The sequence below is a fragment of the Mustela erminea genome, chromosome 3 (assembly GCF_009829155.1).
Source record: "Mustela erminea isolate mMusErm1 chromosome 3, mMusErm1.Pri, whole genome shotgun sequence".
In the NCBI taxonomy this organism is placed as follows: Eukaryota; Metazoa; Chordata; class Mammalia; order Carnivora; family Mustelidae; genus Mustela; species Mustela erminea.
The window spans coordinates 13,889,263-13,950,210 of record NC_045616.1 but is presented as its reverse complement, the minus strand read 5'-3'; the positions used below and the strand labels follow the sequence as shown (position 1 = coordinate 13,950,210).

Here is a 60,948-nt window from a genome sequence, read left to right as displayed (position 1 = left end):
CAAAGATCAAGGTGGGGGGGGGTGGGCAGGGATGATCAGTGGGGGCCAGGAGGGAATTTGGGGGGTTGAAGGGTATACTCTATATTTTAATTACAATGGTGAGCATATCACTGTATATTTATCCAATTTCAGAAGTGGGCATCTAAAAAAAGGGTGACCTTTGATGTATGTAAATTATACTAAAAAACTTGATGTAAAGAAAAGAGGTCCGTTGAAGCTGTAGAATGATCAGTCTTAGAGGTGGGATGTGGGGGGGTGAGGGAGGAGGGGGAGTCAGGGATGAGGCCATGGTTCCCAGCTTGACTCACACCCTGGTGAATTCTGTGGGGAGAGGGGGAGGATGGGGCTCAGAGGATGCCTCCATGGCACTCCTGGGATCCTGCCAGCCCTTCAGAAGTGGGGTTCTGGAAGGGCAGCAAGAAACCTCTGCCAGTGGCTACCATTGCCGGGAGCACCTGGTGGTGGGTGAGTTTTAGGGAGCACTGCAAGTGTCTGATGGTGTCCTAGAGTCACTCCAGTTAATGGTCATGAAGACACATTTCAAGCCATCTGGGATAGCCACTTTCTTCCGGAGCCTAAATGCCAACCCCACAAGCCTTCAGAACTCTATCCCTGGCTCCTTATCTTCCTGCCTGACTGTATTAATAAAATTGGTGATGATGGAAATAAAAAGTACAGATTTATGTGTCGCCTGGGTGGCTCAGTCATTTAAACATCTGCCTTCGCCTCAGGTCATGAACCCGGAGTCCAGGGATTGAGCCCTGCGTCTGGCTCCCTGCTCAACAGGGAGCCTGCTTCTCTCTCTCTCCCCTGCTCTCCCCCCACCTCTCTCTCAAATAAAATCTTAAAAAAAAAAAAAAAATTGTGGACTTGAGAGTTTCACCCCTGCATGCTGCCTTCAGGTTCCAGGCAACCTTAAACAGCATCAGGTGCTCCAACCCCCTCCAACAGCCGTTCAGCAGACTCAACCTAGAGTCCCCAGTATCCTACAGTTTGTTGCCCCTGGAAAGGATTTTAATCCTCATGTTCACATTAAAAGGATGCCCATCACAGGTGCACGCACCATGCCATTGGCTACCAAGAAATGGGGCTCACTCCCATAGGACCCTGCTGATTTCCTGTTTTAAGGAGCCCTCAACGTCTGAGTACATAAAAAAGAATGAGATTACCAGAAATCCAAACCCACAAGCCAAAAAAGAATTGTACTATCTTTATTGTCTTAAAATTGCATAGTATTTCGATTGTGCACGCTTTTAAATAGAGGGCAAGGTCGCCCACTTGAAACTACTCTCTTGCATGGGATAGTTCAAGCATTTTACTATAGGTAGGAGCAGGGACCAAAATGCTGCCTGGGCTTAAAAAGAACCACAATCAGGTTGAACCGAAGTTGGAGAGCTGGGAGGGATTTATAGGCGAACAAACCATCGGAAGGACATTGAAATTTTGAAGGGCTTTATAGGAGGCGCAGGAAAATGATGGTGGTGGGGGAAGGCTTCCCTGGTGTCAGGGGACGGGATTCAGGGGCAGCCCAGAGAGGACAGGAAAGGAGAAAGGAGTCCAGAGGGGCAATGCCTTGTGCTCAAATCTGAGATGAATGCCCCCCTGCCAGGAGGCTGGTGGGTACATGGTCCGGGAGTTACCTTGGCTTCTGAAAGCCACATACTAGAAAAATAACTTAAAAGCTATACAATCATTATAAATATTTTGTCTTTTAAAACTAACTAGTGTTGGTTAAAAAAAAGGTTCACAGTTAACTCTGAAGAGAGCTGTGTCTCTATTGCACAGTAGTGGAAATGTCTGCTCTGATTCCCATGTATAAACCTCTGGCAAGTTCAGGACACAGAGAAACAGTATCTGCTGTAAGCAAAGCACTTGGGTACAAGGCACGTGGCAGCTGTCAAGCTCTACTGGGCTCTACTTGGAACACACAGAATGCCCGCTGTTCTTCCCACTTGGGCCTCCCTGGGATGGGCCTCGAACCACACACTACAGGTGGCAACGGCCTCCTCAGGCTCTTTCTTGTTCTCTACTCCACGGTCACAGACTTGGCCAGATTTCTGGGGAAGTCGACCTAAAACGAGAGAAAGTAGCCGCTCAGGACCCCATTGAGCTCAGCAACGTGCCGTGTCACAAAGCCCATCATCCAAGTATCCGAACACAAGGAGATGGGTGTTCTGATCATCTTTGGCCATGAACTCGTTCCTGGAGACCTGCATCTTGGAAGTCTCAGAAGCAGTTCCTTATTCCAGAAACGCCACTCAACTACATAATGTTGAGTTCATTCAATAGACACATAGTGGGCACCTGCTTCATGTCATGCTGCGTTCCCACCATTAAAAGGATCTGATTTGTGCTATTAAAACGAGTGAGCTCAGTGTGTCCTGTCAAATATTCACTTTTCTTGGAAGGCTCACACATTCAATTCACGAGACTTATTAGTCCGTGTTGGGGGTTGGGAAGAAAATCTGACTGGGTTGGTTGATAAAGCAAGCTTCAGTTTTTATCTACAATGTCTTCTTTTGCTCACAATATTTTTTTTTAAAGAAGTAAATATGACAAAATGTTAGCCAGTGGCAGTTCTGGATTTGTATACCATTAGGTATCTGTTACATTGTTGTTGCTGTTTTTGCAAGGTTATGCATCTTTAAAAGCTTCTCAAAATAAAATTGTAATAAAACTTCTGTTTCTTTACACAGTGAGTTGTATGCTCTCTTACACTTTTGTTGGTAGGATGGTAAATGGGCTCTTTTCTGGAACATAAATTGACAATACATGTTAGGAGTCTCAAAATGTTGAATCATTTGCTAGACTGAAGACAAGTCTTACATGTGGGAGAAAGATACATGTGCAAAGATGTTCACTGCAGTTGTGATTTATGTAGCCATTTCCCCCCAAATTAGCAACAGTTTAAGTAACAGAAGACTGGCTAAGTCATCATAGCTACAGTCCATGCCCCAAGACTGTTGGAATATTGTACATGTTGCTTGTGGAAGTTATTATATTTGAAATACTGTAAATGTTGCTTTAATAAGCGCAAGACGTAAGAATATACTTGTAAATATATTTAAAGGGAAGATGTAAAATGTCATTCTCAATATAATCTCAAAAAATGTTCAAAAATTCACATGCACAAGGCAAAGACTGGAATGAATTATTGAACTTGCTAATTAACCTTGACCCTCTGGGTAATATATAAATAGGCTACTATAACCTTCACAACCTTGCAACTTGTTTTCAGGGGGTCTAAGTTACTTTAAAAAAAGAAAGTTGTTTTAAATGAAAAAATTTCTCCTATGAATATTTACACCAAAAAAGCACTTAAGAATGGAATCAGAACTCCGGGGTTATGTTTTTTCCCCTGGGGGGGGGCACTCGGCGCAGTTTCAGACATACATCATAGCCTCGGAGCACAGCCAGATGAAAGGACAGCAGCTGCAGCGGGATCACACTCAGGATACCCTGGAGGCAGTCGACCGTGTGGGGCAGTTCGATCGTCTTGTACGCGAACTTGGAACTCTCAGTGTCGTCTCTGGAGCACAGGATAATCGGGCGACCCTACAGCCGAGAAGTAGGATCACAACACGCAGATGGTCTCAGAAGGAATCACCCCTCACCTACAGCCGTGTTTCTGAGATCAACCTCATGGCCACGATCACAGTGATCTCTTGCTTTTGTTGCAGTTATGGGGGAGGTGATGCGCACAGCTGGCTCAAAGGACAGAGTGTTGGAAGCCGTTGGGTGAGTTTCTCTCCCTTCCCCAGTAGGGTGATCGCCAGCCTGTGGAATTCATTCAGCACCCACCTGTTGAGTGGCTTCCATGTGCCTTGCCAAGGGCAAGGGGTAGAGAAAAAACCATAAACCAGCCAATCAATAACTAATGATGAATTCTAGATAAGCGCCGCAGAGGCAACAAAACACGGTAATATGATCAGAAGACACAGGGGAGGAACAGCCAGCGCCAAGGCATGGAAGCAGAGATCAGCTTGGCATGAGGGCGAAAGAGAAGGAAGGGGCCAGGGGGTGCAGGCTTTGGTTGCTCTTGTTTGATGGGAAGCCACCGGAGGGTTTTAAGCAAGGAAGTAAAGCGGTTTGTGTTTTATAACTTCTGTCTGGCTACTTGTTTTATAACTTCTGCTGAGCCAGGCATGGTGGCAGCTGGCTGAAGGGTATTGTTGGATATTTTACCTCCCTGTACCTTCACAAGCCCTCCCAGAATGAATCCCTGGGGAGCTCTGTATCCCCCGCCTCCAGGCAGCTCCATACTGGGGCTCCGGGACAGCTTGGGCCAATCTGGGTCACAAGGTGTCCCTGAGGAGCCGTCGTGCTCATGGCCACAGGCTGGACAGTCATTTCTGAATGTGTGTTCCACTCATGAGAGGTAGTGTAGTCAAGCCTGCTTAGCATCAGGCCCGCTTATAATCCGTGTATGGAAGAGGACAGGAGAGAAGGGACCCCAGCCCATCTGAGACCCTTCACCTGGCGGGCTGTGACCTGCTGCAGGGCGTTCTGGCATTTGGCAAAGCAAGGGTCCTTCATGATGACCATGATGACGGGCATCTGCTTATCGATCAGCGCCAGAGGTCCGTGCTTCAGCTCCCCAGCCAGGATGCCTTCCGAGTGCATATAGGTTATCTCCTTAATTTTCTGGGGAAACACAAGTTGGGGTCCGTGTGACACTGGGCAGATGGGGCGGGTTGGGGGGAGGGCTGGAGTAGATGGCCAGAGGAGAGGAAGGGGAGCTAGGGGAGGGAGGACTCCAGAAGGCAGGGAGCTGAGGGCTGCAGGGCAGATGAATGGGTGAAGTGGCCAACACCTCGGGGCCTAGGGCCACAGCATGCACAGAGCCCAGCACACAGCCTATGTCCCAGACCACCCCCAGCATAGCCACCATCTTGGATAGACAAGTCAGATTTGGCTCAAGAGCCGATTTGGCTCTCCCCTTCCACTCTCTGTCCGGGCCCCATGGCCTCCCCACAGTCACAATTTGTAATGGCAACATTGCATTCTGTCTAGATATACCTTCCTTCAATTATCTGATGGGTTGTTTCCCCCAATTCTAGACCATTAATAACTTCCAAAGCGTTCTTTCAACTTACCAGGAAAAATCACACACACACTGGACTGTTATTGGAATTTTCCCCGATGTTTATGGAGATCCATTTCTATTCAGTTACCATTAAACCTATGTCACTGAATGGGTGAGTGTCAAAAGAAACATTTCTCAACTCCCCTACAACTATTTATTTTGGTGGGGGGGCAATGTTGGGAGTATAGCTCCACTGGGGATGGGAATGCTGTAGACAGCTGGAGTGCCAGCCCCCAGGAGACCACAGAAGGGCCATTGATGTGCCCCAACCGCGGAGTAAAAGCTTCTTTCTTCCCGTGAAGACTGACCCGGAGATACAGCTGAATATGCATCTTTTACCAGGACACTGGGGCACAGCAGCTGAACCCCCCTTATCCTGCACCGGGCGACAGAGGCATGGGGGAGAGGCAAGTAGACTCCACCCAGGTCTTGCTCCTATTGTGGCCCCCCCCCACCCCACTGACCCCAGAAGCAGCATGCCCAGCCCTTTACTTGCTTTGGCAGGGATCAGAGCCTGCCCAGGAAGCATGTGGAATTTGGAGCTCACTGCCACTGGCGCCAACTCCAGCTCATGCACCTTGCCTCCCACTCACCCCTACTGCTTGTAAAACTCTCAGATGCAGATGATGGGGAAGGATCAGGGACTTGCTCCCTAGGAAGAGGAGGGGAACCAAGCTGGGCCAGGGATGATGCCCTTGGCTTGGGTCCCGAGTGCCCTCTCACGAGTGACGCTGTCTCCCATCTACTCTGGTTGGGCACTCCCATCCATGAGCAGCAAGCAGAGACTAGACTCAGCCCCTGGACAGCACCGCCCAACCCCTCGGTAGCCCCGCCATCCTGGCACCTGCCCAAGCTCCATCAGCTCTTGGGCTCCCAGTTACCAATTTAAAAAAAAAAAAAAAGCAGGCTGGTTTTCAAAGCTCATTCTGTTAGGATCTCTAGCTCCCTTTGGAAGTTTGAGGGCTAACAGGGATACTCTGCAGAGAGCCCTCATGCAGGGGCTGGTGGGCGGTGATGGGGCAGGGGAGGCTCACCAAAGCTCCTTCCAGGCACGTGGCATAGTTATAGCCCCGACCCATGACCAGGAGTGACCTCTGTGTGTACAGCTCCAGGGCCAGGTCGTGAATCTTCTCATCCAGTGACAGCACTTCCTTGATCAGCCCTAAATCGCAACAAATACAGCAGAGGCGATGCCAGTCATACAGATTTCATAGCAAGATTCACACAGAAAAATCATGGCGTGTAAGACAGAGTTTAGGAACTCCCACCACTTGATGCACTTGGCTTCCTCACATTAGTTCCAAAGGATTTTAAATGTAGATTATGGGAAATAACTTGGTGATTAGCCAGGATTTTGTTTATGTTCATACTTTCTTAAGCTTGTAAGGTGATCAGGAAGGCGTTATTTCTAGCTCCATTTTATAGGCTAGGCAACTGAGGCTCAGGGCTGACACCCCCAATTAATGTCCTATGCCCCCACCCAGCCCACCTGCTAGGGACAACACCAGTGTAGGTTGGACCAAAGTTTCCCAATCTTTTTGGTCTCAAGACCTCTTTGCAGTCTTAAAAATGATTGTGAATCCATAAGACACTCAGCTTCTGTTGGTTCTATCAGTACTTACCAGATTAGAAACTGAGAAAATTAAAGATATTTTTATTCATTCATTTAAAAATCACAATAACCCCATTATACACTTTTAAAAGTTAATGAGAGTAATGGTGCTGGTTTATATATTTTTTAAATTTTTTTTTTTAGATTTTATTTATTTATTTGACAGAGAGAGAGAGTAGGCAGAGAGGCAGGCAGAGGGAGAGAGAGAGAGAGAGAAGCAAGGCGGCTCCTTGCTGAGCAGAGAGCCCGATGCAGGGCTTGGTCCCAGGACCCTGAGATCACGACCTGAGCCAAAGGCAGAGGCTTAACCCACTGAGCCACCCAGACACCCCACTGGTTTATATTTTTATAAATCTTTTTAAATGCCTGACTCTGTAATAAAGACATTAGATCCTCACATCTTTTCCCTCATTCAACCTGTTGTGATATGCTCTTTTGGTTGAAGTATAGGAAGAAAATTCAACCTCACAGAGTTTTATAGTTGGAGAAGGAAGAAACATTTACATTGCCTTTTCAGATAATCCTGAATGTGTTTCTCTGATATTATATCAGACTCAAGAAATGGTAATGTCTTTTCTTTTAAATTAATTTATTTAAGTAATCTCTGCACCCAACTTGGGCTTGAACTTGAGTCACTGAGATGAGTCACATGCTCTACTCACTGAGCCATCCAGGTGCCCCAAGAAACAGTAATTTCTTAAAAGAGTAGTTGCCAATGTAGACTCTGAAATCACAACCATAAACATTTCCTACATTGTGACATTAAAATATCAGTCTAGGGCCCCTGGGTGGCTCAGTGGGTTAAGCCTCTGCCTTTGGCTCAGGTCATGGTCTCAGGGTCCTGCCATCGAGCCCCACATCCGGCTCTCTGCTCAGCGAGGAACCTGCTTCCCCACCTCTCTCTCTACCGCCTCTCTGCCTACTTGTGATCTCTGTCTGTCAAATAAATAAATAAATAAAAATCTAAATCCCAGGGTCCTGGGATCGAGCCCCACATGGTGCTCTCTGCTCAGTGGGTGCCTGCTTCCCTTTCTCTCTGCCTGCCTCTCTGCCTACTTGGGTTCTCTCTCTCTGTCAAATAAATAAAAAAAAACTTTAAAAATAAAATATCGGTCTATCTTGCACTTATCTAAAGGGAGGTTTTACACATGTGTACTTTTGTAACATCACACATTGGCCATTTGGAAAATGTAGGTTCACTACATTATGCAAATTTTCTAAAAATGGACACATTTCATCATAAAATGTTTTTTTAAGAAATGACATGTGTTCAAATCACCACGGCCTGATCAGAGATGCCTTTAAGTGGTGGGAAGGGGTTAAGTTCACACTCACCAGCTACAAGATTTCCCAGATACTGAATTTCACTAGAAAGCCTAAAGTTTATCACTGGCAAGAGATACTGTCAGTTTTTCTTCTTGAAGTGTCAGGCTAACTTTGCTCCTTTTTGAGAAAACGTCTGTCACATACTCAAGTTGCTACTCTAACAATCCCAGGGTGCTTGTCTTGGAAACAACCATCACACTCTCCAGGGTGCTTTATGCACATTTCCCATTTTGTCGAAGAGAACATATAAAATTTTGCAATTTACTAAGATTAATGCATTTTTCTGCATCGTGAAGGACATCTTTGTGAGCCAAGCTTGGTGCATGGCGGGGTGTGCTACGGTGCCAACGGTGGCCACCACTGTCTTTGCAAATGTCCACACAGCAAAAAAGGCAAACGTAAATTTATATAAATATAATAAACATACATATAAATTTATATAAATATAAATATAATAAACATACATAATATACATAAATATAATAAATATTTTTATTATAAATAGTGTTTATGGTGAGACTAGCACTAGGACTGCAGACCACATCTTGGGAACTGCTGACTTCAGTACTCAGGGTCGAGTACAGTACTCAGGGTCGAGTACAGTATATTCGTATCTGGCTTAAAGCGAAGAATTTTCTCATCCATATTTTCAGCCTGTTGAGTTGGCCAGATTCAAATCTTTGGGCTTTGTAAGGTTAGATGGTGATTTTCCTTCAACGCCCTTTCTGGGATTTGCCCCTGGCTCCCAGGAAGGACCCAGTCCTTCCCTGTCTCTGGGAGGAACTGCCTCCCAGCCTCATAACCAGACTGTCTAGGCTTCTCCTTGTCTGGGGGTGAGGTCTATTTCATTTCACGCTCCCAGGGCTGCACAAAGAACACACACTAGGTCTTTCTGCATCCCTGGAGCACAAGTGTCCGAAGGAAAGGCACTCCCAAGATAGCACACGGGGCAGGAAACTCCACTGGGCCCTGATCCCTGTGTGGTGAATGATTGCAGAAACCATGTTCTCCCCAAAGAGTTTGAGATTCTGGGTCATAGACACAGGATATCACAGACTACAACAGATGGGACCTAGCAAAAGAGGGGAGTTGGGTGAGACTGAAGGAATAACCTGGGAAAGGAAAAGACTCAAGGTCCTTTGTTCCTTCTCAGATATTTGCTGAGCACCTGTCCTGCCTGCACACCAGGCATCCAGCAGTGATGCTGATGGATAGGGTGGTATACTCGCAGGGCAGATACATCAGTTGGGAGACAAGCTAGTACATGGGAGAACAGGTAATTTCAGATCATGCCACGTGCTCTAAAGAAAAGCAATGGGATAACATTTTGTAGCTGGGACAGGGGATTAGGTAGCATGGCCAGGAAGGGTCCCGGGGGGAAACATCTCAACTCAGACTCAAATGATGAGAAGCCATCAGCTGTGTGGAGAGCCAGAGGAAGAGGGTTTCTGTAGAGGACAGGGCCAGTACAAAGGCCCTGTGGTGGAAAGACCTTGGCACTGCTGAACATCAGAAGGTCATGAGGTGGGGTGCCCAGGTGGCTCAGAGGGTTAAGCCTCTGCCTTGGGCTCAGGTCATGATCTTAGGGTCCTGGGATCAAGCCCTGCAACGGGCTCTCTCCTCCGCGGCTAGCCTGTTTCTCCCCGTCTCTCTCCGCCTACTTGTGATCTTTTTCTCTGTGTCAAATAAATAAATAAAATCTTAAGAAAAATAAAAAAGAAGGCCATGAGGCAGCCCAGGGAGGGAGGGAGGAAGTAGAGTGGAGGTCAGAGGTGTCAGGGGCCCAGTGTGCAGGATTCTAAAGCCTGGTGGGCAGTGTGGACTTTAATCTCCGCCCAGGGGGAGCTTCTGGAGGCATCTAGTGGTAACCAGGAAGTTTTCAGGAGGAAGAACTGATTAACAGCACTGTTAATGAGAGACAGTCATAAGAAAACTTTAGTTCTAGAACATACCAGGTAAAGACCGTAAACCACAAATGATCTCTCGCCTTCTGTTTTGCAGTGAAATTCGGTCTTCGGACATCATCAAACCGAACATCACCAGGGAGATGAACTGACTTGTATAAGCCTGTGGATAAAATGGTGACTTAGGCAGAGCAGGGGTAAACGTGTGCTTGTGGACCACATGGGAAGAAGCACATCACAGCCCACCCCACCCCCACACACCATTGCCCCCTACCACCCATCCGACCGAGGCCTTCCCCCAGGGCACAGGTGGGAGGTGCTGACCTTGGTACTGGCCACGCCGATCTCCGGCCCCGCGTTGATATGGACACCGCAGTCTGTCTCTCGGGAGATGGAGCTACCCACTGTGTTGGTGACGCCCACAGTCAGGGCCCGGCGGTCCTTACAGTAGCGCAATGCCAGGAGGGTGTCTGCAGTCTCACCTGCCACATGGGTCCCCCCTTTCAGCCATGTGTTCCCAGGACCGTGGCTCTGCCAGCTCAAGCCCCCGGCCCCCAACTCATGTACTCTCACTCTTATGCGTGATCAGGGCCCAGGCACAGCTGGCACGTTCTCAGAAAGGAAAATCCATACTCGGCAATTTTTCCAGTTGATTCTCGGATTCAAGATTTGGCTACTCCTTACGTGGCAAGCACATTCTCGTCGGTCATGGTTTCACTGAACTCCCATGGCAGCCCCACGTGAGTCATCGTCCCCCTTGAGGACAAGGTCCTCAGAGATGGAGGGAACCAGTACTGCCTTGTTCCCTCAGGTGACAGACGAGCCAACCCGTGTGCACCTGGCTCCCAGTGTCCTTGCTAGGACTTTAAGCTGCCTTATTCAGAACGTGCTGAGATTTAACATTTAAAATGCACACATGCCCCGGGATGGCATTTCTCAAATACAACTTGTTTTTTTTTTTTTTTTTTTAAGATTTTATGTATTTATTTGACAGAGAGACAGCCACAGAGGGAACACAAGCAGGAGGAGTGGGAAAGAGAGAAGCATGCTTCCTGCCGAGTGGGGAGCCCGATGCAGGGCTCAAGCCCAGGACCCTGAGATCACGATCTGAGCTGAAGGCAGACGCTTAATGGCTGAGCCACCAGGCACCCCTCAAATAGATCTTGTTTTAAAGCAGAACACTTCTTGCAGCCTGCTAGTTTGAATTCAAAATTACCTTTACAGTAAAACTACTTAAAAAGGTTCACAAATAAGCCAGCCCAGGAACCCTGTATTTTTAAGTCCTGAAAGCTTGAACTAAAAGAAATATGATCCAGTCATCATAAAATTAAACCCATTGACATCCACGTGGCTACGGCTTTTCGGCTGTACCCATGTGTGTCCCCATCTCCTTTTTGTCTTCAGCTAGGGCACTGCCCGTCCTCAGCACCAGGGCTCAGGGTTATGACGCAGGGAGCCTGATGGCTCTCTCTTCATCAACCCCACTCCCCAGCGGTTTGTTTTTTGGTTTTTTTTTTTTTTTAATTTAATGAGAAGGGCAGAACAAAACGAAACAAAATCCTTTCTGGGTAGACACGCGTTGCTTTTCCATTAAATCCGCCTCTTCTCTTTGGCTGACAGCTCCCACCCAATTCATGAAATATTCTGAGCCTCTAACATTGGCATCTGAAGTCATGGGGCAGCTCCTGGCAGCCAGATGGTGGGTGTGCCCATATTTGTTATTCTGAGTTTGTCATTGAAATGGAAAGGGCCTTAAAAATTCAAATTGGGGGCAGAGTTCAAAAGCAGGCTATTAGGGCAATGCTGCTAATGTTCATGGTGATAATGACATCGTGGTTATGTGTTTTTTTGTTTTTGTTTTGTTTTGTTTTTGGTTATGTGGTTTTTTTTTTTCTTTTACCACTTAGAGATCCATCGTGAGATATTTATGAAACGACGCGATGTCTGGGACTGACTTCAAAATAACCCCGTGGAGGGGACAGGTTCATATGGATCTGGATGGCACAGCTCTGCTGAGCTAATCATTGCCAAGGACGGGCGACTCCTTACGTGAAACTCCACTTTTACAGAGATTTGGAATTTTCCATAATTAAAATGTTTTTTAAAATCCTTCTAAAGGTTGTGGAGAGTCCAGGCATATGGCTATGAATCACCTCCCTGACTCTCTGCCCAGCCTGGCTAAGATGTAGTGAGCCCTACACCTGAGCACTTGAGCTCGCTCGCTCGCTCTCTCTCCCTCTCTCTCCTCTGCCTCCCCCTGCTGGGCAGCAAGGGAACTGCAAAGCACGCACATAGTCCTTGAAGTGACTCTCAAACCAGCAGAATTTGGAAGAACTTTCTCCTCTCTAAATCCACCCTGCACACACCTAAGCACTTAGCTGAGTGGTCCCTTAAATCCAAACCTATCTTCCTTACCTGACTGGCTGATGAAAAAGCAAACGTCATCCCTGAACACCGGTGTGTTCCTGTCCAGAAAATCGCTCGCAAGTTCAACCATCACAGGGAGCTCTGTCAGCTCCTCCAAAACTTGCCGTGTCTGAAGTCAACAGGAATGGGGACCAAAATCAGTCACAGATGCTACAGAGACACAGGCAGCTGGGCTCCTGGGGACAGTTTATGAAGTGGCTGGGTTCAGAAGGCAAGGGAGTTCCAGGGATGGTCCGGAGACAGGCTCTTGTGCCAACTCTCATGCTGGTTCACAGGCACCAGATTTGGGAGGTCGGACACCGTAGCATCTAAGACGCATCTTGTCCTCAGCCACCACTCCCTCCCCAGCACCATCAAGGACCCAGCACCAGGCACTTACAGCCACAGCCGCGTGGTAACTGGTTCCACAGCCAATCACGATCAGCCGGCGGCATCGCCGAATTTCCTTCAAGTGGTCCTTCAAGCCACCCAGGAGCACTGAGGGGCACACACAGACCATTAATGCTGACCGACCAGGGAGGCGCCCTGGCCCAGGGCACAGACGAAGGATTACCTGTGTTGGTCTCAAAATTCACCCGGCCTCTCATAGTGTTGAAAACAGACTCTGGCTGTTCGAAGATCTCCTTCTGCATAAACGCACTGAAGTTACCTGGTCAGATAGACATCAGCAAAACAGGTCAGTTTTAAGCAACTTGCATGACCACTGCTTAACTTGCAATTGGGGTACAAAGCCGTTAAACAGTTACTTGGAGATGTGGAGGTCACTGTAGATTCTCAGGGGCCTCCCAGGGACTGTGGCCCCTAATGCTCACAGTGACAAGAGAGAGGGAAGCAGGTCAGATGAGATGACTACCATGAGTTGACATATTGGACCGTGCAGCTGGAAGGAGCAAGGGCTATAAGCAGCAAATGTGTGGCTTCCCTTAGCAAGGCCAGAGGAAAGGAAAACGCCTTGCCTCCAAAAACAAACCTATTTAGGGATGTACAAATGAAGTAAGCCCAGAGAAATAGGCAAGTGTCTTTTGAACAAATACTTTCCTAGCTTCTGTATTAAAGGGAAATGTTTTCTGGGGCTCCGGGGTGGCTCAGTTTATTAAGCATCTGCCTTTGGCTCAAGCTGTGATCCTGGGGTCCTGGCTCCCTGCTTAGCCTGCTTCTCCCTCTCCAGCTTCCCTTGCTCATGTTCTCCCTCCCTCTCAAATAAATAAATAAAACCTTAAAAAAAAGGAAAGAAAAGAAAAGATAAACCTTTCTGCCACCCATGCTTTTCTAGGGCTCTGATCTGAACAGAAGTGGATGACGTCAAAGGGATGATCTGGCCACAGCAGGTTAAGGCCCCTGGCAAGTGCTGCACCTGAAGCTTTGGAGGTGTCCACAGACAGGGTGGGAACATTCTCTGGGATACACACACATGTGATGCCACACATGGCCATGTGCTCTGTCTGCCACCTTCAGCTGAGGATGGGCACCAAGAAGCAAAGAAGGCAAGTGAGGAAGGTCAGGGAAGGGCTCTCTGAGGGGCTGATGTTTCAGGGTAGAGAATTAGAAGGAGCCAGTCAGGGATAATGACCTCCAGGTGAGCAAGCTGTTGGCCGGCTGATGTCACCTTGAGGTGGCCTGAGAGGTGGGTGGGGTGTAGTGGGAAAAGGGTAAAGTGAGGTGGGGCCAGTCTGGGCGTGGGGCATTGTGGCTGTGGCAGGAAGTGTGGATTTTCTACTAAGAACAGTGAGATGCCACTGGAGGGCTTTAAGCAGCAGGATAAGAAGGTCTGACTCACATTCCTAAATGTTTACTCGGGCTGCCCAGTGGAGAAGGGGGTGTGGGGAGACAGGCTCTCCTTGGAAGGAGGAAGTAATGCTTGTTACTGCAGCCCTCTGGCCCACAGAAGAAATAACATTTGGGTGTCGGAATGTGTCCCAGAGAGTTGGTAAAGAGAGGTGGTGGACGGACTGGTCAGATCAAGCAGGGAGACTTGCTGCCTGGCTCTAGTCAGGAGCTCTCCAATGGCCGCAGCATGCAGGAGGGCTGTGGTACCCATTCAGGGTAAGAGCAGAGTCTCAGGAGCTCCCCCATGGAGCAACCCCTCCTCCCCAAGGCCACTGCACACAGACCCTCAGAGGACACCTGCCTTTCATGATTTGCTGCAGTTCCATCTGCAAGGTCTGGATGGCTCGAGATGGGTCGTCACTGGCCGAACGCTTGACCCGATGAATGGAGAGTTTCCCATCAGCCACAGCGGCGATGTCGTCATCCTCGAGGAAGATGACGCGGTTGGTGTGTTCAATGATGGCGCTGGAGCGAGAGAAACGTCACAGATGGCGTCTGCGCTCGACCGTGAGGAGATGGCAGTCCCTGCCTCCCAAGTGTGGGTCCACATCAGGAGCATCGGAGGGCATTTTAGGAGGGAGAGGGACATCACCCTGTAAACCTTAAATCATACCTCCTTCCCTCCACCCAGAATAATTGTGAAGCCCGTCCCACACATCCTATCATTTCATCTGTAAACACTGAAGCTTGTTTCTCTAAAAGCGAAGGATCATTTTTTAACTCAGATACCACAATCACATCTAAAATCAGTAAGTTATTCCTTCATCTCATAAAAAATCCAGTCTGTTCAAATTTCCCCAGTAATCTCATAGATGTCCTTTTAGGACTGTTTTCTTCAAATCAAGATCCAGACAGTGTCACCTTTGAAGAACTGCTTGGCAACCAACACATTATTCTGAATCAGAATGGGAAAGAATGAAACATTTATCTTGCACTTTCAAAATGATCTGGCTCTCAGAATAAGCCACTGTTTATGGAAGCAAGTGTCTCTTTCTAGAAGGAATATAGCTGGTAAGGAAGGAATGATGGCATTAGAAGAGTCAATTTGAGAACTCCTAATTATTTTATTTTTATTTTTTAAGAAGATTTTATTTATTTGAGAGAGAGAAGGAGTGCATGAACAGGGGGGAGTGACAGAGGAAGAGGGAGAAGCAGGGTCTCTGTTGGGAAGGGAGCCTGAGATGGGGCTCAATCCAAGGACCCCAAGAAAATGTTCTGAGCTGAAGGCAGACGATTAAGTGACAGAGCCACCCAGGTGCACTGGACTCCTAATTATTAATCTTTCTGGGCAAGGGCTGTCAATGGCAGCTGAAACCAAGAGGTGAAAAGCAGAGAGCAGCTTTATAATGGATGGGTGACGCCGTCTGACATCTGAACCCTTCAATTGATCTTAACAGCACAAAAAGACAGATGATGATATACATATGCCTCCAGATGAAAGGACACACCACCACCTAGGAAGCAGTTTTGCCAAAAAAGTCAAACCCGAAGGAGATCAAGTTTCTAGACACCTGTGAACACCAGAGCACAGAAGTACAATGGGCAGGGGAACATGTGAAATGACACCACCAGGACTTCACTCAGCAAAATCCTGATAGCAGGAAAGTCATCAGGACAAGTGACTTGGTTTATTAACACAGGCGCATGAGCGTGTGTGTGCATACATACACACACACACACACACACACCCTCTAAGGATAAAAGGGTGGTTTGAGAGTAAAGTACAAAATATGTCCACCGATGAAATGTGGGGTCACTGTACTTCCTTTTATAAAAGTTTTGTCTGCATGGAAAATAATAATGATTTTTATCTTGCAAAATGGCAATACAAAGATTCTTTGTAAAAATAAACTGAGTTTGGGGTGCCTGAGTGGCTCAGTTGGTTAAGCGTCTGCCTTTGAGTCAGGTCATGATCCCAGGGGTCCTGGGATCGAGCCCCATCCCACATCAGGCTCCTTGCTCATTGGGAAGCCTGCTTTTCTCTCTCCCTCTGGCACTCCCCCTGCTTGGGCTCACTCTCTCTTTGTCAAATAAATAAATAAAATCTTAACAGAAAATAAACTGACTTAGAAAAGTTGGTAGGTGAAAAAGAAAAGTAATCAATGACACAAGCCGTGTTAAAAAAAAAAAAAATGCACAAAGGTGGTGCTTATAGGATTCTGGGAAGGAAAAAACCCTCATCCTACCCAGTGCCACACCCACACATGTCCCGTGCATGAACTTTGCAACTCCTGATGCAAAGTTGAAGAGAGAAATGATCACGTTCTAAGACCCTGAGAGATGTGTCTCCAGACAGATGATTGGGAAGAAAGACAAGGCAGGATGGAAAGCCACTGTCCCGGAGAAAAACACTTTACACAATATATACCCATTGTGTAAAAAGTCAAAAACACAGAGTGAGAGGGAGAAGATGGCCTGAGCCCATCTCCAAGAGATAAACACTGGTTACATCGCCCTGCCCTCCATGCAGAGTTTAAAACAGGCATCGATGTGTGCATGGACAGCAGTACGTTGAAAAAGAATCGTTTTTATTTACGAAATGCATGGTAGCATAATCCCTTATTAACACTATTGATCCAGGATGACTGGGAGGCCAAAGAGATCTTTACATTTCTCTTTAATGATTCTCATACTAAAAAAGAATATATATGATAGAAAATTCATGAAAGAAAATGCAAAAATTAGAAAATAAATGGATGTATTTGCTAAAGGGTAAAAATGTTGGTTCACATAATTATCTGGTTTGTTAATGCATATTTCTATAGAGCTCAGATCATAGAGCATGGATGTCTTGGTATCCCATATTTTCACCAACATTTCCCATGTAACTAATTTTAATGGAATCATAATTCTAAATAGTCTCGTTCCTAAGTGGATCTATGGTGATATACATAACCTCTGTACAAACGTGGAGATTTAGGAGATTTTCACCCACACTTCTTAGTATTATAAATATAAGTGTCATGGGAAATATGTTGTTTAAATGTATATTACTTAATAGATACAGAGTTCTTGCATTTTGAAAAGACTAATATTTCTATTTTTCTTTTACATTTTGGGTATTCTTCCATAATATGTTCTTTATAATATTTTATGTTAATATGTTGGCCTCAAATTCATCTGTATTTTTGTTATTATTATATGCTACATGACGAAATTCTAAATCATCACCCTATTGATATTATTGATCTTAATTAGAATAATGACATTTTTATTATGTCACAATAACATTATTAACACCTTTGGTTTATTTTTCTCATTTTTTTCTCTAGAGAACCATCTAGGATATATGGTATATTACGTAGCCAAAATCTTCTGTAATTGGGATTAAATTGTTTTTGAGGGTTTTGGAGGGGTGGGGGGGTTGGGTGAGCCTGGTGGTGGGTATTAAGGAGGGCATGTATCACATGGAACACTGGGTGTGGGGCATAAACATTGAATCTTGGAACACTGAAGAAAATAAAATTAAATTAAAAAAAAAGAATAAACCATCAATCAATCCATCAATAATAAAATTTAAGGGGAAAAAAAAAAGACTGTTGGCCCAGCAGCTAGATAGACTCAACATGGAATCCTCATTTCTGCCTCTTAATGAGATCATCCTGACAAAGTACCCCCCCACACACACACACTGGGTACTGTGTTGTCCCTAAGGCTCCACCGGGTGCCTTCCTATCTGGGAGGGCGACCCCTCTCATTCTCACTTTGCAACAACAAACTGCTGGCTTTCTGGTCTATGCACCACACCCTGCAGAATCACCTCGTCAAGTTCCCCAAACCTAAACAAAGGAATCCTGAGGATTTTAATCATTAGCATCAAATTTACGGGTTAATTTAAGGAGAGTCAGTGTCTTTAAAAAATGGTTTCTAGGGACACGTGTGTGGGTGGCTCAGTTGGTTAAGCAGCTGCCTTTGGCTGAGGTCATGATCCCAGCGTCCTGGGATTGAGTCCTATATCAGGCTCCTTGCTCAGCGGGGAGCCTGCTTTTGTCTCTGCCTGCCATTCTGTCTGCCTGTGCTCACTCTTTCTGACAAATAAATTAAAAAAATCTTTCAAAAAAATAGTTTCTAATTATTCAAATACTTTTAAGCCAGTTAACTTTTTAAAATAATATTTAGCCTTTTTACCCAGGTAGGAGGGACTCTCTCTATTGAAATCTGTTCTTGTTTCTCCTGGTGAACTTTTATAGTCTTCTCCAAAGGGATTCTGGATAAATTTTGTTAAAATTCGTTTTAAGGGATTAAAAAAAGCTTTTCCAGTTCTGGTAAATAGATGCCTTTTTTTGTTGTTGTTCAGGAAAGTTTTGCTGAGAGTTCACGTGAAGAGGGACAGAAGGAAATTGGGTGGATATGGTCCCACTGCCCTTTGCAGAGGATAGTTTACTACTGGGAGGTCAGATTTCCACACCTCCATTCTCTGACCAGCCTCTAAGGATTAGTTCTAACAGGCTTTGAGTTGCATTTTAAAAGCATATGGTTCTATTGCCTACGCATAATTATTTCATCTCCTTTGCAGGCGTTCGTGCCTTTTTTCTTTTCTTTTCCTTTTTTTAGAAACATTTAGCATATTTCTTTGAATATAAGGTTAACAGTAATCTTAGGGCCCACAATTATCTGATATACTTCCAAGACACCGAAACTGCAGCAAGCTGTAATTGCAAGATGCCACGGACAGATGCTAAAAATCTGTAAGACGATTGTGTGTCTTAGAATCACCGAAAAAGGGTTAGCTTGTCACTGAAATGGTGCTCTAAGGAACACAGTTTGGGAAATGCTGCCTTTCCCCATCCGTATGGAGTACAATGCTGGCTGTGGATAGAACCAGACTTGACAGCCAAGGGCTCTAGGTTCCTATGACTCCGTGTGTTCTGGGAGATCTCGTCTGATGTCCTCCATGCTTCCTCCTGGTGTGGGAAGACCCTCCAGGAGGCTGGTAGGTAGGAGGCACGAGAAGGGGAAGCAGTGGTGGTGTTTATGGCACTTTTCTCCTTCAACGACCGGGAAAGTGTCTCGGTCTTTTCTGAGTATGTGTGTATGTGTGTGTATAAATTTTTTTGCCCTGAAATGAGTATGAAGCAGACTTGTTCAAATTTCAGAATCATTTGCTTTGTCTGTTTTAATGACAACACAGACTTTGAAATCAGTGGGACCAAACCCATAAGTCTTGGGTCTGTCTTTTATGAGCAGTCACACGCGGGCAGAGACAGGTGGGACACCTGTCTCCCCTAAAGGGAGCAGCCTTTGAATGATCCAGACAGCCTGGGCCAGAGAGAGCTCAGTCCAGCGTGCTCAGAGGAAGAGTCCCAGAGATCTGAAATCTGCCATCCTCCCTGCCCGCCTTGCCCTGAGAAAACAGCTGAAATGAGGGGCTGCATTAGGAATGGTGGTATTTAACCCTTCCCGTTTGATTATGCCAGCCCCGGGGAAGAAAGGCCTCACGGCTCAGCTACCTTGCATCAGAAGCGAAGAAGAATTCCACGGCCTTATCGCCAACGGCATGAAGGCAGGTCGAGCTGTCCAGCCTCTTCATCCTCGTTTTGCAGATGTTCTTCACATTCTCAAAATTGCCTGGCGGATGACGGAAAGGATCGCAAGCCCCATTAGACGGCTTTGTTTGAATAACATGAAGCAAGGCTCCAGCTTCCCCTCTGAATATGTGTGGGAGACGTTTGCAATTTTTAGCTCTGGCTGCGTCAGCCAAATCGTGCTGATGATCCCCAAATAGCGCAGAACCGCTGCAAGAGCATTTCAACGGCTGCAAACCAAACTGAACTAAGTCAGCACGCACCCCAGAGTGCGAACGCCTCTACACGCTGCAGCCGCGTGCCGTTCCCCGGACTTGTGCGTGTCTTTGAAAATATCCAGGATAAAGAGCTTTTGCAAAAAACAGCAGCGCTGAGTCTCTGTGGCAGGAAACCCTCTCCAGCCTGGAGCCCCGGGGGCAGGCTGGCCCCAGTGGAGGGAAAATGGGCTGTCTCTGAGGGGGGCTGCCTGCACTGGAGCCCCGTGGCCCTGTTCAAGCCCTTCTCGAAACACTTACGTGTCCTATACAAGATGGGGATCTGTTCCGTGGAGAGTTTGTATTTGCTCCGCACTCCAATGAGCAGGGGGCTGCCTCTCCTGCAGAGACAAGAGGCAGTCAAGGGACTTGTTGCCTTCCCCCAACCCTGGGGAAGGGCTAGATGGCATCTGAGCACTGAGGAGGGTTCCCTGCATCCAGCCGCCCCCCACCCCCCGGGGCAAGTGTCCTCTTGAGATGCCACAGGATAGAGTCCTCCACCCCTGGAAGATACTCCCTGGCTTAGAGCCGGGACCAAAAGGCCAGCAGGAGAATTCCAGCTGGTTTCCACGGTGCCACCCACCTGCCCAGGGAACCCACACCTGGTTAGGTCACAGAGGCTGAGACATTAGTAGGTCCGGGCAGCTGCAGGAACATTCAGTGTCTCCAGCTGGCCTCTATTTGCTGCCATCTCTAAAAAGTGGCATCCCCCATGGCCTAGGATCTGCCCCAAGATTCTCTCCCCACTCCCTGCCTATCCCCTCTCCCAATGCTTTTGCCTGACTCAGTTGTTCTCCGGCTTTGGGGGCATTATAATGACTGGCTTTGGATCTGCCCAACTTTGGGGGCCACTGAACATGCCTTCAAGGGGGGGGGTCTTGCTGCCCTGAGTGATACTTCATGTGTCACAGTTTCAAACCTCTGACCTGCAGAAAGGTGGACTCCATTACAAAGGGGACAGTGCCTTGGGGAATTCCTACAGCTGACCTGAGTGAGTACCTAGAACCCAGGTTTCCTTTCCCAGTCCCCCTCTGGCTTCTCCAAGTGAGGGCACAAGATCTGTGGCTTTAAAGAAGGTGCTGTGAGCCCCTTGAGTATTTTGGACCATCTTTTATTATATCTAAAGATATAATGTACCTTTAAAAAATATAAAATATAAAGAGATAGGGGCGCTTGGGTGGCATAGTGGATTAAGCATCTGACTCTGGGTTCCGGCTCAGGTCATGATCTAGGGGTCCTGAGACTGAGCCGCACATGGGCTCTGCGCTCAGCATTGAGTCTGCTTGGGATTCTCTCCCCCCCCTCTCTGTCCCTCCCCCCACTCCTGCACGCGCACGCACACACTCTCTCTCTAATAAATAAATAAACAAATCTAAAGCAAAGAGGAGACACGATTCTGGGTCTAATGGGGATCCAGCTTAAACAGCCTTTATAATACTGACAATGAGAAGATACTGTGGTTACCTAATTTTCTTGGCAAAAGTCTCTCCCAGATTTTATGTCGTAGATTGAGCTCTGTGGTTTCTCCCAGCCTTGCAACCAAGAATGCTCCAAAGACATCCCAAAGATTGTTCTGGGGGTTACAGAGCCACTAGCTGAAGCCAATTTAGAAACATACATTCTTCACGCTGCCACCTTCTCCGTTCATTTAAAATGGCAATACCAGGATAACACCAGATTTCTAAATTTGATAGGGATCCAGGGGTCTCTTACAATTCTACGACTGAAGTAGGTAACTGCTGTCCATTAGGTCCTAGCCTAGAAAGAAACTGAATCATGGTACTTTCACATCACTTCTGGCCTAGGAGTCAGTGTGAGACAGTCTTGTCTTGTCACTGGGCATCTCCCAGGGCCACTGGGGCATTCCTGATGTCTTCTCGGAACCTTCAGAGTGAAGCCTGCCGCCCCCAGTGCACCTGGGGCACTGCAGAGCTGGGCCTCTGTCAATATCCTCACTGCCCGCCAGCCCTTGAAGTTCAAGGGGCACCGTGCTCGTGACCTTGCTCCAGGCTGTCTCCCATGCCTGGCACACAGCAGATGTCTGCAATTACACAATGGAACAGCAGAAAGTACCACCACTGCCCCCCACCTCCCGACTTCCTGGCCTGCCTACAGATCCCTGCAGCACTGAGCTCACTCCGGGACCCTTGCTTTTTCGCTCACCTGGCTCCTTCTGCCGGACTCCCCTAGGCTGACACCTGCCCTCATGGCATTGTCCCCCACAATCCCCAACATAGAGCACCAAGACATTCTGCTCTACTGTGTTCTCTTGCACAGATGTCCAGTCCTTAAGGGCAGGACCAGATTGGGTGTCACTAGGTCCCCAGAACCCAGTGTAGAGTAAATGCTCAAAGAATATTAGTTGGATGGATGGAGGGAGGGATATGCAGGTGGACAGATAGATGTGTGGATGGATGGTCAGACTGATGGTCTGGTGGATAATTAACTCATCTGAATATAAAAAACAGGACAACACTCACACCCTCACTTGAATGAATGCACACAGTGCTGGGTCCAGGCCCTCTCGGCTGATTTCTAGAACACCCATGCTGTGAAGGTGATGAACCTCTAGCTCAGGGCTTTCAAGGCCTCGGCAACAATTAATGTTCCTTTGTTCCTAGTTTCATGCTCATAATTTTGCTTACATTTTCTTGGTGTGTGTGTGTGTTTAAGATTTTATTTATTTATTTGCCAGACTGAGAGAGACAGAGCACAAGCAGGGGGAGCAGCAGGGTGGGACTCGATTCCAGGACCCTGGGATCATGACCTGAGCCGAAGGCAGACACTTAACCTCACAGGCACCCCATTGCATACATTTTCTTTTTTCTTTCTTTCTTTTTTTTTTTTTAAGGTTTTATTTATTTATTTGACAGAGATCACAAGTAGGCAGAGAGGCAGGCGGAGAGGTGGGGGAAGCAGGCTTCCCGCTGAGCAGAGAGACCGATGTGGGGCTCGATCCTAGGACACTGAGATCATGACCCAATCTGAAGGCAGAGGCTTAACTCACTGAGCCACCCAGGTGCCCCACACTGCATACATCTTCTAAAGAGAACCTCGAGTACTGGCCTGGAACATGGATCTGCCCCTCGCTACATACAATTTTACTTTTACTTTAAATTTGTTGTCAACTTCTGAAAATCTAGAGCTTCCAAATAAAAATCCAACTTTCTGGTTTCTCTTGTAATAATCAGAAGCTGTGACCACAGATCTGGTGGGGATACCCAAGCCACAGCTGTCCCTTAGAGACTGCCTTCCGGTTTGTCAGACGCCCCACTTCTCCCCTGGGCAGCAAGCTAAGCAACTGCACGTTATTTATTTATTCTTGAAATGTCACTCTTTTGAGCCTCACCTGGTGGCAACGGCTTCTCCCGGGTAGTGGATGCTCTTGAAAACCAACGCAAAGGCCCCTTCCTGTGAACACAGCAAACTAGAGTGAGGAACGACACGCTCTGGACCCACCAGTCTGGCCCACTGCCCCAGACAAGGGCCACTCCTCCTGCTGCGTGGGTCCTGGGGTCACTCCCTCAGGGGGCTGAGGGCAGGACAGTTCGTGCAGCATGATGGCAGGAGGAGAAAGGGAAAACAGCAGGTACCATGCTGAGGAACCAAAGCCCTCTGTACCTTAACTTTTTTTAAAAAAAATTTAAGCTTTTATTTTTTTTTTAAGATTTTATTTATTTATTTGAGAGAGAGAGACAGAGACAGAGACAGAGCATAAGCAGGGAGCGTGGCAGGCAGTGGGAGAGGAGCAGGGAGCCGGGTGCAGGACTCGATCCCAGGACTCAGGGATCATGACCTGAGCCGAATGAAGGCAGATGCTTGACCCACGGAGCCATCCAAGCGCCCTTGTGCTTTTTTAGCTTCTTACGTCAAGCATACCAGAATAGGTCTGGTTCTCTTAACTCACCAACTGCTGAATGACTCTTTCCACCAGTGTTGAAAATGTAATGTCCTCAGTTTCTCTGTTGTCAAACACATACTTAATGAGCTTGGCGATGGTCTCGGTATCTGTTTCTGACTCAAACTCGTACCCTTTGCTTTCCTGGAATATTTCGTGGGACAGAGTGTCAGATAACCGGCATTGAGTAACACCGCTCCCTCTCCTCCCTTATGACCCACCCTGGCAGCGACTTCAGATAAGAACAAGGAAAACGGGGATCGGAAATGTCTGCCAGAAGCACAGAGCTCAGCACAGCTGAGTCATTCCAGTTATTCCCTGAGATCATCCTGCCTCAGAAGCCTGTCTCTGCCCTTAATCTGGACATTGCAAAAAAACAGTAGGCCAAATGATCAAAGATGTTGAGTCAAATCCACCCACATCCCAGCCCACACCACAACCTCTTCATACGTTAAACACTCGCCGTCTGTCTTCCCACCCCACATTCCATTTGGTGTATGAGTTGATGTGTTATGTCAACACTTTATGAAAGTGCAGACACATTAATAAAAAGAAGTTCGTGTTCTTTGGCTTATGGGAATCTGCAATACACTGGAGGTACGTGCAAAGGCCCAGTTATCTTCTCCAGCAAGACATGGGGAGCTCGGCCGAGCCGGGACGACATTTATCCAACGCTCACATGTGACTGAGAGCGGGTCTCACTCAGCTCCCGCCTCTGTTTCCAGCGGGAAACGAGATGGTTGGAAAGTTCTCAGGGAAGACCACTTAACTTCCACGTCAACCCAGGGGAAGGATCTTACCAGAAACTTCCTCAGGTCTTTGTAATTTGTGATGATCCCGTTATGGATGACTACGAATTCTGGAAGAGAAGTATGGCGAAGACAGAAATGCTATGAGAAAGTGACATTCAAGCCAGAAATGAAGGACAGTGGTCTGACAGCTTGAAACTCGGCAGCTCAGCTACCACCAGGTCCGCTGTGTGGCAAACATCACTGAGGCTGATGAGAGCTGATGACTACCATCTACCACCACCTCAGTTCAACCCCGAGGAAATGCACAGTTCTCTTTGGGTAAAGAGCACATACCTGCCTGACCTCGCACAGGGCTCTGACCTGTAGCCTACAGCATCCTCAAACACACTTTGGTATTTAGGTAAAATGGGGCAGGATGAAGTCTTCGGAATCTAGAAACTAGCCCAGGCAGTCCCAACCTGCTTTAGGCTCAATGAGGCCACAAGTTGGCAGTCCACATGCGTGCTTTGTTTGACCCACACTGCATTGTAAAAAGATTTAAGTTTAAAAATTTTGAACTTTCACTTAAAAATCCTGATTTTTCTCAGGGCAGCTGGGTGGCTCGTTGGGTTAAGTATCTGCCTTCGGCTCAGGTCATGATCCCAGGATCCTGGGATCAAGGCCCCATCAGGCTCCCTGCTCAGCAAGGAGTGTGCATCTCCCCCTGCCCCTTCCCACCGTGCATTCAGGCTCTCTCTTGCTACCGAAGAAATAAAACCTGTTTTTTAAAAACCCTAGGGGAACGCAGGTGGCTCAGTGGGTTCAGTGTCTGCCTTCAGCTCAGATCATGATCCTGGAGTCCCGGGATCAAGCCCTGCTTCGGGCTTCCTGCTCAGTGGGGAGTCTGCTTCTCTCTCTCCCCCTGCTGCTCCCCCACTCATCCTCTCTCTCCCACTCTCAGATAAATAATATCTTAAAATTAAATTAAATTATAAATCCCGATTTCTCACGGGAGGAAAAATCTGGCATCCTTGGGCTCACCCACATTCCTGTGTGGCCATGAGCACTTCTCTCTGCGGGATCTGCCTGTTGTGGCTTCTCCCACCTCCCCAAGCACCAGCAGCAAACCCTGCTCATGTCCAGCTACTCCCTGCATGGGGGACTCCCTGGTCAACGCTGGCAAAGTGAGGGATACATCTGCTTAGTCACCACTGCATTTTCTCCATCAATGGCTGTCGAGTAACTTGAAGGTCTAAAACCAGCCTGAGATTTTTTTGTTTCTGGGTAAGTAACCCCCATTCATCCTGAGCCCAGATGAGAGGAAGACCCTTTATTGATCTTAAGATTTACTATCCTTCAGTGAAACTTTGGGTCTTCAGGTTTTTTTTTTTTTCAGTACAGTATAGTCCTTTACTTTTTTTCATTATTTTTATCATTTCCTCCCTACTTTTTTTTTTTTTTTCCTTTACAGTCTATTGTTTACTTTGGGGAGTTCACACAAAAACTGGGAGGACTCGGAGAGAAAAGCCATTTTGGCAAATGCACTAGGTACAGCTGAATTCTATTACAGCCTTATGTTTTTGTTTTCCTTTTGTTTTGTTTTGTTTTTTACTTTATTTGTTCTGTTCTCTTCTTGGGGACACCCATAATGCACCTGTTGGATCTCTATTAACTGTGTCCGTATCCAGCCACTTCTTATTTTTCCTACTGACTCCAACACGGTGTCTTCAGTCTACTTTTCGAACTCTGTACCATTTTTTTCATTTCAGTCGATTGTCTCAACTTCTCATTGGTAGTTTGTTTCCCAGAATCTGTGTTTTCTTTGTGAGAACTCTGTAATTTTCTTGTATAATGCTGTTGCTAGCTATAAGCTTTTCTTCAAAATATGCTTTTCAGTCATCCCTGATGAGTTGCTAAAAAAATTCTACGAATCTTTGCTTATTTCTCATGTCGTTTGCAATTACTCATCCTGAGTCAGGGCAGGCATTTTCCAGTTTGGGTGTGGGGGGCGGGATCTGCTTGGAGCCTCCCTGCTTCAGGGGGACACAGAGTCATCGTCTACACTGAAGTGGGGGTTCACCTTATCACCTGGGGTGACATCTCAGCATACATGGTCTGGGGATCAGCCTCTTGTATCTGGCTTGGGATTTGGCGGATGCACATTCTAGATCCTCATGACCATGGGGTCTGCTGTCTGCTGTCTGCTTCCTGGATGTAGGGCACCTGCCCCAGCACAGGGATGATTCAGGGCATGGACTAGATTCAAGGGTCAATCCCTAGCAAAAACTCACTACCCACGACCCCAGCTGTTCTGCCGAGCAGGGCACTTGGGGCTCAGCCTTCCGAATTGGGCAGGATGAGCCACTGTTCCCAGGGGTAAAGGACACTGAGTTGGGAGGCGTCAGAGTCTCTCCTGTGCCCCAAACTCTGTGACGATGAACGGCAGTGAGGCTTGCCATGTGCGTAGCTAAGTGCCTATCCATTAGCACTCAGAGCCTCAAAGACTCTGACGTCTCTGATTTCTACTCTAATATGGGGTTTGGTGAGGACTTGCATGATGCCAGGAGATGTCTTCAGGTGGGGGTCCCAGCTGACACCAGAGAGCATTCTCTCTGCTGGATAACCTCCCCCATCGTGCCCAGGTGTGGGTCAGTGGGGGCTTCTGGCTTGACCAGGTTTAACCTAGAAAGGAGACCCACTGGGATTTCCAGACCTACCAGGACATCCCCCATGAGAGGGACTGGGGAGCATTAAGAACGAAGGCATGCAGAACTTTCCAGGGGGGCCCAGGCATAGGATGTGGATCCATGAGCTGGGGCTGCCCCAAGGGGGTGGCTGGGAGAACTGAGGAGCTGGCAGCCCGCCAGACAGGGCCCGGTATCCTTGGGACAGTCCTGAGCAGTTTCCACGTCCCCGCTTTGTGACCGCGGATCGCTGCTTGTCAGTGGAACTCTAAGGTACCCTGAGCCCAGGTACCATACCTTCTAGTTTTTCAAGGGATGCCAGAAGTCTCGACTTCCAGGTATGATCATTCTCAGGCCTAAAACCCTGCAGCGAGCCACATGGAGTGCTCTGGTGTTTGGAGGGAGCTCCTGGGCTGCTTGTCAGATCTCAAGCCTGTGGCAGCCAAGGTGTCACCACAGGGCCCCAGACTGGAGTGGGCACCTCCGACATGAACCAGAATCAGCACCACCACAGCCCTGGCTCAAACCTCTCTCTTCAGGAGGGAAGGAAACCCACTCCTCCCTGAGGGCTCCTAGCCCTCCGGAACACCGCAGTCCCTTGTTGAAGAACAGTGCCCAGACTCTTCGACTCCTCTGCTGCCAAGTCCCACTCAGGCTGTGAGCCAGCAGCAGCCCCTGGAAGTGCCACTGTTTTCCTGGGGAGGTCAGCACCACCCAGGAGCGAGGCTGAGTTTGCTTCCTGTCTGGGGCTGGCTGCCACCCCCTGGGGATGGGTTCCTCAGGGAAGACAGGTCTGGGAGAGAAGCAAGCCAGCTGGGAATGGGGTTGGATCAAGGGCCAGGCAGAACCTTCTGGACTGGGGCGGGGCGGGGGGGCGGTAAGGCCATGTTACATACCATTGCCTTTGTCTGAGCGTTGTGGATGGCTGTTGACAGCGTTGGGGACCCCATGGGTGGCCCAGCGCGTGTGGGCAATGCCGAAGTGGGTCTCAAACTCCACCTTTAAGTCCATGCTGTCTTGTTCTAGATCAAGGGAAAGTAAGCGTTGACACAATACCGTTAGGGGGAGGCAACGTCATTATATGCACGCGCCTCAGCTACATCGAAAGCTACGTCCCACCTTCCACTGCGAGGGCCCCACTGTGGGGATTTCTGCCAGATCCCTGCTGCAGTTTACTCAGTCCTTACCAGTAACCTAACTCACTAACCAAAATGAGCTTCTTGGGAAAAAAAAAATAAAAAGGGTCGCCATGATCAAGGGAATAGCAGTATCATCTGCCAGAAAAATGAAAATAAATATGTAAGTGCTGAATTTTTTTTTATATGCTCATGCCCCACCTCCTAAAAAAAAAAAAAAACAAAAAAACAACCCATCCCACACCCTGAGAAACACAGTTTTACCATGTGGGCTGAATCCCCCTTCTGTTTACCCTCACTTGGATGAGCTCCTATTTTTAGTCTTGGGTATTGCTGGCATAAAGGGTTTTTAACTAACCCATAAGGCCTTTATCGCTCTGACCGGGCCTGTGGTCCACTTACTATAAAGTTCCTCATCAAGCGCCTTGACATTCCCTCTTTTCTTGACCAGCTGGATATATCTTTCTTTGACTTCGTTATTATGTCCATCGATGGCCACACCTGTGGTACACACACAATTTCTTTCTTTCTTTTTTTTTTTTTTGGTATTGGCATTGAAGTTGTGTCTCCCACACCTCATTACAGAGTACGACCCTAGGAGAGGGCTGCAGAGCTCTGTGGACTTATCATTTCTTGTTTGCCAGGCGGGTGGCGTGGAAGAAAACTAGACAGTGTTGAGGACGTCGACTTGCAGAGAAGAGGCCGTGGCAACCTAGCCCGGGTCTAACCAGGGTGCAGCCCCGGAGGGCTGCCTGTGAGGGAGGCACCTCCAGGGCCACCACAGAAGGCAGTGGGCTCGCAGGAGGGCCTTCATCATGCTGTGCACTGGGCCCTGTGCTTTGGCTGGTGTCCCCCTTGCAACAGCATTCCTACAATCCTTCATTTGACTCACTTTCCATTAAGAATGAACAGAAGCATAAAATGATCTGGCTCCCCCTTTTTCCCCAGGCTGCTTACTTGAAAATGGGAAGCAGACTAACTATCCTCACAGAAGTGTGCAGCCACTGAGAAAGACCATCAGGCGATCCAATCTTTATAGCAACAATGTCCACAACAGCCAAACTATGGAACGAACCTAGATGTCCATCAACAGGTGAATGGATAAAGAAGATGTGGTATATATACACAATGGAATACTATGCAGCCATCAAAAGAAATGAAATCTTGCCATTTGCGACAAGTGGATGGAACTAGAGGGTATTATGCTGAGCAAAATAAAGTCAATCAAGAAAGACAACTATCATATGATCTCACTGATATGAGGAATCTGAGAGGCAGGCAGGGGATTTGGCGGGTAAGGAAGGAAAAAATGAAACAAGATGGGATTGGGAGGGAGACAAACCATAAGAGACGCTTAACCTCACAAAACAAACTGAGGGTTGCTGGGGGGGGCAGGGAGAGGGTGGTGGGGTAATGGACACTGGGGAGGGTATGTGCTATGGTGAGTGCTGTGAAGTGTGTAAGCCTGACGATTCATAGACCTGTACCCCTGGGACAAATAATACCTTATATTTTAATTTTAAAAAAAGAAAAAAAGACCACTGGAAGAGTTTGGGATAACAGACAATGCAATAGAGAGATGAAAACAGGACATCAAATTATAATTCTATAACAATAATCAGGTAAAAACAAAAAATACCTATGCACGACAACCCCTGCCACCCGCCCCCAGACCACCCTAACCTAACATAGGCCCAGCAGTGACCAAGACAGGGACGCAAAGATATTGACGGGAGGGCTTTGGGTGGAGTTTTCTTTTTTTTTTTTTCACTGTTATTTCTTCTTTCTACTTTTCTCTAGTTTTCGAGTTAAATAAACAAATGCGCTGTGTACACCATAACAGCCTGTAGGACCTACCCGCGGAGTCGTAGCCTCTGTACTCAAGCCTCTGCAGGCCCTTAATGAGGGTCTCGAAAATCTCCTTCCTCGTCCGGGGCACTCTGTAGTTCATGTATGCGAAGATTCCTGTGAAAAGAGAGGAAAACCACACGTCTGTCAATCAGCTGGTCAGTGTTTGGGGAAAAAAACAGCTCTGGGGACCCAGGCACGGTGGCATGGCCTGACAGCTTCCTGGCTGCACGCGTGGCCTTCCCCTGACATATCCAAGAGCCATGCTCCCCGCCTGCTTCGGGATGCACCTGGCTCACAGCCCAGCCCATGACAAGAAGTCTCAGGAGGCATGTGAAGAACACATCAGACACCTTGGCCTGACAGTTCCCCCGCAGAGAATTTCTCCTACGGCTGTACTTCGTGACACGGCTTTCATTTAGAATAGCAAAGATCAGGGGTGCCTGGGCGGCTCAGTAGGTTAAGTGCCTGCTTTAGGCTCAGGTCATGATCTCAGGGTCCTGGATTGAGTCCTGTATCAGGCTCCCTGATCCACGATGAGCCTGCTTCTCTTTTTCCTTCTGCTGTTCCCTCTGCTTGTGTGCTCTCACTCTCTCTCCTTCTCTCACAAATAAATAAACAAAATCTTTAAAAATATATATAACAGCAAAGATCAGCAAAACCGCCTGGCCACTTGGGAACGTCTGGAGTCCTCGTCTATGTGGACCTCTTGATCTGCACAGAACAGAACTGGGAAGAGTCCTCCTACAGCAGGTGAAACAGGGGCTGAGACCTCAACACCTTTTTCCCACTTGCCCCTGTAGCCTGGAGCTTTAGCATCAATAAATGTTGCTTTTACAGTAGCAAAAATAAAACCACCTCTTGGCCTGCAGGGAATCCCTATCTTCAAGAATCCCTATCTTCAAGATAGATCTGCATGCCCTGAAGACTTTATGTGGCTGTATTTCTGTATTTGTATTTCAAAATACTATTTTCCCAAAAAGGGAGGAACAGTCGCCCTGTTGGTGTTCTTCCCAAATTCCTTTGCCCTGAGACTATGGACCCCTGGTCTGTCTCTGTCCCACCCTGCAAGCTCCTTATCCTGGCATCCCTCTTTCCTTTTGTCCACCCTGCCCCACTGAGGGGAATCTAACCTCCTCAAAGCTCAGCTCCCACCACCTCCCAGGACTGGCTCATCCCTCCCAGGCCCCCACCGGGAGTGCTCCCTGCTCTGGGCCACCCCTGTGCCCGCGCATCTTGGAATACCTTCATCCCCCGGTAAGAACACAGGCTGGCACATCTATCTTTATACTTCTCACTATGTCTTGGCACACCGTCCTTGTTCAATAAACGTATGTGGAGTAGAGTGACTGTAAATCTACTTTATTCAGGGAAGCAAGAGTATAGATCGTGAAGAATTCTGGCCTTCAGGAATATTCATAGTAACTCATCTTACTGAGGACTTACTACGTGCCAGGCACTCTGCCAAGCATTCCCACACGGATGTCAATCAAAGCTCCCATCAGTACCTTTCTGGACCAGGAGCCCGGGAGGCTGTGACTTGACCTCAGGACTTAAAATGCCCTAACCACTAGGAAGTGTTGCCTCAGGGATGAATGAGATGAAAAGGCCTATTTCCCTAATTTTCATAATTTAACTTTAATTTTAAATTTCCTCAGGAAGACACAAAGTTCTAACCAAGATTAAAACTTTGCCAGGTATCTGCACCCTCACGTTCACTGCACCATTATTTGCCATAGCCAAGGCATGGAAACAAGTGAAGTGTCCAACCATAGATGGATAGATCGAAAAATTATGGTATATATTTACAATGGACTATTCCTCGGCTGCAAAAAAGAAGGAAATCCTGCCATTTGCAGCAATGCGGATGGAACTGGAGGGCATTAGGCTAAGCGAAATAAGTCAGACAGAGCAAGATCAATACTGTATCATATCATATGAGGAGTCTAAAAAAATCTCAAACTCATAGATACAGAGATCAGATTGGTGGTTGGCAGAAGCTGGGGTAGGGGGAGGCGGCATGGAGCAGGAGATGGGGGACCCTGGTAAAGATGGTCAAAACATACAAACTTCCAGTTATAAGGTAAGTAAGTCCAGGAGATGTAATGGATGGTGTGGTGACTTCAGTTAATAATGCTCTATTGTATATCTGAAAGTTGCTAAAAGAGTAGCTCTTTAAAGTCCTCCTCACAAGGAAAAAGTGTTAACTATGTGAGGGGATGGATGTTCACTAATCTTTTTTTTTCCCCCTGGGGATTTGTTTTATTTTATTTTTTTAAATTGACATACAATGTATTATTTGTTTCAGGGGTGCAGGTCTGTGATTCATTAGTCTTACACAATACACAGCTCTCTGCAACACACTGTCCATCACTGTCCCCAATGTCCGTCACCCAGCCATCCCATCCCTCCCACCCACCCCCGATGTTTACTAATCTTACTGCAGCAATTGCTTCACAAACACACATAAACCAAATCACTTGGTACACCTGAAACGTATGCGATGATACACGTCTAATCTATCTCAATAAAACTGGGAGGGGGCGAATGCCAGAGAGGAACCTCAGAAAGGACAACCTTCCTAAGGGAAACTGAAGGCTGAGCCCAATTATACACAAAACCTCCTGTAAAAACTCCAGTCATGAAAAAGATTAGATTCAAGCCAATCCAATGTTTCTGAATGAGTGATTCAACATCGCTTAAAGGGATGTGATCATGGTCACAGCAGACAAATGTTAAACTGGCTAGAATTCATTCTAGAAGTAGTCAAAAGCAAGGCAATAAAACTAAACACTGCTAAAAATGATATTTTGCATGTTTATGTCCTGTATGTGTTACTGTGCATGGGCTATATTTGCACTCAAGTATGAAAGTGCAGAATCTCTATATAAAAACATGCACCCTGTGCTTTCTGACCCGGGACAGATGCTTTCTTTTTAACCCGGCTGAGGATAATTTTGGCAGTCAGCTATTTTTGTGTTCCTGGCTGACTCGAGGTCAGGTGAGAGTCGCTGAGTCTGAGGTCTTGTGTGCAATTTAGGCATACCCCCCTTGCCCCTCTTGGGTGAAGGAGCTGAGCGTCTGTGTCACACAGGAGCTCACACTACATACCCTACCCTTCGGACCTCAACACGTCTGGGCAGAGGACGTATTTTTGTCACCATACTCACTAAAAAAACCCCACCAAAACAAAAAAAAAAACACAATATCTACCTTCTAATGGAAACATTAAACAATTTTGAGCAGCTCTATTGGGCTCTAAGTCCCATACTGTAATACTTCCCCATTTAAAGTGTATAATTCAATGGTTTTCAGGACAGTTGGCCCTTAAAGAACACGGGATTGCACTGCCCAGGACCACCTTTTTTCTTTTTTTTAATAACTACAGTATTATACTGTAAATATATTTCTCTTCCTTATTTCCTCCCTTCCTTTCTCTCTTTCTTTTATTCCTCCTTCCTTTCTTTTTAAGATTTGTTTATTTATTTGACACAGAAAGAGAACACAAGTGGGGAGGGGGCAGCAGGCAGAGGGAGAGGGAGAAGCGGGCTCCCCGCTGAGCAGGGAGCCCAATGAGGAGCTTGATCCCAGGACCCCTGGGATCATGACCAGAGCTGAAGGTAGCCGCCCAACAGACTGAGCCACCCAGGCACTCCTCTTCCTTACGATTTTTTAAATAACATTGGCTTTTCTCTAGCTTACTTAATATGAGATATAGTACATGGTCCATTAACACACAGTCTATGTATTAATGCTTCTGGGTAAGGCTTCCACTCGATGGTAGCTAAGTTTTGGGGAATCAGAGTTACACATGAATTTTCAGTGGCATAGGGTGCTGGCACCCCTACCACCCCCATCGTTCAAGGTCAACCCTGTGTTCACAGAGTCGACGGACCACCACTACAATCTAATGTTCGGGTGAAATTTTCATAACGTTAATTATTCGGCAAAAATATCAGAAAGTTCCCCGGGAGGACGCAGGTGAATTCCGGGCACCCTAAATGCCCTGTAGGCATGGGAGATCACTGCGTGAAGGGGGGAGCCCCTCACAGGTCATTTTTGGAGTCTTCCCTGGCATCCCAGGAATCCTTCTAGAATTACAGCTGCACCTCACACAGGGGAGCCGACACTGCAGATACCAACTCGGGAGAGGTTTGCAATCTGAAATGCTTTCATGAGAGTGCTCCAAGGTGCTGTTTCTGATTCTCCCCTGTGAGTCCCCTTCCTCTGGGCCAAAGTGCACTTATGAAATCCTTCTGTCAGGCCTGGATGCTGCTGGAGGTGCCTCTGGCTCTCAGATCCTGACAGCAGTCTTCTTGGTGGGGAGGTCGGGGTGCTGGTTAAAGTGTCCTTGTCCTCAGGCCCACCAGCTGTGTCCGCACCCAGCCAGGAGGCTCCCAGCCACTCTTGCACAGTTTGGGAGAACCCTGTGGTGAGGGGGGCTGCCAAGGAGTGGTTTTCAAGGTCTTTGCGCAAGAAAGCATGAATCTAATTTCAGCATAAAATCTCCTGCATGCGGACATCTATTCAAGAAAGCTCTTTCATTAACTAAGCGGCATCCCTCTCCTCTCCAGCTCTCTCTTGGCAGGCTTTCCCCTGCACTCTCTGGAGATGAAGGGGGGTGGGAACAAAACCTCAGCATCGACACCAGGATCTTACTATTTTAGAAAAATAAAGAAACGGAGCAAAACTGCTCTCCCGGGCCTTTCTCTCATCATTCACATCAGAATTCCCTCCTGGAATCCCTACCATCGGTAACAAAAGCTACCCCCGAGACTCCATGTTTTACCTATGAGATCAGTTCAAACAGTTCGACGATCCAGCGAGAGCTTAAATTTGCGCACCCCTTCTGGAAGGCAATTGGACAAGCTCTCAGAATTAAAAATGTACACATCTGTGGACCAGAGCGGTTGCTAGGCATGGATCCAACCACTATCCCTGCAGAGGGGTGTGTGTGTGTGCACGAGGACGGTAGCTCAGCTCAGTGCTGTTTGCCGTCCTTGAAGATGAGGGACAGCCTGAGGCTTGGCAGGGACCAGGTAAGTGACAGCAGCACAGCCACATGGCAGGACCACCGTGGGACCACTCTTCCACAGAGAACAAGGTGAGGCTCTGCGTTCTCTTGGAAAGCAAGCTCCAAGATGTGTCAAGGGGAAAAAGCAGCTTGAAGAACATGCCTAAATTATGCAGGGAGGGGTGGGGAGACACAGACAGTATTTCTGGAAGGGCATCCAAGACCCTGGGGTGGGATGAGGGTGCAGTGGTTGCCTCGGAAGAGGGTATTGGATACGGGGCAGAAACTCCCTTTCTACTGCACATGTGCACTTTGTATGGTCACAATATTTTGCCATGTGCCCATATACACTACCTTAGCATGTGCTGCTGCACATGTTAGACATTGGTAGACATGGGATTGTTATTGAGGGCAGTCTGACTTCCCTGACTTCTCTATGGCTCCAGGACCCCACTCACCCAGAAGAACCAGGGGCCACAAGAAGGAGAAAGCCCTATCTGAGCTCCCCTTCCAGCATGTAAAAGGATGGGCCCAAGGTCCCCCAAGGGTCCTCCTGCTCATGGGGTGTGGGAGACACCAAGCAGCAGGTGCACGTAGCACCCAGGAAGCCAGTTCTTTCAGAACCTTATCTCGTCAGATCCTCCCCAGGTCTGGGGCCAAGGCTGCCGTTCCTGCGAACAGACAGGGCCCCTGTCTGGCTCCAAGGCCAAAGATCTGAGTAAGACACAGCTGGGTTTATGTGAGAGATTGCAGGGCATCTCCCTGTTGCCCCCCCACCAAAATCAGTGTAAACTCTGCCTTACGATCCTACCCCAAGGGTTGAGAAATACCTCACATAGAAAGAGAAAGCTCACATCTATGGACAGATGCCCACCTCACCCCTGATGGGAAGACCTCTGACTGCCCTCCCCCCACCATAGGGCCCAGGGTCATGGTGACATCAGGAAGCTCCTCTTGGCCCCCACCAGACATTGCTGATTCCGACTCCACTTTCTCTGCCCATCCAGGCCGTGGCAATGACAGCAAGTCTGCCCCCCTGCTCCTCATAGCCCTCCCTCCCTTGCACAGGCAGGTTGGTGAAATCCCAGAAATGTCTGGCCTTGGGACAGAGACTGTTGTGGCCTAACCAGCCCAGCTCAGCACATGTCCCATGCCCACACCCCACCCCGGCATCCAGAGTTTCCAAAGAGCTTTTCAGGGCCCTACTCTTAAATCTGAGGGGGAAGTGAGGGAGCAAAATGTCTAGAGGGAGAAAAGTCGAGATAAACTCCAGAAAAGGCTCCAGATGGGATGCAGGATGGAGACCAGCCCTTTGAAAGGGGACTGTGGCCCTTTCTGCCTGGCTCATCTTGAGGATCTGGGGGGTTCTAGCACTCCCTCTGCAAAAGGGCTTGAGTGATTGTACAGGTGACTCAGGACCAAAGGCACCAAGACAAGGTCCTTCCACACACACAAGGGACACTCAACCTCCAAGTGACAGATAATCCCCGGACACAGGGCCAGAACTAGGAGCAGTGAACTCCTGGAATCTTTCGAACCCCTGGAATGCCTGGGGTGGTGGGGAGGGGAGCAGGGGCTGCCTGAGGCCTAGAGGACAGGGGAAGAGGTCAAATTCACAGTGGGCAGGCTGGGGTCTGTATTCTGAAAATGTGGCTGTAGTTTTGGAAAATCTGTCCCTCCCTCCGAGCATCAGCTTCACAATGAAAGCCCTGTCCTCACTGTGAATGGGGGGTGGGGGGAGACAGTCCTGGGTAGAGATCCAGCCTGCGCCCCACTGGGGTGAGGACTCAGCCCCTGGGTCCACATCACCAGACAGCAAGACTGGGACCACCCCTCCCCCAGACCAAGGGTGATCCTTCCACCACCATCCCATGCTTCTCAGCATTGAAGGTGCCGACCTCCTTAGCCCTCGAGCCTAGGTCAAATTAGACTCTAGTCCAATTTTCAAGTAGGGTCACTCCCCACCCAGACAAAAGACGTGCATGCCAGTTGAACTTGTCTCAGAAAATTCCCGTGTGTGTGTGTGTGTTTGTGAGCGTGTGTCTATGTGTGTGTGTCTGAGTGTCAGGGCCGTGTGTGTGAGTGAGCACGTTGGTGTGCATCAATACATATGAGTACGTGTGGTGTGGGGATGTGTAGGAGTGTGAATGTGTTTGAGCATTGGATATGTGTGAGTTTGAGTGTTGAGTACATGCGATTATGAGTGTGAGCATGAGCATGTATGGGTGTGAGAAAGTGTTTGAGGGTTGGGTGTGTGTATGTGGTGTGCTAGGAAAGGGAGGACAGGCCTACTCTCTTGGGTGAGGCCCCAGGTCGGGGAGCCCACTGAGCTGTGGCCTCTCTGGGCAACACCATCTTGATGAAATGGGGATAATTGTGGCCACCTCCTCACAGAAGTGAGAGCAAAGGCAGAGATCCCACGCCAAGGTTCTCACAGTAAAGATATGGGGATCAGGGGCACCGGGGTGGCTCAGTGGGTTAAAGCCTCTACCTTCGGCTCAGGTCATGGTCCCAGGGTCCTAGGATCGAGCCCCGCATCGGGCTCCCTGCTCAGCAGGGAGCCTGCTTCCTCCTCTCTCTCTATCTGCCTGTCTCTCTGCCTACTTGTAATCTCTCTGTCAAACAAATAAGTAAAATTTAAAAAAAAAAAAAAAGACATGGGGATCGGAGGGCCTGGCTCAGGGTCAGGACAGCCTCTCCCTGCCTCTGGTCTCACTGGGACTCCATGGGTTAAATTTACCCCACCACAGGAATCCCTGTGATAACAGGAGACTCAGCTTCCTGCAGTAAACGTGTTGGCATTTCTATTTTTAATAAAAAAAAGTTCTTGGTGTCCCTGTCATTTTAGGATTTCATGAAGAGCAAAGGGAGAAGCAACATATACTCCAAAGTATACTAAAAAATACTTTAAATGAAGTGTAAGTCTTGTTTAAGCTGCCAAAATTTGGCTATAAAAAATGATCAGATGATCAGATGAAAATTCTTTATTTTCACATCAGATAATCTCCCAGAAGTTTCTCTTTAGGGTGTTTGTTGCCTCGAATCCATCTTCCTTTATAAGCAAATTTCAAGAAATATAAAAACAATCTTTCAATTTAAAAGTACTGCCTACTTGTGTTACGTCACAAAATTTCCAGAAGGTTCTTGTGAACTTGGGAAACCCCCGATGAATAAGACTGAGGGAGGAGTGGCGTGATGATGGGCAGGAGGAGGGGGACATGGGGAGATCACTTCCAGCGCTGAGCCCCTTTCCAGCTGGTTTCTGCGAAGCCCTCTGTCTGAATGCCCAGGGGAGTCCTGCTGGCAGGATCTGAGCTCCCGAGAGCCAACCGCATGCATCTCTTCTCAACTCCATGCTTAGGGACCTCACACTCACACTGACGACCTGAAATTAGCCATCGTGAGCCGCTTGTCAAACATTTATCTGCACATCCCCAAGCAGGGGTTCTGTTTTGTAAGGTTCTTATAGCTTGGAGAGGTAGCAAGGCAAGTGACCTGACCCCAGAGTCTATGTCCCATCAACTCCAGCTTAGTCCCTTCTGTGGCATCCATCCATGAACTGGACCATTGTAGGGAGGAAAGGGGTGTCAAATATGATGGGGTTCCCTGTGCAGGAAGAAGTTTGGGGCAAAAGGGTGAGTTTTCTCCCATGTCATGTAATCTCCCTGGAAGTCTAAAATGAGAGACAGGCCCCCTAAGCTCATGACAAGCTTTTGTGAAGACCGCCATGCAAGTGAATAGACCGTGTGTGTGTGTATCCCAGCCCCCCTTGATTCTGAGGGATAAAACCATGCCTGCTTCTTGCAGGGAAGAGATGAGTGGGAAGACTAGAAGACATGGAGGGAGGGCAAGATGGAGTGAGTGCTGTATTTATATGACACAAGACCTAACTTCTAGAAAAGCTGTGAAAACTATTTGGTCGAACTGGGTATGTGGTGCATGCCGGTGAAGAGAGAGTCTTTAACTGATGCCTACACTCACCTTCTGACTGTGGTGGGTCCAGTCTGCAAGTCCTGGGATCTGGGGACTTGGGTGTGCACATAGGGCACAGAGGGGATACCAATGGCCCTCAACTCAACATCCTTTTGGCCATATCCTGATGTCTGGGATTAGCAACACTGGGCGATTCTTGGGGAAGACACCTAAAAGCCAGAGCCCAACTATAGCAGGGTACATAATGGCCCTCAAAGACATCAGGTCCTAACCCTAGATTCTGTAAAAATATGTATATGGAAGAAGGTCTTTACAGATGCAGTTAAGTGAAAAATCTGGAGATGGGAGATTCTCCTGGATTGTCCAGGTGAGCCCTAGATGCAATCACAAGTCTTATAAAAGGGAGGCAGAGGAAGATCTGACATGGAATGGGGGAAGGCGATGGGACCACAGAGGCACATAACGAAATAAGGAGACACACAGCCAAGGAATCCTGGCAGCCGTCAGAAGCTGAAAGCAACAAGGAATAGATTCTTCTCTAGGGCATCCAGGAGAAAGTGGGGGCCCTTCTGACACTTTGATCTCGGCTCAGTAAAACTGACTTTTGGACTTCTGGTCTTCAAAACTGTGAGAAAATAAATTCACGTTGTTTTATACCAGCAACTTTGTGGTAATATCTTGCTGGCGGCCACTACTACGCCAACTAAGACAAAAGGCAATGCATTCAAAGTGAGGGTTTTCGCTTCTAGCAAGAACCAAGAATCTGTTCCTTCTCCAGAGCCAGCTTCACCCCCCGCCTCAAAGACGACTCAATGGAGTAAGTCGTAAAGGATAGGGAAGCCTGAAGAATTCATGCACCAGAAGTGCAAGCCTCCTTGCCCAGTGTCCACGCATGCGCAGTCCCTGCTACCGAGCTCTTAGACAGCCTGTGTCTTTAGCTGGACGCACCTGTCCCTCCCTGGCCCTCCTGCTTTCACTTCTCTCTCTGGAGCTCATACTTGAGGCCAGGCTCTTGTGGCCCCGTTCCTGGCAAAGTCAGGGCTCCCCGCCTCGGCGATGCTAGGGTCTCAAGCTCAAACTGCACACAGGCCATCCTGTAATGTCAGTGAGTAAGGGACCTGAGCAGGAGACCCCGGGAAGCCTGCACCCATCATCCCAGGGACCACGGTGCACTCTGCAGATGGATACACTCAGCAGTGCTCACCTTCTTCTTCTTCTTCTTCTTCTTTTTTTTCTTTCAAGAGAAGCTGAAAATCCCACCTCCTAATGTAAAATCTCCTGATTATGTCATTTGGTGGCTGTAAGAAATAGTTTGAGCCCTGGGTACCACACAGAAGGACAGGCACCCACTGTCTGGCACAGGTCCCAGGGTTCTCCCTGTCTGACAGCGTTTACCTAATGGGTTATCCCACCCCTGCTTGGTGACCACCTCTGCACCCCCTCTCTGACTTCTGGACCCTTCTCTGAGGGCAGGATCATGCCCCAGAGGCCCCAGGTTCTGACAAACACAGGACCTCTCCATGAGCGGTCAGTCACTACTGAATGAGTGAAGAAGGAAGGAGAGGAGGAAAGTCAGCAAAATGCCAGCAACTCTCAGATGTCAACAAAATCACCTCTGAGGGTCTGTGTCCCTCTGCTGTGCCCTCAGTGTGCTTGGAACTCTGAGCATCAACTGCTTAGTGTGCAGAGGTTCAGCTAGGACTGGGTCTGGCTTTCTATAGGAGACCCGGGGAAGATGAGGGGGAGACTGGTCATTCTTAGCAACCGTTGGCCCCTGTCAGACCTCAGCCCTGGAGACTCCATCTCTGAGGAGGCTTCCAAGTGGCAGATCACAGTGGGGCGAACACCAGCCCAGAAAGAAGGCCTAAAACAACCCCTCCTGGACAGAGGTGGGCACAGACCTCTTCACGCCTCAGCGTTCCTGCACGGAAAGCGACAAGGGTAAGTAGCTCATTCCAGGAGCATCTTTGCATTTTCCACCCTATCCTTGCACCCAGTATGCAACCATTTCCTTAGTATTTTTCTAGAAAAGTGACGAAGTTTCTGAAAGCCTAAATAAATACACTACAAAAAGACACAGCCATGAAAAGAAAACCAGTATCACTTGCCATACATGTACAGGCCATCATCTGGGGAAAAAACAAAAAACAAATACCAGAATAACGTGTTTAATTCTAGCCAGCTGCTGCTGTTGAGGTCTGAGCTCGGGACAATGTCCTCCTTGCAAGAGTGCCTGGCAAGTGTAAGAGAGCTGTAAAAGACATCTTAGCACCCAGCTGAGACTTTCTCCTGGCTACTTGAAAAGGAAACAACTTTCCCATGTGGGAGTTGCACATGGCTCCCTGCCTTCACCGGGGCGTGCAGGGTGGGATCTGCTTGGGGGTGGGGGGGGTGGGGGCTAGGTAGTTACAGCCCAAAGCTCATCATTTCCTTAGGGGACAAAACATGTGCTGTCCCTTAAGAAAGCAGAACAAAACCCCAGATCAGGAGAGTTTGAGTCCATCTCTCTCCACTAGGCTCAAAGCACTGCAGAGAAAGCTGGATGCAGGTAGGAAGCAGGAAAGAAGGCTGGGGTGCTGGTGGAGGTGGGGCGCAGGAGGGCATCTGAGAAGAGGAAGGAGGGAGGGTACCAGGGCCAGAGGGGCAGACCCTCCCAGAGCAAAGGTCTTGGTCAGTCCACCAGTCTGGCTCTAAGGCCTCCCATCAAGGGCCTTGAATGCCGCACAGAGTGGTTTAGAACCCAAAGGGCTCTGGCAAAACCTCTACGTTTACCTCCTCTCTCTGCCCAGAAACACCCACAGGCGCCCTATACATTGTTAATGATGCCCTGCGGCCCTGAGATTTTTGCTGAAGGTTCAAGAATTTAAATTGATGCCTGCTTGGGCTGGGGGAGGCTGCATCCCAAAGCCGGCTGCCGATCCTTGGTAAGACGTTCGTTTTCACTTTCAGGAGCGACTGGCCTCAGAAACAAGGCCTGTATAGATCTTGGCCCAGGGCTGACCGCTGGCACATCCCATCCCACAGCCCTAGGCGAACTCAGACAGAGGCCTTTCATGGCTTCAAAAGTTCCACCAGGTCCTCCAGCCACAGGAGGCTGGAATGGGTAACTGAATCCTACTCAAGCTAAAAAAAAAAAAAAAAAAAAGGCACAGTGACCTTTTGTCCCAGCAGAAGTTCCCCGCCGGCCCTCTCCCCAGCCAGCGGAGGCGGCCCAGCCAGGAGAGTAAGGAATTGCAGATGTGCGCGAAGGGCGGCAGCCGCCCTCCCTACCGCCCAGCCGTCTCCCGGGACAGCACCGTGTCGCCACGGTGTTCAGGACGCCCGAGCCCAGCCCTGCTCCCCATCCCGGATTCCCTCTCCCAGCTTCGCTCGAGGCTGCCTCTTCCCCAAGCCTCGCCGAGAGCCCTTTCAGCCAAGAGGCGGCAACACGGAATCAACCCTTCCAGGGACAGAGGTTCATTTTGGGACGCGAGGAGAACGCACAAGCCCTTCCCGAGGGCACGAGGGCTGCTCCCGACGCCACTGGGGCGAGTCCCGCGGGCTGCCCGGAGGGTGCAGGTGGGGTCGGCTCTCCTCGGTGGGCGCGGTGGGGTGAGAGCCGGGCTAGGCACTCCGCGCCCGGGATGCGTGAGCTTGCGCGTGGCCGCCTTTGTGGGCGACTTGGGGGCGCTTTCCGTACTGGACATGGGATGGGGGGTATGAATACTTCTGTATTGTGAAGGTCCAGGCCCGGGACAGGACCAGTTCTGGCTCCTCTGGAGAGGGCTGGGCCGGGTCGTCCTGACCAAGTCCCGGACCGAGGGTGGACAGTCTCCTCTCCCACACCTCCCAGGAACAGCCACTCGGGGACCGGGGACAGGAGGGGACAGGCCCGGACGGTGATAGCCCCTAGTTCTAGGACGGGGGCAGATCGATGTCCCCGTCCCGCACCACCTCCGTGTCCCCGGCACCCCGTTCTCGGGTCCAGGCGCCGAGAGGCTGGGGAGCGCGGAAGGCGCGCCCACCACACTCACCGCACATCGTGGCTGCTGCTCGTGCCCTTCGCGGCTCGGAGACTCTGCACGTTCTGGACACTCGGAATTCCGTGCGCGCCTGGCACTCCGCGGGCCTCGGCTCCCGCCGCCCGGCCTCCGACCCTTTTAGCGCGGAGCCCTCCGCCAGAGGCGGGGCCGGGGCGGGGCCTCCTCCCGCCTGCCTGCTCCCCATTGGTCCCCGGTTGTCGTGACAACTGCGGGGACTGGGCCCCCGGGAGGCAGGGAACCGGGTGAGGGGCGGTTACCGGCTCCCCCCGCGCGCGGGCGTCGGGTCCTGGACGTAGACTGGGGGCGGCAGACGATCTGAGATCAGATCCAGACTCAACACGATCTAGGCGTGGGCCCTTGGGCGGGGGACTGAGTCGCTCTGTGCTTCAGTTTCCCCGTCTGTAAAATGGGATGACAGTGGACCCTCACTACCGGGTCCTGGTGAGGATTAAGACAGTCTGTGTAAGGCACAGAGCACAACGTCACACGCCCTGCGCCTCCCCTGTGCGCCCCTCTCTGTGCAGGGCTCCTCCCAGGGCGCACGGGAGGCCTTCAAGCCTGGCCCTCCTCCCTGTGAAGAGGGAACTCTAGAGCCCCCCGGATAGATGAAAAACTGGGGCCTTTCGAGGTGGAAAGGGGCTTTGCCCTAACGGGGCGGCCAGAAGTGGCAAATTCTGGCAGTGGCAGAAGTCGAACCCAGGATTTACTGGAGAGATGGAACTGGAAGGCGGGGATTCCCCAGGCCGTGAGTGCAAAATGGGGCAACCCGGGGAGCCGCCCCCGCCCTGAGCCTCGCTGGCCCGTCTGTCCTCAGCGCACTGGCCCGCGCCAGCCAGGGGCTTCTTCGCCCGCCCACGATCCTGGAGCCCGAACCCGGCCCCCCCGTGAGTCACTGGGACCCGCGTTCCTCCGCCCTGGTTACTGGCCGTCTTCTCCCCTCCCTTCTGCTCTCCGGGCCTCGGTCTCCAGAGGAAGGTCACGAGAACTGGCCCAACATTTGCGTACTTTGAAGCCATCTGGTGTTTTTTATTTTACTTAAAAAAAAAAAAAAATCTTCAAATTCTAAACAGATCCTCCCCAGTCGTGTTAGAGAACAAAACGAGGCTTTCTGCGTCTTGTCTGGGGCATTTCCCCCCGATATAATCTCCCTCTAGCTTCACCATGGTTCTCAGGTCCTTGTTTTCCCCATTTGGCCTCTGAGAATACTGAGGATCAGCGACAGTAAGGAAGGGGTTTGGTTGAGTCATTCTGTGGGGAAATAGTGGAGCCGGCTCTGGAGCAGCTGTGTCTGCCTCTCACCCTTCCCTGTGCAGGGTTGTACATTCATTCATTCATTCCTGAGCAGTGGCTTCATGCCTGTCCTGATGCTTAAGGGAACTTCATGATGAGTGAGAGTAATCCAGACTGGGCACCTGCCTGCCACTTATGGAGTGGTAGGAAGGATACACTAATGTAGCCTCACACAGAGAGCAAGAAAATTCCAGGTGGGGTTGGCATTACAGGGCGGTGGGCAGGGTGGGTTGATGGGGAGGGTGCCAGGCTCTGCCTGGGGCTGGGCTGGGTCTGGAATTGGTGCAGGTAAGTGCAGAGCCAGGGCAGGTGGCCAGAGGAAGCAAGCAGGCTTGAGAAGGGAGGTTCAGGCATGTGCAAAGGTCCTGCTCCTGAGGACAAGAGTTCCACCCCAGACCAGCATGAGGTCATCAGTCCCTCTCCCAAGCCCAAGATGCCAGGATCCCTGGGGTCCTACCAGGGTCCAGATCTGCCTCCCAGCCTCCTTGGGGATTCACAGCTCTCCACTGTGGTTAACATTATCCCCCCTGCTCTGGGGACTGGTCATGTGGCCTGGGCCTAGCCACCTAGCCATGTGGTCCCCCTGGCCTTGGCATTAGTTCAGGGAGCAGCATGTGGCCCATGCTGGGCTCTTGACAACCTGTTCCGGGACATGGGGAAATCAGAAAATATAAGCTTCTTCCCTGTCTGGTGGCACAGCTGGTTGGAGGGCAGGCGGGTGATGCTGGGGACCCTCTTGTCAACTTTGGGGTGGGGTGGGGAAGGGAAGGGATGTCTGAAAGTGCAATCCAGAGCAAAACAGATCTCTAGAATGGAGGAAGATGTACATTTTCTGGAGCCCCTGGATTTAGCTGGGCCCAAAGCCAGAATTTATCCCTGGAATTCCCAGCTTCCCTTGAGGCACTCTGAAGTGACTTCTGTCAATTGCAACGGAATAGAGTCCTGACTCCTTCCACCTTCAGGAGCTGTGATCTGAAGTTCAGGGGAGCAGTTAGGCAGCTGGTGCCCCCAGCCTATAAGGTGCTGCTGGTTAGAGCCCCTGCCTACCCTCGGCCTTAACAGGGACCTCTCCTGGTGCAACCCAGGAGGCCCCCGGGATTTGGTAAAATAAAGTGATCTGCCCGAAGTCACCCAGCTCTGAAGTAGGGGGCTGGTCAGGAGGTCCAGGCTTAGCCCCTGTCAGAGGAAGGAGGATGGAAGAACACGCATAGACGCCCTCTCCCAGTCTGGCCCCATACCTGTGCTCCTGGGAGAGTGAGCCTGAGTGGCTGGAGCCCGAAGTCTACGGGACCTGGATGATCACCGCAGATGGCTCTGGCCCCACTTTCCAGGAGTGACCTTGACCCCTCTGGCCCACAGAGTAGGACCCTGTGCTCGGATGGCAGAGAGCTGCCCCCAGCATGGCTCCTTCACCCCACACTGTTTTCAGACATTAAGTTAACTTCTAAGTTGGGGGATTTGTTCATTGACTTGTTTCTCCCATACAACCCAGAGAGCTACTGCCGCCTCCCACGCTGTCCACTAAAGTCCCACAACTCTCCTGGTAGACACAGAATGTGCCTGTTCTCCTCCGGCCACAGGCCTGTTCAGCTGCTTTTTTCTGTAACATTTCTCCACTGGGGTGTGGGGAGGGCTGTGGGATCCATAGCCATTGGGGTCCTCCTGTCAGTCTCCACTTACCCCAGCTGGGCTGGGCCCCCCAGAGGACCCCGGGGGTAGTCATCTGTGCCTCCTGATCTTCCTGTTGCCCCCTGGTCCTTTTTTCCTGGAAGAGATACATTTTCATTTTAGGAAATGAGAAATAAAAACATTTTTAAGGGTTAATCATGTCAGCTTTTTACAACGCTCCCAAACATTATTCTTTGCATTGGTAGTCAATATTTTTTTTAAGGATTTATTTATTTATTTTAGAAGAGAGAGATAGAGAGCACAAATGAGTGGGAGGGGCAAAGGCAGAGGGAGAGGAGTCTCAAGCAGGCTCCCTGCTGAGCGTGGAGCCCAACATAGGGCTCGATCTCATGACCCTGAGATCAGGACCTGAGCCAAAACCGAGTCTGATGCTCAACCTACTGAGCCACCCAGGTGCCCCTGATAGTTATTATTTAAAAAATAATATAGTTGTGCCACAAATACTGCTTTAAAGCCAGAGTTTGATTTCTGATTAGAAAGAATTTCAAATCGGGGCACCTGGGTGGCTCAGTTGGTTAAGCATCTGCCTTCGGCTCAGGTCATGATTCCAGGGTCCTGGCACTGAGCCCTGCATGGGGCACCCCGCTCAGCTCCGTGGAGAGCCTGCTTCTCCCTCTCCCTTTAACCCCCTGCCTGTGCTCTCTTTCTCGCTCTCTCTTTCAAATAAATCTTAAAAAAAAAAAAAAAAAAAGGAAGAAAAGAAAGAAAGAAAGAAAGAATTTCAAACCATGCTGTGAAGCCCGGATCTGGCCCAGGAATGCCAATGCTGTCAATCCACTTCTGGGGCCATTGCACCCAGGAAAAGCTGGACTCTGCCCATCCAGGAGGGGGTGGGGGTCCACGTGGTTGAGCAGAACTCTGGGATTGCATGCGCTGGCTGTTGGACATCGGTGAGTGGAGAGCAGCAGGGTGCCCTGGGCCTTTCTGACCAAGACGCAGGGGCTGGTGATGGTAAGCAGTGTATTATTTCAGGCACGCATCTCCTCTGGGACAAAAAAAGCCACCAGATCCACTCTTTACCCCCCCTGGCTCTGTGCCCTGGGAGACTGGCCTTCCTGGGGGGTCTCGGGCCCTCTGGCTTCTGGTTGGTCTGGAGAGGGAGTGGACGCAGTCATTGTGGAAATCTGCCCCCTGAGGCCTCAGGTTTGGTCTAGTGGCCTCTCCCGCACCACCCTGTCTGGATCCTGCCCGGATCCTGCCCTTCAGGTCTCTGAGTGGTGATGCATGGCATGAGCCCCCACCCCCCCTAAACTGGCGCCGCCCAGCTCATGGCCTTAACCTTCTACTACGCTGCCTTCTGGAAATGCTCTGTCATCCCGTCTGAGGGGTGACCCAAGGTGACTAGCTGTCTGACTTTCCCTGGGACCGCCCTGGGTTTAGGACTGAGGAGGTTCCCACCTCCCCAGCAACCCCTTGGTCCTGGACAGACTGGGCCGCTGGTCCCTCTGGCTGCCATGGATTTCAGCGGGGATTCTTATACTGCGTTCTTGCTCCCCCCTCCCCATCCTGTCGCCAAGATGAGATCAGGAAGGGCTCTGTAGGTAGCTGAGTGGACTATTCCACACCACTGCTCCTGTCCTGCAGATTCTGGTGCTGTGGGGGGGGGGGGGCTCTCCGAGGGTGGTGGCCCACGTCCCCTCTGAGTCATCCGGGCTAACAGTGGCCTTGGGTTATGATTCTTGGAGCCTAGGGCAGGGACAGAGGGTGAGTGTTGGAGACTCTTCTGGCATCCCTCTGCATCAGACAGGGTGCGTGGGGGGGGGGTGCTTCAGGGTAGCCCATGCAGATAGGGCAATGGAGGACACCCCACGCAAGGGTCCATCCCAGAGCAAGGGATCTGGGCCCCAGAGCAAACCCGAACCCATTTTTGCCTCCTGCGCAGCCTGGTCTCCATGTTTGTTGAGAACCTTCTGGACCCTGCTGGGGCAAAAGGGAGGCTTCGGGGAGGGTCTGCCTGGGTGTTCACTAGGCACGTGGGCAGCCACAATGTGTGGAGTGACCAATGGGCAGAAGGGACATTTGGGCCTGTTCTCCTCTCCTCTGGGGACGACACCTTAGATTCCTCTGTGGGATCACCCCTTCTCTCCTCTCAACCTTCTGGGTTCCATGTGGCTGGCTTCCTTTCTAGCTGCTGTCACGGTGTCTGGCCCAGGCCTACGCAATGAGGGCACCACCCTCAGAATGCGGGGGTTGGGTCTGGGCTGGCCAAGGGACCTAACTCAGACGGATGAGAACCAGTGAGTATCATCCCAGAGGAGCACTGCAGGTCCCATCGGGGAAAAGGGAGCTAACTTTCCAGGGAAGTCACTAAGGAATTAGGATATAGGACTGGGGTGTTGTTTGGCCAGCTTCACCCCAATGGGAAGAGTTCAAGAGTGTAGATAAAGCAGAGGAAAGCAGATCCAGCCCTGCCTGAAGGCATGCATGCCTGAACTTCTCCAGCATTCTGTCCTTGTTGGGGTGGCCCCCCCACCCTGGCTTACCTGGTGAGGTTGACCCTTGCCCTCAGGGACTGATGCACTATTTGCCCTCCCCTATCCTCCCCAGCCCCTGCCCAGTCACTGAGTTAACGGTTATTACCTTCCTGTCCAGTGGGCTGTGGAGGTGGTTCCTTCCTGGGACCGGGTCCTCCAAGCACTGATCTTCGTGACCTTCTCCTGGGAGGTCGGTAGAGCTACCACCAGTTTCTGTGACTCAAGAGCTGATCACTACCATAACTTTGACTTTCCATGGAGCATGGGGAGGTGGGGGGTCTCACAGCTGATGGAGCTTCCCCATTCTGTGGGCCCATGAGGGTCTTCCACATCTTTGGGAATAATCGGACCTGTCTACAAAAACCATCTTTCTCTTCTTGTCTATGGCAACCAGAGTGCTGTTTTCAACTTCCTTAGAAATATCTTTGTGCTCTTTTTTTTTTTTTAAGATTTTATTTATTTTTTTGAGAGTGAGAGAGAAGTCATGAGAAGGGGGAGGGTCTGAGGGAGAAGCAGACTCCCTGCTGAGCAGGGAGCCTGATGCGGGACTTGATCCTGGGATTTTAGGATCGTGACCTGAGCCAAAGGCAGTTGCTTAACCAACTGAGCCTCCCAAAAGCCCAAATCTTTGTGCTCTTGGCAAGTATGTAAGCACACACACACACACACTTTTGTTTTGAAAAATTTCGGAAATAGTCTCGTGAACCCCTACCTACTCATCACCCAGAGTCAACAATTAGTTATTCACGTGTAACTGATTTTGTCTCAACTATCTCTCCAGCTTTTGTTTTGGAGTAAGTCCTGATCTGATTTGATTCTTTAATAACTCATGACATTTAAGGCCCTTAAGACTGTAATACCAGTATCACACCAAACAAAATGAATAGTAACATGTTAATGTTATCTGACACTCACCTCATCTTTAATATTGATAGGCATTGGGGTATATTCAACATTCCTTGATTGTCTCAAAATGTCTTTTTATAGCTTGTTGGTTTATTTTTTATTTTTATTTTTTGGCTTGTGGGTTTAAGTTGGGATACCAACAGCATTTACCCATTGCCTTTGGCTGGTATGTCTCTAAGACTTTTTAAATTTAGAATCCGTGAAAACACACACAACCTCCCTCCCCCACGGGTGATGGTCTGATATTAGCAAATGTTTTTACACCAGGCAGGGCTCCTAGCTGGCAGGAGGCTGTGTGCGGGCCACGTGCCACTCGTAAAGCAGCAGCCCCAGGGCCTAGAGCAGACAGGAGGTGTGGAGACCAGAGAGCAGGTCTCTGGCCTGGAGCTGGGCTGGTCAGGTTTGCACTCTGGCTCTCTGCAGCCTTGGCGTATATGGCTTTGAGCAAAGCATTCTTCTCTTCCAGAAGATGGAGGAGAGCAGGCTATCCTATCTAGTGTCTGAGAAAGCACCAGTGAGTACATCCTTCCAGAGAGAAATGTGGCAATATGTATCAACAGGGGCCTGATGTCAGGAAGTGTGAAACATACCCTCTAGGAAATGTTGTGCAACTCTGAGACTCTGGGGGTGGGGGGTTGGGGTGGGGAGTGGGAAGCAGGGGGTGTGTAGAAGGTATGTTATTTGGTAGAAAAAAAGGGCTACAAAGATGCCATCTTGTGTATGCCTCATTGCATTTGGTTTCATAGATAACAGCTTCGGTGAAATACCATAGAATTCAGCCATTTGCTGAGCACAAGTCAATGGTTTTAAGTCTCTTCTCAGAGTTGTACAACCCCCACCACAATCTGTTCAAGGTTATTTTCTTTCTTTCTTCCTTCCTTCCTTTCTTTTTTTTTTTTTTAAAGATTTTTGTTTATTTGTCAGAGAGAGCGAGAGTGCACTAGCAGTGGGAGGGACAGAGGGACACACAAGGAGCAAGGAGCCCAATGCGGGGCTCTATCCCAGCTATCTGAGATCGTGACCTGAGCTGAAGGCAGACACTTAACTGACTGAGCCACCCAGGCGCCCCAGTTCGATCATCATCTTTCCCTAAAAAAAGAAATCAAGAGCCTCCAAGCCTGGCAGGAAAGGCTTCTTGTCCAAAGGGCATTCATGCTCCTGGGAAGAAGAACCGCCCACCCCAGCCCAGGAAGAACAGGGAGGGCCTCCTGTCCCGCCTGCAAAGTGACGGGTGGCAGGCCTAGGACTCAGGTCCCAGCCAGCCCCATGAGGCCAAGGGCTGTGGGGGCCCATGCAGGGCTGGCCTCTTGGCGCAGCCCTCCTGGCTGGCTCCCTCCTTGGCAGGGAAGCCAGGGCAGAGAAAACAAGGCACTCTGTGTCCTCTAGGGATGCAAATTGTCCCAAGTCATGAAGCTGACCGATCTCGTTTTGGATCTTCTTGCAGGTCTGCAGATGTTAGAGAGCAAAAAAAGCTGAAAACAGGCCAACGTCCAGACTCTTGGCCCTCCAGCCTGGCATGTCCGTGTGCATGGCTGGAGTCATGGCAGGAATTCTGATAATGAGCAAGCACAGAACCTTTCCAGGAGGGGATATGCTTACTCTGTCTCGAGTCCCACCAACCCTAAACACATAAGCATGTCGTGGTGACTGCCCGTTCTAGGGATGCTGCCCAGTCTGTGTACGTGAGGAACCTTTCACAGCTGGCTAATGAAGATCATTCTGGACGGGACACTGTGCTCTCTCACTGGCCGTCAAAGATGTCCCTGAAATCCTGTGATGGGGGCTTCAATGGCCCCATTGGGATGGGACTTCCAAGATCTCCACTGGGCACACGACTCTGACCGGACCCACCTTCTGCCTTCTGTCCCCTGAACCTGACCTTATAGCCACAAGGCCGGCCTGGAGGGCATGGTTCTGGCCTTGGACCTTTGCTCGGTTCAGGGAACAGGAATGCACCTCGAACTGACTGTTTGACTGAATGTTTTCATCCCCTCAAAATTTATGTGTCGAAACCCTGACTCCCAGTATCATGGTATTTGGAGGTGAGGTCTCTGGGAAGTGGTTACGTTTAGATGAGGCCATGGTGGTGGGACACTGTTGTTGGGATTTGTGTCCTTAGGAGAAGAGGAACAGAGATTTCTCTCTCTCCACACACGGTGCTGAGGGAAGGCCATGTGAAGACACAGCAAGAAGGCTCTATTTGCCAGAAAGAGGACCCTCACTGAGAACCTGAAGAACTGAAGCCTCCACAGATTTAAGAAACAAATGTCTCTTGGGGCGCCTGGGTGGCTCAGTCATTAAGGGTCTGTCTTCGGCTCAGGTCATGATCCCAGGGTCCTGGGATCAAGCCCTACATCAGTTTCCCTGCTCAGTGGGAAGCCTGCTTCTCCTTCTCCCACTCCTCCTGCTTGTGTTCCCTCTCTTGCCGCCTCTCTCTGTCAAATAAATTTTTTAAAAAATTAAAAAATAAAGGAATAAATGTCTCTTGTTTGAATCACCTGGTTATTTTTTTTATGGCACCTGAGCTATAAGACATCAACTTCAACAAGAAAAGAAAGGAAATATTCTGTTCCCAAAAGCAGACCCAGGGACTAAAACAGCATCCTCACGGTGCTGTGCCCAACTCATCCCACCTCCCAGTAGTCTTGGGGCTCAGCAGATGCCTGTCTGGTGGCCACATCTATACAGTGAACCATCCCAGGGAGAGTAGAGCAGTGAGCTAACTTCTCCCGTCAGAGGGACCAGTCCTGGGAGCTGAAGACAGGGGTTCACCCTGGAACCATCTGGAGTGAGAGGTGAAAGGAGGGTCTGCAGATGGGAAGAAGAGAAGATACTGGGCGGTCCAAGACCATTCACTGGGTGTCTGAGGGTCCTAGGTGGGCTCAGACTGAGAAAGGCTGCAGAAGCAGTGAGAACCTTTCTTTCTCATTTCTCTTCTTTCCCCAGATGGTAGCAATCTTATCTCTTCCCTGACAGGATCAAGAGGGAAGGCAGCAACACCAAAGACAAAGATGGGGCTCTGCTCAGAAAACCTCCTGCATGGACCCCTCTCCCACCAGGCAATAGAACTCCTTTACCCCTCGGGCACTTCCTTGGCCAGCCATGCACCAGTCTGGTGCTGGCACCAAGGGCTGGTGATGAGTCAGGTTCCATCTCTGCTGTCGACAGCTCATGGTGAAGCTGGGAAGCAGATGTGAATCTTCACCCTGCTGCAAAGAACAACAGCTTAAAGGGAACAAGAGGAGGCAGCCGCCCACTTTTCCTAGAACTGATCTGATGGTGTGTAACTGGGAGAGGAAAAAAAATTTTAAACAGGTGGAAGTAAAAAAGGGACTTTTACATGACTTTATCATGTAACTCCAGATTTCAGGGATAGGTTCAGGTATGGCTGGATCCAGGTGCTCTGATCCTGTGCTCCATCTCTTAGCTCTGCTTTTGCTTCAGGTCTGCTTCCCTTTCCCTGCTGGCCCCTGGAAGCCCAAGGCTTATGTCTTACTGACTCAGCAGCTCCAGTGGGGATTCCTTCCCCGGAGATTTCCAGCAAAAGTCTTGGGAGGGATTCATGCATCCCTGAGCTAAACACTGTATATGTCATCATAGGTCTGAGTTACACAGCTCCCATGGGGATGAGGGTGACAGCCCCAAGTAAAGCCTGAGGGGCTGTTACTGGACTAAAGGCATGGGTAATGGGCTGTCCATTGCGGATGGGTAGGACAGGGATCGAGCTGAAGAGAAGCATGTGGGGAGCCCACCCAGCCAGAACTCGAGTTCTGTGATTGTCCTTAAACAGAGGTGACCTGGAGGGCTTTTCACTGAAAACATCCCTGAGGCAGGAGGAAGCTGGTTGGGTGGGCTTGGGTGCAGGCCTGGCAACAGTGGGGAGCTCTGGGAGGTTGCATGGGCAGAGGCTGGGACTATGAGTGTGGGGCAGTGGGGAGGAAGGGAGCCACAGCATGGCCTCCAGTATCCAGCTCTGAGGGCAAGGGGAGAGCCATTTGCTGGTCTTTGGATCCAAGATGGCAGCAGGCTGAGGGGTTGGGGCTGACTGGGCCCTGTTGGATCTGAGCTGCCTATGGACACAGGCCCCCTCCCAAACCCACCCCACAGATGTGAGTCTGGAGCTCAGGGAGGGATTGCCCTGGATGCAGGTATTAGAGCTGAAGACCCAAATCTGAAAGAAGTGCAGGGGAAATGGAGATACAGAGGAATCCAAGTCCTGGTGCACCCCCAGCCCCCCGCGCTGGTCTGTGACCCTGTGAGCCTTTTCACCTCTAGAAGACTTATCTGTGAAATGGGGCTGAAAAAGCCTAGCTCCCAGGCAGCTAGGAGAACAGAGCAGGATGCCCTCTGCAAACCACAAAACACAGGCCAGGTGCTCAGAGGACAGCAGAGATGGGGGAGGCAGGGGAGGCCACAGAGGGTCTGAGAACCATAGCCCAGGGAGGGGTAGCGTCTATCCACATAGAGGGACTGCTGAGGGTCGGTTAGCTGAGGTAAAGTGGCCATGGCAAGGACTGGGAGGTGGGGTTCCAACCCGGTCAAGGGAGCTTAATCAGGGTGGGGGGGACATTCTGCTGTGGGGTCACTGCCAAGGACAGCTGCAAAGACACCCTGTTGGCAGCATTCAGACCCTTAATTATTTTCTCCTACAAACACAGCTGGGAAGTGAATGATCACTGGCCTTAGGGACGGGTGTTGCCCAGATGGCCTTTCTGTCACCCCTCCCAGCATAACAGGATTTTTCGAGATCATCTTGTCATCCTGCAGATGAAGAAAATGAGCTGTGTGTTACTTGTTTGCAGAATGAGTCAGACTCCAGCTTTGGGGATTCTGGGGCCTTCTGGGCCCATCTGCCCATTGGCCAGATGGGGAGAGGGTCCAGAGAGGCCCTGTGCATCATGCTTTCATTGGGGGCGGGGGGTTGGTGGTGGCTGGGACCTTCAGGTGGGGCGACCTCCCAGGGTTAGCACAGGCTACCTTAACCCCCAAACCTACACATGGCCCTTGTTGCTTCAGGATGCCCCCTGAGGGACTCAGCATTTTCCAGGCAGGTGTGTGTGTGTGTGTGTGTGTGTGTGTGTGTGTGTATCAAAAAAGAGCAAGTAGGAGGCCAGGTGACAATGTGAAAGACTTTGGGGGCCATGTTCAGAGGTATGAGCTCCATTCTCTGGTGAGCACAAGAAGTCACTTGTCCCCTCTTCCAGGCCCTTGCTCTTTCCTCAGCCCGGAAGCCTTCCCTGAGTCCCAGATTGCCACACAGGACTGGCTCATGTCACTCCCCAGAAAAAGCTCCTCTCCTCACTGCCACTGCTGAAAGTGTCCACCTAGTAGTGGTCCTGCTTGCTTGCCTGACACCCAGCACTTGCCCAGTGCTCCCCGGCTTTGGTCACCCTCCCCCCTTGCCTTTGGGACAACAGGGCTGACAGAGCAAGGCCACAGATAGTCCCTGTTTGGATCTTTCTTCCTCTGCTGCAGTGGAGAGAGGGCCTAGCAGGCCCTGGGCTGCTGCTGGGATCTGAGAGTAGCTTCTCAGCCTGAAAGAGAGACTGCACATCCCCAGCTGAACAGCCTCCTCCCTCTGCTGTCACCACTGAAAAGATGTAAAGCTCAGGATTTACATTTACATGGCTGAGAACAGCTGCCCAGCAGGCCCTTTCTACGGAAAGCCTGCTCCTCTCAGGGTGGGGGAGAGCATGCTTCTGGCAGCCTGTGGGTTAAGGTTGAATCCCCACTCTATTCTTACTCTACTCCTTAACTGCTGGCCCTTTTTGGGCCACTCACTGACTTCTTTTTTTGCAAACGTGAAATATGAATGGGACCCCTAGCTCTTATAAGGACTAAATAAGAGAAGGTGTCGGAAACACACATGGAATACCAGTACAACAAAAGGATAGTAAAAAAAAAAAAAAAAAAAAATCTTGAAAATAAAAAACAAAATCCTTCTAAAGAATCCTAGAGCAGAAGAGGGATTAGAACTGAAGCTGTTTAGGAACATCCACAAGAAAACCTGGGGAGTACATACAAAGCAGTATTCAGAGGAAAGTTCATAGCCTTGAAAACATCATTTGGAATATCAGAAAGAAGAAGACTCCTTACAGGAAGGGCCTTTTCTCCCCCACTTCCTGTTTTGTTCATTGATAAGCCCCAAGTGCCTAGAACAGGAGGCAGAAGAAACTGAGAGAAAGAGAACAGGGAAGGCTCTGCTGTCAGGAAGGAAGAGGATGATGTCACTGGCAACCACAAGGATTGAAATCTCAGGACCACACTAGATAAGGCAGAGGGTGGCTGATGCCAGCTGGAGAGTCTGGACAAAGAATAATAGTGCCCTAGGCAGACCCAGAACCTTCTATACAGTTACCAAAGCACTTGTTACCTAAACTGGGGCTCTGGGATGAAGGCGGCACTATTAATAATGATGCTGAGACAACAGGTGTCGACTTGGGACGATCTGCCCCACAAGTCAATTATAGGATCTTTCTATTTCCACACCACCCCAGAGAAGGCAGGGACAGGTGTCTGTGATGCAAGTGAATGTGAAAGCTTGAATTAATAGAGATTACCAGAAATCTACTAAAATTGAACCCAAGCTTTGTGGATTCAAATTAAGTTCAGTTACATTAAAAAAAAAAAAAAAGCTGAGTTATATTTTGTCAGAGTTCCTGCCTTCAAATTGGGTAGTTTGAGAAGATTTTTGTAAAAGGATCCTTTGTGAAGGCGTGGTTGGAGTGGAGGGAAACAGCAGGCAGGACTCTGCTGCTAATTACAGCAGGGACCCATTAGTGTGACTGGGCCTGGCAGGGTTAAGAGAAGGGAGAAGCTTCTGGAACTCTGAGACTGGAAGGGCCATGTAGTGAAGGTCGTCCAAGAGGAGGTATGACCTTTGGCTGTGGCAGGCTGACCCCTATACTCCTCTCTTCTCTGCCTCCAAGCTTTTGCTAAACGCCTCCTATTGCTGGAAGTCAGAGGAATGGAGAGCCCTTGAAGTGGCCCCAATAGATACAGGATAAGGATGGAGGTGGGTAGAGAGTGAGTCTGCAGGGGCAAATGGAAGCTGCCTCAAACATCCCACCCCTTTTTGCCCCCAGAATCCATTCACTCAAGGAAAACTTTGTGTATGCACAGGGGGCCCAATAATTCCCAATAATAATAGAGGGACTGGCCAACTTTTTCTTTCTTTTCTTAGTTGAGATATAATTGACATATAACATTATATACATTTCAGGTGTATAATATAATGATATTTAATATATATATCTATATTGCATAATAATGTTTGCAACAAATCCAGTTAACATATGTCACCAGGTGTTGTTACAATTTTTTTTCCTGTGATGAAAACTTTTAAGATCTACTCTCTTAGCAAATGTCACATATGCAATACAGTTATCATTAACTATGGTCACCATGCTCTACATTGAATTCCCAGAACATATTGCTTTTATAACTGGAAGTTTATACATTTTGACCCTCTTTGCCCATTTCTCCCACCTCACCCCCACCTCTGGCCTTTCTGTCACCCCTCTGGCAATCATCCACCTGTGCTCTGTGTCTATGAGTTTGGTTTTTTGTTTTTAGTTTCCATATATGGTGACCTCATACAATATTTGTCTTTCTCTGTCTCACTTGTTTTGCTTAGCATAATGCCCTCAACATCCACCCATGTTGTTGCAAGTGGCAAGATTTCCTTCTTTATTAGAGCTGAATACTATTCCATTGTGTATATATACCAAATTGTTATCTATTCACCCACTGATGGACACATTGGTTGTTTCTGTATCTTGTAAATAATGCTGCAGTGAACATGGGGGTGCATGTATCATTTAGAGCCAGTGTTTTCATTTCCCTTGGATAATTACTCAAAAGTGGAATTGTTGGATCATATGGTAGTTCTATTTTTGATCTTTTGAGGAAGCTCCATAGTGTTTTCAATAAGGGCTGCACCAATTCCCATTCCCACCAACAGTGCAACTGGATTCTTCTTTACCCACATCCCCATCCACCCAACTTTTTCTATAAAGAATCAGGTAGTGAATATTTAAGGTCTGTGAGCCATCCTGTTCTTATTGTAATTTGACTTTGCTGTAATAGCCACAGATGATATATAAACAATGAGTGTGGCTCTGCCCCAATAAAAGCTTGTTTACAAAAATGGGGGTCCATAGACCATAATTGCCTAGCCCCTCAGCTATAGCATTATTACGGGCGAATTTTGTTCCTTGGTTGGTCCTGCTGAAACCTAAAATGCTTACTACCACCAGTGTTTTTCATGTGTGAAAACAGGAAAACGAGTGTGTGCTGGGACAGTGGAGAAAAAAACTGATTGTCTTGCTTTGTGCTGGTCAGGAGATCTGTGTTGACAATTGGGGTTCCTTCTTCCACTGCCCATTCTGCATTCCCCTTACCCTCTGCCAGTTCCTTTACCAGGTAGCATTCTTTATCTGGCGATTCTTTCCCAATCTTTACTCCTACAGCATCTGAGTCCTTTCTTAGTGAACCCATCTTTATTGGTTATATGCTTTCCATGGACTAGTACTAGCCAGAGATAGGAGGAGGCACCCTAGGGAACATCCTCGGTTCACACAGTCTTTCTCGCTCTCTCTGCCGACAACAATCCAGTTTCTTTCTCGTAATGGGGGTCCATTCCCTCCCCAGTACGTGACCCCTTCTATCCACCTGTTGATTCTATGAATGGAGAGCCCACGTGGCAGGGGGCACTCTCACCTTCTGGTAGTAGAAGCCATAATTGTATTCCTTCCTGAATGCTGGGACCTGTAAGCTCCCACAGGATCTAAGGTGACTGAAAGGGAATGCAAGGCTTCTTTAGGATGATGTCAGTGAAATGGTTAAAGGGGAACATTCCCATTTCTACTGCTGGTGCTCAGGCCCATGAATTCTGCATGTGGGGAAGATGGTACCGTATCTGTTCATTGGTGTGATGCATACACACATTTTGTAGGCCAACACTTCAGCCTCAAAAGGTATTGTCCCCAGAGGGTCTCTAATGAAGCCACCACTCCTACAAGCCAGCTGCTTCTTGGTGATGGGGCATGGGGGAGCCCACTGGCCTACCTTTGGTGTAAAATGTATCTATTGGTTGGAGGCCATGTTGTCTGGGATACAGTAGATACGGTGGTCTCTGAGTCTATCAATGGCAGTGTTGCTGGAAGCTCCACAGGCAGGGAAGGCAAAGATGTATTTGGAGAGTGCATCATTCCAGGGAGGACAGAGCAATTCTTCCATGATGGCAGGGGTCCAATGTAATGGACTGGCCAAGAAATGGCCGGCCGATCCCCTCCAAGGAAAGGTGTCATCCTGGGGGCTTGGCACTGGCTCCTGCTGCTGAGCAGGTTGGCCACTCAAGAGGGACAGTGGCCAGCCCAGCCTCGGGAGAGCAAAGTCTGTGCTGTTGAGCCCATGCACAACCTCCATCCCCTTCACCACGGCCCCATTACATAGCCCTTCAAAGAAGCATGGGAGAGATGGAAGGGATGCTGGCTGACAGCCACAGATGGGTTAATTGTCCGTTTGATTACTGAGCGTAGCCTCCACTGTGGAAGTCCTTGGGTAGGTGTTCACAGGGGACGCACATGTCATCACACTCTGTGCCTGTCTCAACGAACCCAGACCACTTGGCCCCCAAATTTCCAATCCTTTTCTCTTCGAGCTCTTTCCAGCCAGCCATCTCTTTAGCCAATGCCCAGGAGTCTGAGTGTGCCTCTGCCATACTTCCTTCCGCAGGGAGTGGATAACCAGGTGAGTCCCCTGAAGTTCTTCCCATGGGGAAGATTTCCGTCCGCCATGTTCTTTCTCTGACAGCAGGGGGAGGGGAATGTGGGGGGGCTACCAGTCACTTCCTGCACTGGCGCTAGCTTACTATGGAACCCACTCATGGAGCAGGGCCTTGAACTCTGTTAACTAGTCATGAGGCAGATCTCCCAAGGACCCCGCCGTGGCTGGGGCAGAGGCAGTGAAGCAGTGGGAACAGGTGTAGCGGGAGCTACCCTCCTGTTCATCCTGTCCTCTGTGCCTTCCAGACCTGCGTGCTTACCATTTCCATTTAAGATGGAAGGCTGTTCTGCACATACAACTTTGTGATTTGTTGGTGCAGACACTGCCCAGTTCCTAATGCACCTTTCGGGTCAGGCAGTACAAATTGCTACCCTAAGGTCAAGGTGTGTGTGCTCTCCCAGGGCCCAGCTGTAAGTTAGGAACATGTTTTCAAGTGGAGATTCGTGTTGGCAGAAGAGGGCATGGCTTTCCTCCAGGACCCTGGTTATCAGGAAGTGGGTTGGAATAGGAACTCAAATGTGCTATACGTTGGCTCCAAAATCCAATGGTTTTGCTTCTCTTTTTCCTGGCAGGTGGCATAAGGTGTAGCAACTTACCTCTACTTTGGAGCTGAGATCTCTGGACCCTTAGAAAATTTGTGGATGTGGAGGTCTGGGAGTTTCCTATGGTTTCCCTCCTGCCCTCTGGCAGGAACATGTCTCAGTAGGGCTCTCCCCTCCAACCTCGGGCCATGCACCTCTCTGAACGGTTGTGGTGGCCGGTGACTAGACCTCATGGTCCTGGGGGAGACAGGTACGCCCAGGCACAGTCCAAAAGTGGCTTTTGTGCCCAGGGGTCTACTTCCCAGGTTGGGACGCCTCTGGTATCAAGAGAGGTTTAGGCGCATTTGGGGATTCAGAGTTCTGCCTCATTTGTGTCTTTCTGATGTCTGTGTTTTATGTGTCAGGAGCCCCCTCTCCCCATGCCCTCACTGTGTGCCACCGCCAGCAAGATAGGACCTCTGTCACTGCAGCTCTGGGCCCCACACAGTCATTCCCTGGGTGTGGCCTTCCGCCACATCTGCCCTGCTTCCCAGGAGATGAAAAGAATCTTCAAGGCCTCCGGAGCCTCCACCTGCATTCCCAGATGGCTGTTCTCAGCTCGAAACTTCTCCCTGGCTGGAGGGATGCTTTCTCTAATGGTACTTCTCACACCGTCTGTGGGGAAAGGGCGTTCGAAGGCATTTACAATCCACTGCAGACTGGTACTTAAGTAAAATACATTAAAAATGGTTTGCTTTAAAAAAGACATGAAAAGAACAAGACAAAGTATTAGACTCAATACACGTAAAATTACTTTTCAAGAAATATAATTACAACAAACATCATGGGAAAAAAACATTAAAATGACAAAAGTGGTATGTTTCACTGAAAGTATATACAGATGATTAATAGAATCACTAGGGCGCCTGGGTGACTCAGATGGTTAAGCGTCTGCCTTCAGCAATATCTCCAGGTCATGAGATCGAGCCCTGCATTGGGCTCCCAGCTCAGCAGGGAGTCTTCTCCCTCTGTACCCCTCCCTTGCTTGTGGT

General features: G+C 49.4%; 1 protein-coding gene and 1 long non-coding RNA gene across 2 annotated transcripts; one reads left to right on the top strand and one right to left on the bottom strand.

The window, feature by feature from the left end:
* Window positions 1-1,195: 1,195 nt before the first annotated feature.
* On the bottom strand, window positions 1,196-43,426 carry GFPT2 (glutamine-fructose-6-phosphate transaminase 2). Its single transcript, XM_032335268.1, has 19 exons — window positions 43,219-43,426; window positions 30,268-30,375; window positions 28,813-28,911; window positions 28,171-28,296; window positions 24,660-24,718; window positions 23,869-24,003; window positions 23,311-23,372; window positions 20,223-20,302; window positions 19,633-19,750; window positions 14,484-14,647; window positions 12,909-13,004; window positions 12,735-12,832; window positions 12,344-12,464; window positions 10,253-10,410; window positions 9,977-10,091; window positions 6,121-6,248; window positions 4,477-4,644; window positions 3,394-3,555; window positions 1,196-2,071 (listed from the first exon to the last, which is right to left on the bottom strand). The coding sequence occupies exons 1-19, from the start codon at window positions 43,409-43,411 to the stop codon at window positions 2,027-2,029; spliced, it is 2,235 nt and encodes a 744-aa protein (XP_032191159.1). The 5' UTR covers window positions 43,412-43,426; the 3' UTR covers window positions 1,196-2,026.
* Window positions 20,577-31,945, top strand: LOC116585902. The gene is made up of 4 exons (XR_004283799.1): window positions 20,577-20,952; window positions 29,359-29,503; window positions 30,211-30,416; window positions 30,905-31,945. It is a non-coding gene; the product is annotated as an uncharacterized LOC116585902 (long non-coding RNA).
* Window positions 43,427-60,948: the final 17,522 nt, after the last annotated feature.

What these genes read in the sequence shown, in the direction of transcription:
- GFPT2 (XM_032335268.1), bottom strand. Translation starts at nt 43,411, where the DNA reads ATGGGGAGCAGGCAGGCGGGAGGAGGCCCCGCCCCGGCCCCGCCTCTG. An exon ending in CCCCATCTTGTATAGGACAC is followed by an intron (nt 19,751 to 20,222) that starts GTAAGTGTTTCG and finishes GTCATCCGCCAG; the next exon opens with GCAATTTTGAGAATGTGAAG. An exon ending in CTGTGCTCCGAGGCTATGAT is followed by an intron (nt 2,072 to 3,393) that starts GTATGTCTGAAA and finishes CTCTCGTTTTAG; the next exon opens with GTCGACTTCCCCAGAAATCT.